At 43.7% G+C, this 72,089-nt stretch overlaps 3 protein-coding genes across 7 annotated transcripts; 2 read left to right on the plus strand and 1 right to left on the minus strand.

The window, feature by feature from the left end:
- Positions 1–15,564: 15,564 nt before the first annotated feature.
- On the plus strand, positions 15,565–30,856 carry LOC110530806 (tropomyosin alpha-1 chain). 4 transcript variants are annotated; one of them, XM_021614079.3, is made up of 9 exons: positions 15,565–15,815; positions 19,168–19,293; positions 26,219–26,352; positions 26,707–26,824; positions 27,452–27,522; positions 28,642–28,717; positions 28,874–28,936; positions 29,181–29,250; positions 30,333–30,856. In XM_021614079.3, exons 1-9 carry the CDS (start codon positions 15,702–15,704, stop codon positions 30,413–30,415), a joined length of 855 nt encoding a protein of 284 aa, XP_021469754.1. In that variant the 5' UTR covers positions 15,565–15,701; the 3' UTR covers positions 30,416–30,856. The 4 variants fall into 4 exon arrangements, with proteins under 4 accessions (XP_021469754.1, XP_021469753.1, XP_036842446.1 ...); XM_021614078.3 differs by lacking the exon at positions 30,333–30,856 and adding an exon at positions 29,757–30,082; XM_036986551.2 differs by lacking the exons at positions 15,565–15,815; positions 19,168–19,293 and adding an exon at positions 24,660–25,074.
- A 425-nt stretch (positions 30,857–31,281) lies between these two features.
- Positions 31,282–40,949, plus strand: LOC110530807 (ras-related protein Rab-8A). 2 transcript variants are annotated; one of them, XR_016482688.1, is made up of 8 exons: positions 31,282–31,483; positions 32,269–32,329; positions 33,034–33,094; positions 33,216–33,293; positions 35,018–35,107; positions 35,331–35,447; positions 35,551–40,469; positions 40,735–40,949. XR_016482688.1 is itself a non-coding variant. In XM_021614080.3 (7 exons), exons 1-7 carry the CDS (start codon positions 31,360–31,362, stop codon positions 35,638–35,640), a joined length of 621 nt encoding a protein of 206 aa, XP_021469755.1. In that variant the 5' UTR covers positions 31,282–31,359; the 3' UTR covers positions 35,641–40,949. The 2 variants fall into 2 exon arrangements, 1 of the variants encoding a protein (XP_021469755.1); XM_021614080.3 differs by having other exon boundaries at positions 35,551–40,949.
- A 23,693-nt stretch (positions 40,950–64,642) lies between these two features.
- On the minus strand, positions 64,643–71,511 carry cib3 (calcium and integrin binding family member 3). The gene is made up of 5 exons (XM_021611277.3): positions 71,424–71,511; positions 69,990–70,024; positions 69,387–69,498; positions 68,791–68,938; positions 64,643–64,860 (listed from the first exon to the last, which is right to left on the minus strand). The coding sequence occupies exons 1-5, from the start codon at positions 71,472–71,474 to the stop codon at positions 64,643–64,645; spliced, it is 564 nt and encodes a 187-aa protein (XP_021466952.2). The 5' UTR covers positions 71,475–71,511.
- Positions 71,512–72,089: the final 578 nt, after the last annotated feature.

The raw sequence follows: 72,089 nt of genomic DNA on the forward strand, positions 1-72,089 counted from the left end.
TTAATCACTTCCAAAGGTGATTCTAACATGTATTGACTCAGGGGCGTGCATACTTATGTAAATTAGATATTTCATTATTTCCTTTTTGAAGAAATGTGCCAAAATTTCTAAAAACACATTATCACTTTGTCATTATGGGGTATTGTGTGTAGACTAGTGAGATAACAATTTAATCCATTTTGAATTCAGGCTGTAACACAACTAAATGTGGATTGAATCATGGGGTATGAATGCTTTCTGAAGGCACTGTAACAGGTGTTAGTCATCAGTAAGGGACAAGGGTTCATGTAATGAGATTGTATCAGATAAGGTCACTCCACAGCTTGAAATAGTACCAATGACCTTTTCCGGTGCCAGGGCAACTGGTTTGTACATTGTCAAGCAGGGCATTCACGTGTGTTGATGAGCAGAGTGTCACTAGTTCCAGCCATGGAATGGAAAGTGACAGTGGAGGAAGCAGTACTGTTTGCAGCACAGTGATTTCTGTCACATTTTACTTGTACTCTCGTCTACAGTCAGAGACAGAACATCTCTGACCTAAACTCTCTAAACCTTTAGATATAAACAGAACATCTCTGACCTAAACTCTCTAAATATTTAGATATAAAAAGAACATCTCTGACCTAAACTCTCTAAACCTTTAGATAGAGACAGAACATCTCTGACCCAAACTCTCTAAATATTTAGATATAAACAGAACATCTCTGACCTAAACTCTCTAAACCTTTAGATAGAGACAGAACATCTCTGACCTAAACTCTCTAAACCTTTGGATAGAGACAGAACATCTCTGACCCAAACTCTCTAAACCTTTAGATAGAGACAGAACATCTCTGACCTAAACTCTCTAAACCTTTAGATAGAGACAGAACATCTCTGACCTAAACTCTCTAAACCTTTAGATATAAACAGTACATCTCTGACCCAAACTCTCTTAACCTTTAGATATAACCAGAACATCTCTGACCCAAACTCTCTAAACCTTTAGATAGAGACAGAACATCTCTGACCCAAACTCTCTAAACCTTTAGATATAACCAGAACATCTCTGACCTAAACTCTCTTAACCTTTAGATATAACCAGAACATCTCTGACCCAAACTCTCTAAACCTTTGGATATAAACAGAACATCTCTGACCCAAACTCTCTAAACCTTTGGATAGAGACAGAACATCTCTGACCTAAACTCTCTAAACCTTTAGATATAAACAGAACATCTCTGACCCAAACTCTCTAAACCTTTAGATAGAGACAGAACATCTCTGACCTAAACTCTCTAAACCTTTAGATAGAGACAGAACATCTCTGACCCAAACTCTCTAAACCTTTAGATAGAGACAGAACATCTCTGACATAAACTCTCTAAACCTTTAGATAGAGACAGAACATCTCTGACCTAAACTCTCTAAACCTTTAGATATCAACAGAACATCTCTGACCTAAACTCTCTAAACCTTTAGATAGAGACAGAACATCTCTGACCCAAACTCTCTAAACCTTTAGATATAAACAGAACATCTCTGACCCAAACTCTCTAAACCTTTAGATATAAACAGAACATCTCTGACCTAAACTCTCTAAACCTTTAGATAGAGACAGAACATCTCTGACCCAAACTCTCTAAACCTTTAGATATAAACAGAACATCTCTGACCCAAACTCTCTAAACCTTTAGATATAAACAGAACATCTCTGACCTAAACTCTCTAAACCTTTAGATAGAGACAGAACATCTCTGACCCAAACTCTCTAAACCTTTAGATAGAGACAGAACATCTCTGACCTAAACTCTCTAAACCTTTAGATATAAACAGAACATCTCTGACATAAACTCTCTAAACCTTTAGATAGAGACAGAACATCTCTGACATAAACTCGGTAAACCTTTAGATAGAGACATAACATCTCTGACCTAAACTCTCTAAACCTTTAGATATAAACAGAACATCTCTGACATAAACTCTCTAAACCTTTAGATAGAGACAGAACATCTCTGACATAAACTCTCTAAACCTTTAGATATAAACAGAACATCTCTGACCCAAACTCTCTAAACCTTTAGAGAAAAGCAGAACATCTCTGACCCAAACTCTCTAAACCTTTAGAGAAAAGCAGAACATCTCTGACCCAAACTCTCTAAACCTTTAGAGAAAAGCAGAACATCTCTGACCCAAACTCTCTTAACCTTTAGATATAAACAGAACATCTCTGACCCAAACTCTCTAAACCTTTAGATATAAACAGAACATCTCTGAATCAAACTCTCTAAACCTTTAGATAGAGACATAACATCTCTGACATAAACTCTCTAAACCTTTAGATAGAGACATAACATCTCTGACCTAAACTCTCTAAACCTTTAGATATAAACAGAACATCTCTGACCCAAACTCTCTAAACCTTTAGATATAAACAGAACATCTCTGACCTAAACTCTCTAAACCTTTAGATAGAGACAGAACATCTCTGACCCAAACTCTCTAAACCTTTAGATAGAGACAGAACATCTCTGACCTAAACTCTCTAAACCTTTAGATATAAACAGAACATCTCTGACATAAACTCTCTAAACCTTTAGATAGAGACAGAACATCTCTGACATAAACTCGCTAAACCTTTAGATAGAGACATAACATCTCTGACCTAAACTCTCTAAACCTTTAGATATAAACAGAACATCTCTGACATAAACTCTCTAAACCTTTAGATAGAGACAGAACATCTCTGACATAAACTCTCTAAACCTTTAGATATAAACAGAACATCTCTGACCCAAACTCTCTAAACCTTTAGAGAAAAGCAGAACATCTCTGACCCAAACTCTCTAAACCTTTAGAGAAAAGCAGAACATCTCTGACCCAAACTCTCTAAACCTTTAGAGAAAAGCAGAACATCTCTGACCCAAACTCTCTTAACCTTTAGATATAAACAGAACATCTCTGACCCAAACTCTCTAAACCTTTAGATATAAACAGAACATCTCTGAATCAAACTCTCTAAACCTTTAGATAGAGACATAACATCTCTGACATAAACTCTCTAAACCTTTAGATAGAGACATAACATCTCTGACCTAAACTCTCTAAACCTTTAGATATAAACAGAACATCTCTGACCCAAACTCTCTAAACCTTTAGATATAAACAGAACATCTCTGAATCAAACTCTCTAAACCTTTAGATAGAGACATAACATCTCTGACATAAACTCTCTAAACCTTTAGATATAAACAGAACATCTCTGACCCAAACTCTCTAAACCTTTAGAGAAAAGCAGAACATCTCTGACCCAAACTCTCTAAACCTTTAGAGAAAAGCAGAACATCTCTGACCCAAACTCTCTAAACCTTTAGAGAAAAGCAGAACATCTCTGACCCAAACTCTCTTAACCTTTAGATATAAACAGAACATCTCTGACCCAAACTCTCTAAACCTTTAGATATAAACAGAACATCTCTGAATCAAACTCTCTAAACCTTTAGATAGAGACATAACATCTCTGACATAAACTCTCTAAACCTTTAGATAGAGACATAACATCTCTGACCTAAACTCTCTAAACCTTTAGATATAAACAGAACATCTCTGACCCAAACTCTCTAAACCTTTAGATATAAACAGAACATCTCTGAATCAAACTCTCTAAACCTTTAGATAGAGACATAACATCTCTGACATAAACTCTCTAAACCTTTAGATATAAACAGAACATCTCTGACCCAAACTCTCTAAACCTTTAGAGAAAAGCAGAACATCTCTGACCCAAACTCTCTAAACCTTTAGATATAAACAGAACATCTCTGACCCAAACTCTCTAAACCTTTAGAGAAAAGCAGAACATCTCTGACCCAAACTCTCTTAACCTTTAGATATAACCAGAACACCTCTGACCCAAACTCTCTTAACCTTTAGATATAACCAGAACACCTCTGACCCAAACTCTCTAAACCTTTGGATATAAACAGAACATCTCTGACCCAAACTCTCTAAACCTTTGGATAGAGACAGAACATCTCTGACCTAAACTCTCTAAACCTTTAGATAGAGACAGAACATCTCTGACCTAAACTCTCTAAACCTTTAGATATAAACAGTACATCTCTGACCCAAACTCTCTAAACCTTTAGATATAAACAGAACATCTCTGACCTAAACTCTCTAAACCTTTGGATAGAGACAGAACATCTCTGACCTAAACTCTCTAAACCTTTGGATAGAGACAGAACATCTCTGACCCAAACTCTCTAAACCTTTAGATATAAACAGAACATCTCTGACCTAAACTCTCTAAACCTTTGGATAGAGACAGAACATCTCTGACCCAAACTCTCTTAACCTTTAGATATAACCAGAACACCTCTGACCCAAACTCTCTTAACCTTTAGATAGAGACTGAACATCTCTGTGTCACGCCCTGATCTGTTTCACCTGTCCTTGTGCCTGACTCCACCAGGTGTCGCCCATCTTCCCCATCATCCCCTGTGTTCTTACACCTGTGTTTTCTGTTTGTCTGTTGCCAGTTCGTCTTGTTTGTCAAGCTTACCAGCGTTTGTCCTGTCAGCTCCTGTTTTTTCCCAGACTCTCTTTTTCTCGTCCTCCTGGTTTTGGACCCTTGCCTGTCCTGACCCTGTACCTGCCCGCCTGACCACTCTGCCTGTCCTGACCTTGTACCCGCCCGCCTGCCCACTCTGCCTGTCCTGACCCTGTACCCGCCCGCCTGACCACTCTGCCTGTCCTGACCCTGTACCCGCCCGCCTGACCACTCTGCCTGTCCTGACCCTGTACCCGCCCGCCTGACCACTCTGCCTGTCCTGACCCTGTACCCGCCCGCCTGACCACTCTGCCTGTCCCTGACCCTGAGCCGTCCTGTACCTTTGCTCCACCTCTGAATTACTGAACTCTGCCTGTCCTGACCCAGAGCCTGCCTGCCGTCCTGTACCTTTGCTCCTACTCTGGATAATCGACCCCTGCCGGCCTTGACCTGTCGTTTGCCTGCCACTGTTGTTACAATAAACTTTGTTACCTCACACGGTCTGCACTTGGGTCTTACTTTGATACCTGATAGTACGAACTGGCCCTGACTGACCCAGCAGACTTGGACCAGCTCCGCAACACCATCTCCTCCCAAGGAGCCACCATTGGTAGGCACGAGCAGTTGCTTCGCAATCTGAGGTAAGGGTTCCAGGCCGTGGCCGAACGTCACGACGCAGCCTTGGACGCATTGCGGGACCAATTCCGTGGGTTGCCTACTAGACAGCCGACCACGACGGTAACCTCCCAGCCCCTCTGTAACCCGGCTGGTAGCAGTGCCGTCATCCCGGTTTTCCGGGTACCCCACTTACCTCCCCTGGAGCGTTACGATGGAGATTCCAGAATCTGCCAGGCCCTTTCTCTCCCAGTGCTCCCTCGTTTCCGAGCTGCAGCCTTCTTCGTTCCCCTCGAACCGCTCGAAAATAGCATACATTATTATGCTGATGTCCGGGAGGGCACTTGACTGGGCCACAGTGGTGTGGGACCAACAATCCGCCGTTTGCCTCAGTCTGGAGGTATTCTTGGTGGAGGTGAGAAAAGTTTTCGAGGCTCCGGTATCCGGGAGAGAGGCTGCAAGGAAGTTACTCCAGCTTCAGCAGGACACCCTCAGTGTGTCAGACTACACGGTGGAGTTCTGCGTGCTAGCAGTGGAGGGTACCTGGAACCCAGAAGCTGTTCGACACGTTCCTGCACAGATTATCAGAGGAGGTAAAGGATGAGCTGGCAGCCCAAGAACTTCCCGACGGATCTCGACTCACTCATCGCTTTAACCTTCCAGTCGGCTACGGGAACGTAGGTGGGAGAAGAGGCCTGATTGTGGTCCCAATCGCTCACTCAGGGATCCCACCTTGCAGCTGATAAACTCCGGAAGTCCCAGGCGTCTACAGCCCCGAGAGGATCCGAGCGTACCCAAGTACCTCCAAGATCCTCCCAACACAACCCAACACAACCCAACACCCAACAAAAATAGAGCAGAAGACAAGATACAACTAGACATATTAATGAGTGTCCTGTTACTATACGTTGATGAGTGTCCTGTTACCACATGTTGATGAGTGTCCTGTTACCACATGTTGATGAGTGTCCTGTTACTATACGTTGATGAGTGTCCTGTTACCACATGTTGATGAGTGTCCTGTTACTATACGTTGATGAGTGTCCTGTTACCACATGTTGATGAGTGTCCTGTTACTATACGTTGATGAGTGTCCTGTTACCACATGTTGATGAGTGTCCTGTTAATAGATGTTGATGAGTGTCCTGTTACTACATGTTGATGAGTGTCCTGTTACTACATGTTGATGAGTGTCCTGTTAATAGATGTTGATGAGTGTCCTGTTACTACATGTTGATGAGTGTCCTGTTACTACATGTTGATGAGTGTCCTGTTACTACACGTTGATGAGTGTCCTGTTACTATACGTTGATGAGTGTCCTGTTACTACATGTTGATGAGTGTCCTGTTACTACATGTTGATGAGTGTCCTGTTACTACATATTAATGAGTGTCCTGTTACTATATGTTGATGAGTGTCTTGTTATTAGATGTTGATGAGTGTCCTGTTACTACACGTTGATGAGTGTCCTGTTACTACACGTTGATGAGTGTCCTGTTAATACTATTCAAATCTGAATCTAACTGGACAAACTACACAGTGGGATGGATGGCTGTGGAGGAAACTGACTTGAGAATGTTGTGTCCTTAGTTTTCTCTTGTATCCTACATCGCCCTCTGCTGCTGACCACAGTCATCACAGAATGCTTGGATTTAAATGTTAAGGAAGAGTAACACATCTGACCACTAGAGGGCCATGTTGTCTATATATCACGGCATAGAAATGAGTGAAATCCTACTGCCCAGCTGTCAGTGGTCAGAGGGAGCCTGATTGCCCTCTTGAGTGAAATAACTTGCTTCTGTCTGCACCTTGGACGAAAATGTAAACATCAACATTAAGTGTCTGTTGACCTATGCCAGTACCCAGTCAGTCTTTTAGCCTACTTCAAAGCTGAAGCTGACCCGCGGAAAGACGGCAGACAGAAAAACAGACAGACACACACACACACACTTAAGATAGGATAGGAAACCTGAGTTACCTCAGGGAGACACGAGGAGAAGAACAGGATGATATTTCACCACTATGCTGCTTTAATCCACCGTCTCAAGCTCTCCCAACCTACGCCACTGCCTCAGAATAGAAGTGATTGGAATGATGACGGACGGAGGGCCTCCGCCGAGGGAGATGACCATCCTGAATAGAAATACAATGCAACATGTCTAGCCTGGGCTTTAATATAAACGCTGTAGGAACCTTTTAGTCCAGGACCGGGGCTTAACCCAGGACTCTCTGGAAAGCGGTGGCAAGTGCATCCCAGGTGAATCTAGTCCCTGTACATTCCATTCCAACAGTCACAAACTAGAGGTCTACCCTGGGGTTAGGAGAAAGGGCTGTGTTTCATTAAAAATGGCAGAGGGGGAGGGGGCAACTGTTACTGAGAGGACTACCGAGTTGCGCAGCGGTCTAAGACACTGCGTCTCCGTGCTTGAGGCATCACTACAGACCCTGGTTCGGTCCTGGGTTGTATCACAACCGGGATACAGGGCTGGGTTTCATCAAAAGTGGCTGAGGTGGGCTCCAGATATGAGTCCCCTGATCCCGAGGATGATAATATAAAATGTTCCAGAAGTCAAACGTAAGCACAAATGGAGTGGCCAGTGGGTTCCCAAACCTGTGTGTGTGTGTGTGTGTGTGTGTGTGTGTGGTAGGGGGGGTGTCATAACCCTTTATGTATTCTTGTGTTTACCTATCAACATGTTGATAGAACAACTTTATGAAACTTGAAATGTAACCCATCTGTGACACACACAAACATACATACACACAGTGTATCCATTCCCATTCCCATATCCGTACAGTGTATCCACAGTGTATCCATTCCCATAGCGTTTGTGTATGAACTTAGCTGTACTTTGGCTGGACTGCATGGTCCCAAGGGGACCTGGCTGCTTTTAGGGGAGTTTTTACCATACAAGGAGAAGAGGATTTGAGCTGCATTTCCTGTGGGAGGGTTCTGATTTCTCTCTCTCTCTTTCCTTCCCTCTCTCTCTCTCTCTCTCTCTCTCTCTCCTTCAATCACCCCCCCCCCCTCTCTCTCTCTCTCTCTCTCTCTCTCTCTCTCTCTCTCTCTCCTTCCTTCCCCCTCTGTCTCTCTCTCGCTCTCCTTCACCCCCCTCTCTCTCTCTCTCTCTCTCCTTCCTTCCCTCTCTCTCTCTCTCTCTCTCTCTCTCTCTCTCTCTCTCTCTCCTTCCCTCTCTCTCTCTCTCTCCTTCCTTCCCCCTCTCTCTCTCTCTCTCCCAACCTCTCCTTCCCTATTTCCCTCCCTCGCTTTCTCTCTCTCTCTCTCTCTAAAAGGGTCTACCCACCTCTCTACTCACTCTCTGTCCATCCTGAAGGAATGTGACACTCTTAGGACTCTTAAAAGGGTTCCTCGGCTGTCCTCATAGGTGAACCATTTGAAGAACCCTTTTTGGTTCCAGGTAGAACCTTTTTGGGTTACATCTAAGCCCGTTCTACAGACGGTTCTACATGGAACCCAAAAGGGAGAGAGCGAGAGAGAGAGAGAGAGAGAGAGAGAGAGAGAGAGAGGGGAACACATGTATTAATCTACAGGGCATTCAGAAAGTACTTCACTTTTTCCACATTTTGTCACGTTACAGGCCTTTTTTTTAAAATCAATCTACACACGATACCCCATAATGACAAAGTGGAAGCAGGTTTTTAGAAATGTTTGTACATTCATTAAAAAGAAAAATCAGAAATACAGAATTTACATAAGTATTCAGACCCTTTGCTATGAGACTCGAAATTGAGCTCAGATGCATCCTGTTTCCATTGATCATCCTTGAGATGTTTCTACAACGTGATTGGAGTCCACCTGTGGTAAATTCAATTGATTGGACATGATTTGGAAAGGCACACACCTGTCTATATAAGGTCCCACAGTTGACAGTGCATGTCAGAGCAAAAACCAAGCCATGAGGTCGAAGGAATTGTCCGTTGGGTTCCGAGAGGATTGTGTCGAAGCACAGATCTGGGGAAGGGTAGCAAAACATGTCTGCAGCATTGAAGGTACCGAAGAACACAGTGGCCTCAATCATTCTTAAATGGAAGAAGTTTGGAACCACCAAGACTCTTCCTAGAGCTGGCTGCCCAGCCAAACTGAGCAATCGGTGGAGAACAGCCTTGGTCAGGAAGGTGACCAAGAACCCGATGGTCACTCTGACAGAACTCTAGAGTTCCTCTGTGGAGATGGGAGAACCTTCTAGAAGGACAACCATCTCTGTAGGACTCCACCAATCAGGCCTTTACGGTAGAGTGGCCAGACAGAAGCCACTCCTCAGTAAAAGGCACATGAAAGACCACTTGGAGTTTACAAAAAGGCAACTAAAGGACTCTCAGACCATGAGAAACAAGATTATCTGGGTTGATAAAACCAAGACTGAACTCTTTGGCTTGAATACCAAGCATCACGTCAGGAGGAAACCTGGCACCATCCCTACAGTGAAGCATGGTGGTGGCAGCATCATGCTGTGGGGATGTTTTACAGCGACAGGGACTCAGAGACATGTCAGGATCAAGGGAAAGATGAACGGAGAGAAGTACAGAGAGATCCTTGATGAAAACCTGCTCCAGACCGCTCAGGACCTCAGACTGGAGTGAATATTGACCTTCCAACAGGACAACGACACTAAGCACACAGCCAAGACAACGCAGGAGTAGCTTCGGGACAAGTCTCTGAATGTCCATGAATGGCCTACCCAGAGCCCGGACTTGAACCCGATTGAACATCTCTGGAGAGATCTGAAAATAGCTGTGCAGCAACACTCCCCTTCCAAACTGACAGAGCTTGAGAGGATCTGCAGAGAAGAATGGGAAAGAACTCCCCAAATACAGGTGTGTCAAGCTTCAAAAAAGTAAAGAGTAAAGAGTCTGAATACTTATGTAAATGTGAAATTTCAGTTTTGGGGTTTTAATACATTTGCAAACATTAAAAAAAATATTTAAACAATTTGCTTTGTCATTATGGGGTATTGTGTGTAGATTGGTAAGGGGGGGGGGGAAATATTTAATACATTTTAGAATAAGGCTGTAACGTAACAAAATGTGGAAAAAGTAAAGGGATCTGAATATTTCCCAAATGCACTGTCCGTATCCATCCACTACAATGGCTGTCAAAGATTCCCCTCAACAACGTAATCTGAGTTTTAGAGGGTCAAAGATTTCCTCGGGACATGAACTATAGACTCATGTCTCACTCATGTCGATTTTAGTAGTTGTGGGGGATTTGTACCTTAGTGATGTATTCAGATGCTACTACAGGGTAAACTGATATACAGAGAGAGAGAGAGTGTGTGTGTGTGTGTGTGTGAGCGCGGGTGTTCTGCTCTACTTTCACCCAAACCCTAACCATCAATAGTCGGTGTCTCATTGTCTTCCTCTCTGACCATCATCACAATCATCATTATCACCATATTTATCAAACATAACATTACATTCTTTTAATTTTATCCCCTGGGACATTTGTCTATATTCAACAAGTTCATACAGTTTCAAGTCAGAATTAATTTTATTCCCTGGGTTATTAGTCTATATTCAACAAGTTCATACAGTTTCAAATCAGAATTAATTTTATTCCCTTGGGTATTAGTCTATATTCAACAAGTTCATACAGTTTCAAATCAGAATTAATTTTATTCCCTTGGGTATTAGTCTATATTCAACAAGTTCATACAGTTTCAAATCAGAATTAATTTTATTCCCTGGGGTATTAGTCTATATTCAACAAGCTCACACAGTTTCAAGTCAGAATTCAACATTAATCTGTGGTTCTCAAACATCAAATTTATATGTTGTCAAATTTCGAAGTGTTTAAGTTTAAGTTTAGACATTAACTCTGAATGGTTAAAATAAGGGTTAAGTTTTGGGATATAGCTTAAAACAAAATCTCAAAAACAACTTTTTATTACCGTTGTGACAACACTGTTCTCTAATTTCACCACCCTTTATTTTTAGACAGAGCAGCTGTTAGTGTTCGTGAAAGTCAATTCCACAGTCACGGAATTACGCTATGATTCTATTTTAACTTTAAAATGGATGCCAAACCAAAACCACTGATTTCAAAGTTAAACAAGCCATACAACTCTATGCACAAGGACAACTTTGAACAATTTACACATACATTTTTGGGCTCCTGAGTGGCGCAGCAGTCTAAGGCACTGCGTCTCAATACTAGGGGTGTCACTACAGACCCTGGTTTGATTCCAGGCTGTATCACAACCAGCTGTGACTGGGAGTCCCATAGGGCGGCGCACAATTGGCCCAGCGTCGTCTGGGTTAGAGTTTGGCCTGGGTAGGCCGTCATTGTAAATAATAATTTGTTCTTAACTGACTTGCCGAGTTAAATAAAGGTTAAATAAAATAAAAACGTTTTAAAAAATCACACATTAACTGAAAGAACTGTGCAAGTGCAAAGATTGGTAACAGAATTACGGTAAAATCTCAGTCAGTTTTTTTATTTTCCATCACGTTTTCTAAAAACTATGTTGAATATCTGCTCTGAATTAAAACCCAAAGATGTCTGCAGGGAATTGCACATCCAGGTGCGGGACAGAAGAATGTATCGAAGAAGAAAATAATAATGTCCACAACTCTGGTATGCTCCCATGGTGATTTAATCAGACACGCAATAAAGACAACGTTTTTCGATGACCTGACAAAGACCCATTGTCTTTATTGTGATTTAAATCACCTAGAGCTGTGGACATTTCTTTTAGCTATAACATGACACCTTGAGTCTGATCTATTTTGTATTTGCTTATTGAACTACAGTAGGTGAAGGAATTACGGTAACGGAATTACAGTAACAGAATCACATCATGGGTCCCTGATCTGTACTATAGAGAAATACATAATTATGGATAAAATTATAATTCTCTTCATGGTGATGTATGTTCTTCTGTATGTTCTTCTGTATGACCTTTCTGACAAGTTGTAAATATCTCTCTAAGGTCGACAATGACTGACATGACAAGAGGAACTGATGATGCACTACCCAATTTAGAAATGGCACCTTGTGCGTTCCACTATTAGATCTTTAACGAGTAAGGTTAACGAGTAAGGTTTTGAAATAATAATAAAATCATTTGAAACTAATCCGATCAGTTAGTTAGATTTATTGCACCCGTTACGGAGATGGTTGTGCCAGTTTAAATGGTTTAGGTCGTCTCCTTTGTCAGTGTTCCTGACCCTGACAGTCATTCTGAATGTTGCAGGTGAATACAATGTCCAACTGTTGGATCTGTCTGCATGACGTGACTTGCAGGCCTGATGTGGCCTGTAAACCAGGAGATTCCTAACACCACTATGGTAAGAAACTCACTTGGTGAAGTCCACAAGACTGAAAATGAATAAATTCAACAACCATGTCTCTGTCACTAACAAATACAGTCATGGGTAGTAACTCTACAATTCACTCAAAAAAAAAACAAGGCACAATGGGAAATTATATTGGAGGTGAGGCTTGATGGAGGCTTGTTGACTTTCAATGAGTTATTTTTGGCTCCCCGTGAGTGGAAGTGTTGTACCAGTTTAAGTGGTTATGTTAATTAAAGATTGAGAGTGTCTGCTGTCAGTTCTGATGTTTTTGTAAATGTTTACATAGGAGTATGTGACAGTAAAGACTGAAATATAAATATTAGTTTAATGTCTTAACTCAGCACTGAGTGACCTTGTCAAGATATACGACGGACCTCTTGATGTAGCGATTAAAAACACTATAGGAGGCGTTATTGCATAACACTGACAAAGTGTGACAGCGTCAGCACTAAGCACCGTGTTGAATTAACACCGGAGAATTGGCTGTGCAGAGACAGTAGCTGCCAGCTGACTGAGTCTTTCTGTCCCTAGTCATCAGAGACAGTAGCTGCCAGCTGACTGAGTCTTTCTGTCCCTAGTCATCAGAGACAGTAGCTGCCAGCTGACTGAGTCTTTCTGTCCCTAGTCATCAGAGACAGTAGCTGCCAGCTGACTGAGTCTTTCTGTCCCTAGTCATCAGAGACAGTAGTTCCCAGCTGACTGAGTCTTTCTGTCCCTAGTCATCAGAGACAGTAGTTCCCAGCTGACTGAGTCTTTCTGTCCCTAGTCATCAGAGACAGTAGTTCCCAGCTGACTGAGTCTTTCTGTCCCTAGTCATCAGAGACAGTAGCTGCCAGCTGACTGAGTCTTTCTGTCCCTAGTCATCAGAGACAGTAGCTGCCAGCTGACTGAGTCTTTCTGTCCCTAGTCATCAGAGACAGTAGTTCCCAGCTGACTGAGTCTTTCTGTCCCTAGTCATCAGAGACAGTAGCTGCCAGCTGACTGAGTCTTTCTGTCCCTAGTCATCAGAGACAGTAGTTCCCAGCTGACTGAGTCTTTCTGTCCCTAGTCATCAGAGACAGTAGCTGCCAGCTGACTGAGTCTTTCTGTCCCTAGTCATCAGAGACAGTAGCTGCCAGCTGACTGAGTCTTTCTGTCCCTAGTCATCAGAGACAGTAGTTCCCAGCTGACTGAGTCTTTCTGTCCCTAGTCATCAGAGACAGTAGCTGCCAGCTGACTGAGTCTTTCTGTCCCTAGTCATCAGAGACAGTAGCTGCCAGCTGACTGAGTCTTTCTGTCCCTAGTCATCAGAGACAGTAGCTGCCAGCTGACTGAGTCTTTCTGTCCCTAGTCATCAGAGACAGTAGCTGCCAGCTGACTGAGTCTTTCTGTCCCTAGTCATCAGAGACAGTAGCTGCCAGCTGCCTTCTGTCACGTGTGGTGAAATCAACCTATCCTCACACTTTCTTTACAGCACATCACATCGCCGTGCCGACAAACGGTTAAAAACAGCCGTTGGCCACCTGCTTAGTTAGTTACAAACCCATTTTCAGACACAGGGAGGTAATCACTATAGTAGTGATGCTGCTCTTCTAAAAAATACAGCAAATATTCAAATCATACACATAGGTTGGTCAACCCGAGCAGTAATTAAAGAGATCTTAATTAGAAAGTAGGGTAATTGTATTCATTTGGAGTTTTAGTTTACAGCCTTGAATGTAAAATCCTTTTGAAGATAATATGTGCACACGTACAGAAATTCTACCCCATTTCCTTGGCTGGGTCTTTTTCCGTCTGACTCTTTTTAATCCACGGTAGAATGATAACTATGTCTCCCCCAACCAACGCTGGTATTAACATCAATTTCAGCATTCCTCAGTGAGGGAGGAAACCCAAGCCTGGAATAAAACATACACAGAGTCCCGTGTTGTTCAGACAGAGGCTGAAACTTACGTTTCGGTTATTTATCTTGTAAAAAAAAAAAGGCAAAACCCTGCTCGCACATACTACTAATTGTAGATTTTTTTGTCGTATGTGTGGTGCGTAGACCAAGCGTTAATCTGTTATGAGCGTCTATCAACGGTTATTTCTTTGTGAATAATACACTGTGTCTGTGGTGCCACAGGTTCTTCTCCAGACAGGTGTGTGTTATCTCAGCAATGATGCTTTTCTTTTGATCTTTCCCTCTCCCTTCCTCAAGATCTTTCTCTCTACATTCCTCAAGATCTTTCTCTTTACGTTCCTCAAGATCTTTCTCTCTACATTCCTCAAGATCTTTTTCTCTCCCTTCCTCAAGATCTTTCTCTCTACATTCCTCAAGATCTTTTTCTCTACATTCCTCAAGATCTTTCTCTCTACATTCCTCAAGATCTTTTTCTCTCCCTTCCTCAAGGTCTTTCTCTTTACGTTCCTCAAGATCTTTTTCTCTCCCTTCCTCAAGATCTTTCTCTCTACATTCCTCAAGATCTTTTTCTCTCCCTTCCTCAAGATCTTTCTCTCTACATTCCTCAAGATATTTTTCTCTCCCTTCCTCAAGGTCTTTCTCTCTACGTTCCTCAAGATCTTTTTCTCTCCCTTCCTCAAGATCTTTCTCTCTCTGTTCCTCAATATATTTTTCTCTCCCTTCCTCAAGATCTTTCTCTCTACGTTCCCCATGATCTTTTTATCTCCCTTCATCAAGATCTTTCTCTCTCTGTTCATCAAGATCTTTTTCTCTCCGTTCCTCAAGATCTTTCTCTCTCCGTTCCAACCCGTCCCCTTAAGAAAAAAAAGGAAATGAGAACATGCTTCCAAATAAGGAGAGCGGGTGAATCTCGCCAGAGTGTCTGTTACGTTCTTAAGAAAGCCTTAGGAGGAGTGAGTGGGGAGGTTCAGACCAGAGAGGGAGGGGTAGAGGGAGGGGGGTACTGTGGCTGCTGAGGTTAGCTAGCTAACCAGGCGCGGGGAGGGGTGGGGGGGTGGAAGGGGGTAGTGGTCTATGTCACTGGGGACTGCATGGGGCTGTCTCTTCAAAACCAGTCAGGTTTAAATCACTTATATCAGCCCTGGTTTCCAGTCTGCATCCTCTGCTCTCTCCTCTCTCTCTCTCTCTCTCTCTCGCTCTCTGTATCAGCTGGCGTATTGGCTCTGGTGGACTTGGAAACTTAGAAAGGACTAGTCTCTCTCTCTCTCTCTGTGAGAGGGTTTGTCTTTGAGTGTCTAACTAGACCTCCCTGTCCCAAACTTGAAAAGTTTGAAAACCCCTAACAACCGTCAACCATGGAGGCCATCAAGAAGAAAATGCAGATGCTGAAGCTGGACAAAGAGAACGCCATCGACCGGGCGGAGCAGGCAGAGACCGACAAGAAATCAGCTGAGGACAAATGCAAACAGGTGAGGGAAGGATATTGAGAGGGGGGAGGAAAGATAAGGTGAGGGAAGGATTGTAAAGAGGGTAGGGTTGCAAAATAACTGTAACTTTCCCAAATTCCAAGGTCATCTAGAAATCCCGGATGTAGGATTCCCAGATTTCCTGCTTATTCTCTCCTGATTGCAGGAATATTACAAACAGGATTTCTGGGAAACCTGGGAATTTTGAAAAGCTACTGGAATTTTGCAACTCCAAAAAGGGTAGAGAGGGAAGAGTTGAGGAGGGGGAAAGGGAGAGAGGGAAGAGCTGAGGAGGGGGAAAGGGAGAGAGGGAAGAGCTGAGGAGGGGGAAAGGGAGAGAGGGAAGAGCTGAGGAGGGGGAAGAGCTGAGAGGGAAGAGCTGAGGAGGGGAAAGGGCGGGAGAGAGGGAAGAGCTGAGAAGGGGGAAGAGCTGAAAGGGAAGAGCTGAGGAGGGGAAAGGGCGGGAGAGAGGGAAGAGCTGAGAAGGGGGAAAGTGAGGGAGGGAAGAGCTGAGAAGGGGGAAGAGCTGAGAGGGAAGAGTTGAGGAGGGGGAAGAGCTGAGAGGGAAGAGTTGAGGAGGGGGAAGAGCTGAGAGGGAAGAGTTGAGGAGGGGGAAAGGAGAGATAGAAGAGCTGAGGAGGGGGAGACAGAAAGCAGCTAATGCATACAAGTGATGAATTGTACAGAGTGGTAAAATATACATGGGTACTTAAAAAAAAATATTTTTTGTTGAAGTACTTGATAATGAACGTGATGCTGTTCTTCTTGTGCTGTGTGCTTGAATGTCATATCTCGGATCCAATGTATTAGACCAATGGGTGGAAATGATCATTAGTAAATAGATGATGTATATATATATCATAAATGTCATTTCTGAGGTTTAAATAAAATGCAGTTCTTCTCATGGAAGAAATTTAAGACACTAGCCCAAGGCAGAGTGTGATGGAATAGATTTGTGGATGACCTATACTCCTCACAGAGTATAAAGTAGTTTATGCACAGTAAAATCAGTCCGGGGAAAAAGAGCTACTTGAAATTGATTGATTAAAATAAGCTCTGAGACGTAGAACAGCTAGCTGATTGTACTGAGGATGGTTCTCCTTTCCTCTGATGGAGAGAGATGAAGGCCTCAGGGAGAGAGGGATGGAGAGAGAGATGAAGCCCTCAGGGAGAGAGGGATGGAGAGAGAGATGAAGCCCTCAGGGAGAGAGGGATGGATAGAGAGATGAAGGCCTCAGGGAGAGAGGGATGGAGAGAGAGATGAAGCCCTCAGGGAGAGAGAGATGGAGAGAGGGATGAGTCATCAGGGAGAGAGGGATGGAGAGAGAGATGAAGGCCTCAGGGAGAGAGGGATGGAGAGAGAGATGAAGCCCTCAGGGAGAGAGGGATGGAGAGAGGGATGAAGAGAGGGATGGAGAGAGGGATGGAGAGAGGGATGAAGCCCTCAGGGAGAGAGAGATGGAGAGAGGGATGAGTCATCAGGGAGAGAGGGATGAGTCATCAGCGAGAGAGGGATGGAGAGAGGGATGAAGTCCTCAGGGAGAGAGGGATGGAGAGAGGGATGAAGTCCTCAGGGAGAGAGGGATGAGTCATCAGCGAGAGAGGGATGGAGAGAGGGATGATCCATCTGGGAGAGAGAAAAGAGCAGTGAATGAGTTCTTCTGCATCCCAAACCCACCCCTTCCCCGTAACCTCCCGGACACTCCTGTAGACGTGAAAGGAAGAAATATGGCCCAAATTCCACCCAGCTTATCTGTTAATATGGTTGGAAATTCCAATGTGATAACAAATTCCATGCAGCACATCAGAAGGCTTGGTGAATCAATCTATGAATCATTAAAGCTACCAGATCTAATCATTTTGTATCTCCAGGCTAAGGGGATAGGGGTTCCCCTGTCCATTTGGTATCCAGCAGCAGGCTGCATGACGACTGATCATAGATAGATCTTAAGAGAGCCATAGAGCTCCAGAAGGATTAGCCCCCCCCCCCCCCCCCCCCCCCGCGTTGTACAGGAACAACAAGGGGTATCAGGAATAAAAAGCTAGCTATGCCAGCTGTCGCTCTGCTCCTCACTTTGGTGTGACTTTACATGGCTCTGGGGTGCAGATCCACTCACCAACATTCCTTTGTCTGATCTGTCTAAAGTTCAAGAACATACCAGAGGAGATACTAAGGATATGTCCCAAATGGCAGCCTATTCCCTTTATAGTGCACTACTTTTGACCACAGCCCTGTAGGTATTGATCGAAAGTAGTGCACTATATAGGGAGCAGACTTCCATTGTGGACGTAGTCGAACTAACAACACAACATTCTTAGAACCGTGTGTGTAAGTGTGAGCAGCAGGCAGTCATCAGTGGCACTATCCACAATACCCTCAGCCATTTCAGATAGGGAGGGTTCCCGTTTGCCTGAATCATGGTGGATTACACAGACCTCTTTAGACAATTAGGTGGATAGAGTTAAACAGTGATGAGCGTTGATGCTTTCCTCTGGTATTCTATGAGTCTCTGGGGCATTGTCCCAAAGGGCACCATACTACCTGTAAAGTGCACTGCGTTTGACCAGAGCCCCGTCAGCAGCCTGTGAGCCAAAGGCCAGCGGGGTAGTGAACACTTGTACCCTTCTGCCATCTACTGGGATCACACTTCATGGCTATAAAGCACTGCAGGACAAAGTACGGTTGAATCCAACAACAACAACATTCTAGTCTTTGGAACAAGCACCTAAACATTAGCAAAAAACATTCAATGTTGGAGTCAATTCAATTCTACATTTCTAGCTACAAAATACTGAGTGGTTGGTTATTCTCTTCCTTTGCAGGCCTTTTCTCCTGAGTTCCCCACTGGAGGCACAATGTTGTAGATATACATCTGTTTTATATAGAGCTGACGTGATTCTGTCTTGTATAGAGCTGACGTGATTCTGTTTTATATAGAGCTGACGTGATTCTGTCTTGTATAGAGCTGACGTGATTCTGTTTTATATAGAGCTGACATGATTCTGTCTTATATAGAGCTGACATGATTCTGTTTTATATAGAGCTGACGTGATTCTGTTTAATATAGAGCTGACGTGATTCTGTTTTATATAGAGCTGACGTGATTCTGTTTTATATAGAGCTGACGTGATTCTGTCTTATATAGAGCTGACATGATTCTGTTTTATATAGAGCTGACGTGATTCTGTTTTATATAGAGCTGATGTGATTCTGTGTGACAGAACGCATATCTGAACATTTCCTGACTCTGTCACCTAGTCTGTCCTTTCTGTGACAGAAGTACAGGTATAAAATATTGATATCTGAACACCCTTCCCTGATTCTCTGCTTCGCTCTGACTCTGTGTGCCCCCAGTTGGAAGATGAGCTGCTGGGGCTGCATAAGAAGCTGAAGGGGACAGAAGATGAGTTGGATAAATACTCTGAGGCTCTGAAGGACGCACAGGAGAAACTGGAGCTGTCAGAGAAGAAGGCTACTGACGTGAGTACAGTACAGTACTAGAGATACTGCCGGGTTGTCACTGTAACGCTCAAATAATCCCTATTTCAGACACATACAGATGTTTTAAATGTATCATATCACATCCAAGGTTAAGCAATAAAACACTTTCCTTTATGCTCAAGCATTGCACCAGTGTACACACATGGTTTAGAGAACCTTGGTTCTGTCTTGGCAAGTTTGTTCAGACATCTTCGAATACCGTTGGACAACAGACTCTGATCTAGTCTGGTTGTGTCGTCAAAAGACCCAAGATTAAACAGCATTCCTTTTTCCTGATCATTTAGAGAGATCAGGTCAGAAAAATAACATTTGGGATAACATCCACTTCCCTCAGACCACAGCAGGGTCTCTTTCATCAACAGCACAACCAAACTGCTTTCCCTCAGACCACAGCAGGGTCTCTTTCATCAACAGCACAACCAAACTGCTTTCCCTCAGACCACAGCAGGGTCTCTTTCATCAACAGCACAACCAAACTGCTTTCCCTCAGACCACAGCAGGGTCTCTTTCGTCAACAGCACAACCAACTGCTTTCCCTCAGACCACAGCAGGGTCTCTTTCATCAACAACACAACCAAATTGCTTTCCCTCAGACCACAGCAGGGTCTCTTTCATCAACAGAAAACACCCAATGAATCAACGAAGTACAGTCAATGTGACTTTCCAACCTTCACTCCCATCATGTATGAACAAAGTCAACAGTCTCCTCTCTCTCTATGAGGTTTTCTCAAAGATAGCATCTACTGAACTGCGTTACGGTCTTCTCCCAGGCCTGAAACTAAGTTTCAGGGGCTGCTATTTCATATATATATATATATATATATATATATATATATATATATATATATATATATATATATATAGTGCATTACTTTTCACCTGGACCTATAAGGCTCTGGTCAAAAGTAGTGCACTGTATAGGGACTAGGATGCCATTTGGGACACATGCAGAGTCTCAGCACTCAGCTCCACTACTCCACATATGCAGCAACACAGAAATGTGAGGAATGCAGCTAAAACAAACAGAGAACCTCACACTGCTGTGGCTATTGAAGACTATACTGGAAATGCTTCTGGTAAGGAGACCACAGACACAGTTACAGACACGGCTACAGTTACAGGCATAGCTACAGACACAGTTACAGACACGGCTACAGTTACAGGCACAGCTACAGACACAGTTACAGACACGGCTACAGTTACAGGCACAGCCACGGACACAGTTACATGCATAGCTACAGACACAATTACAGGCACAGCTACAGACACAGACGCGTTTACAGACCCGGCTACAGACACGGTCACCGACACAGTTACAGCAATCGACACAGACACGGTCACAGACACAGTTACAGAGTCACAGACACGGCTACAGACACAGTTACAGACACAGATACCGACACAATAACAGAGACACAGCTACAGACACAGACACAGTTACAGACACAGATACAGACACAGACACAGTTACAGACACAGACACAGACACAGTTACAGACACAGACACAGTTACAGACACAGATACCGACACAATAACAGAGACACAGCTACAGACACAGACACAGTTACAGACACAGATACAGACACAGTTACAGACACAGACACAGTTACAGACACAGACACAGACATGGCTACAGACACATTACAGACACAGATACCGACACAATAACAGAGACACAGCTACAGACACAGTTACAGACACAGACACAGACACAGTTACAGACACAGTTACAGACACCGACACAATAACAGAGACACAGCTACAGATACAGACACAGTTACAGATACACAGCTACAGACACAGTTACAGACACAGCTACAGACACAGTCACAGACACCGTCAACATGTTGTGATTCTGGATGGCCAGATTGCTAGTAAGAATGACAAGAAACTGCCATATGGGAAATAGTAAGTGGCTTGTTTCAGCTCGTTTCACCTTGTTTTTGATACCATGTCTTATTTTGAGGTGTTTTGACTGGAAATGTCAATGTTAATATCGCCCCTCAGGGGTGTATGCTTAGTCCCCTCCTGTACTCCCTGTTCACCCATGACTGCATGGCCAAGAACGACTCCAACATCATCATTAAGTTTGCCGACGACGCCACAGTGGTAGGCCTGATCACCGACAACGATGAGCCTTTAGGGAGGAGGTCAGAGACTTGGCAGTGTCGTGCTAGGATGACAACCTCTCCGTCAACGTGATCAAGACAAAGGAACTGATTGTGGACTACAGGAAAAGGAGGGCCAAGCACACCCCCATTCTCATAGTGGAGCAGGTTGAGAGCTTCAAGTTCCTTGGTGTCCACATCACAATAAACTATCATAGTCCAAACACACCAAGACAGTCGTGAAGAGGGCACAACAATGCCTTATCCCCCTCAGGAGACTGAAAAGATTTGTCATGTGTCCCCAGATCCTCAAAAAGTTATACAGCTGCACCATCGAGAGCATGGTGCACTGGTTGCATCACCGCCTGGTATGGTAACTGCTCGGCATCTGACCGCAAGGCCCTACAGAGGGTAGTGGGGCCAAGCTTCCTGCCCTTCCAGGACCTTAATACCAGGCGGTGTCAGAGGAAGGTCCTAAAAATTATCAAAGACTCCAGTCACCCTAGTCATAGACTGTTCTCTCTGTTCTCAAGTATAGGTCCAAAAGGCTCCTTAACAGCTTATTGCGCGAAGCCACTGCTGAACAGTTAATCAAATGACTACCTGGAATATTTGCATTGACTATCCATTTTTTTTACACTGCTGCTACTCACTCTTTATTATCTATGCATAGTCACTTTACCTCTACCTACATGTACAAATTACCTCAATTACCTCGACTAACCTGTACCCCCGCACATTGACTCAGTACCATCACCTCCTGTATATAACCTCCACATTGACTCAGTACCGTCACCTCCTGTATATAACCTCCACATTGACTCAGTACCGTCACCTCCTGTATATAACCTCCACATTGACTCAGTACCGTCACCTCCTGTATATAACCTCCACATTGACTCGGTACCGGTAGCCCCTGTATATAACCTCCACATTGACTCAGTACCGTCACCTCCTGTATATAACCTCCACATTGACTCAGTACCGTCACCTCCTGTATATAACCTCCACATTGACTCAGTACCGTCACCTCCTGTATATAACCTCCACATTGACTCAGTACCGTCACCTCCTGTATATAACCTCCACATTGACTCAGTACCGTCACCTCCTGTATATAACCTCCACATTGACTCAGTACCGTCACCTCCTGTATATAACCTCCACATTGACTCAGTACCGTCACCTCCTGTATATAACCTCCACATTGACTCAGTACCGTCACCTCCTGTATATAACCTCCACATTGACTCAGTACAGTCACCTCCTGTATATAACCTCCACATTGACTCAGTACCGTCACCTCCTGTGTATAACCTCCACATTGACTCAGTACCGTCACCTCCTGTATATAACCTTGCTATTGTTATTTTATTATGTTACTTTCTTTTTACTTTCATTTATTTAGTAAATATTTTCTTAACTCTTATTTTTCTTAAGACTTCATTGTTGGTTTAAGGGCTTGTAAAGTCAGCATTTCACGGTAAGTTTACCTGTTGTAATTCAGCATTTCACGGTAAGGTCTACCTATGCCTGTTGTATTCAGCGCATTGATTTGATGTGAATGATTAGAATGATTGATCTTCTTCCTGTGTTCATATTCAACCTTAAATCAGCGTCATCCAACCCCAGAGGGAAAGGAGAAAGAAAGACAGGAAACACTAGCCTGTGGAATGTGTTGCTGCCCAACGGCTGCAGGTTATTTCAGCCAATAAATCAGTTAACATTCCAAACCATTTATTTGTCCAGTATACATGTTATAAAGATTGTTTTTACAGATATGAAACCATATTTAGAGGCAAGTTTACTTTGCCCATCACACCTACTTTATTATGCACTGATATGAATCTCTCTCTCTCACACACACACACAGGTCCTCAGGGTTATTTTTATAGAAATGAGTGGCTACACTGACAATTAAGCAACACACAGATTGTACAATATTATGAGGAAATGTAGATACAGTATATATATCATAAACTACAGTAGGCTACTAAATAATGTTTTCAATGGCACACTGACTCACCTAATGATAAAGATGAAGACATAGGCTAATCACAGTGATGACCGATGAGCTCGTCTCAAGATGAGCTACTTTGAAAAACGGCGCTGCTGTTAGCTACAAATTGGGAGTGAAAATTGTATTTTGAAATCTGCAAACCAACAGCCTTAACCAACCATAGAAATATAATCCATAGATGGCAGTTCCCATTCAAGTCAGGACTGGCATTCATTACTAGTGTACTGATGAGTATTAACATTCAAATTGCCAGGGTAAGAGGTTACAAGACCCATCTATGGATTATATATCTATGGCCACAATGCAACAAGCTGTAGCCTATACGGTATTTGGTGCAGATGCTGCCCAAACTGCAGCCTTCCAAACTGTAGGAATACCAGTAATTGCCAAAAATAAAGGAAACACTTGAGTAAACAAGGAATACAAAGTATATGTCATGATGTGGGGTGCGTTTTCCTGGCATGGTTTAGGTCCACTTGTAGAATCTATGCCAAGGAGCATTGAAGCTGTCCTGCCAGCTCGTGGTGGCCCAGCACCCTTTTAAGACATTTTATGTTGGTGTTTCCTTTATTTTGGTAGATACTTGTATGTGCTTGTGATAAAACGTAATCCAAAGTCACAATCCAGTCACATTTATTTATTATGTATTTATTTTTATTTTTTATTAATCAGTTACCCAATATATTATTTATTATGTGTTTTTGTATTTTATTTTATTAATCAGTTACTCAATATATTATTTATGATGTATTTTTATAAATGTATTAATCAGTTACTCAATATATGATTTATTATGCAGTTGTTTATTATTTTATTTTTTTAATCAGTTATTTTATATATTTCCTTCATCATTTTTGTTTTCTTCTTCTCTCTTTTTTTCTGCCTCTTGGGCCCCCCAAGGGCCTGGGGCCCAGGGGCTTCAGCCCGGTAAGCCCCTGCATTAACCCAGCCCTGCACACACACACACACACACTCTCTCTCTCTCTAGCATACTCAATTCAATTCAATGGCTTTATTGGCATGGGAAACATATGTTAGCATTGCCAAAGCAAGTGAAGTAGATAATAAACATAAGTGAAATAAACAATAAAAATGAACAGTGAACATTACACTCACAGAAGTTCTAAAGAAGTTCATAGTCTCTCTCTCTCGGGTACTCGCTCTCTCTCTCTCTCTAATCAGTTCAGGGTGTACATAACTGCAGACATAAACCTACACACACCTTGCACTGAAACTGAAGTGAAAGCTAAAAACCATAGACATTACAACCAGCTATAAATCCACACCCTCTCATGGGAACAAAGATCAAGACCTTCATGCACGAAAACCTCCCTCCCTCTGGTTAATCTAATCATGATGTCATCTGAGACTGCTCAGGATTGGAGGATTTCAGCCATAACTTTCCTCAAACCTCCAGCCCTTTCCCGGTCCTCTACTTCTTAAACGTATTTTAAATTTGATATCCAATTTACAGTAGGCTAGATCGATCATTTAGTTCGATAATGACAGGTGGATCATTGGACGCGGTGAAAAGGAAAATCCAGGCGCTTCAACAGCAAGCGGACGACGCAGAAGATCACACGATACTTTTACAGAAACAGTTGGACGATGAACGGGAATTGCGCGAAAACGTGAGAATGTTGTGGCTACAGTTTTATCATTACCTGTTAGCAAAGTTTATTTTACTTGTGGTTTTCCTCCGTTCTTCTTTGGCAGAAAACCTATTTAAAGTAGTCTAAAATTATATCGACTAAAAAGTCAGTGCTACTATGCACTACCTTGAAGTGAGGCAAGAGTTCATTCATATTCTGGTTGTAATGTCGGCTGATCATTGGAAGTTGAGGAACGTTTTCTATTGAGATGTGAAGAGAAGAGGACAGTCAGGAAACCAAATATTCCCATAGTCAAGTCAAGTGCCATCAAATTTAATTCTCACAAAATCATTGACTTTTGATTACGTTTAATTGTATTGTAGCGACCTTAAAACCCAACACCTAGCAACGGTAAAGGTGTTGGCATGACATTCGATGGACCTGGGTTCGCTACACTGGTGTCAGAAGTGGGATGGCACCCTTGTGGCCATCGGAGAGTTGTGTACACGTGAGGGGGCTTGGTGTAGAGAAGTGTGGGGACCACTCTCCTGAAGGAAGGGTTAATGTACCGACCTTAACCCAACCCCTAGAGACCTCATCAAGGTGTTCGGCCCTCTTGGCTTGACAGTTGCTGGACCCGGATTTGAGTCCCAGTCGTGGCTAACCCCGTAATTTGCTATAGCATTATATTGAAAAGCTAACAATGATAGGCTTGTCAAATGCCTTGTCTTGAACAAGCAGAGGTTAGTTTTTCCTATTGAATGAAGGGACCAGACAGGAGAGAAGCAGACAGACGTCAGGGTTATCTTTTACAATGGGCGTCTCACAGGAAGCAGCTTGATAAGCAGCCATCCCAGACTGCCAACTATTCACACTGACTGACTGTTTACAGTACGTTGTTGAGGAGGGGATGTTGCACTAGCGTGTACAATTTATCAAGATTCAACCATTCCCATCATGAGTCCCCCTATTCTTCTGAATGAGTCCTTTATTCTTGGGTAATACACAGTGTGGGTTGAGGACTGACTTGAACAGTGACAATACTCTATCTGCAGGCTCCCTGTTTCACCTCATCACCCGTTGTTCTGTACCATTGGGAATAAAAAAAAATGTGTCTTGTTTCCTCTGGTCTTTATCATGACCTCTAACCTGTGACCTGTGCCCCCCCCCCCCCCCCCCGCAGGCGGAGGGCGACGTGGCGGCTCTGAACCGTAGGATTCAGCTGGTGGAGGAGGAGTTGGACAGGGCTCAGGAGAGGCTGGCCACTGCCCTGCAGAAACTAGAGGAGGCTGAGAAGGCTGCCGACGAGAGTGAGAGGTCAGATCTAGGACTACAACAAGTCACCATTTGCTCTGTCATTATATAGATAGCGCAGCGCCACAGGGCTTTTCTCTGGGCCATGTTTATCAATGGGTATGGACTGCTATAAGGAGGGATTGTGTTTCTTTTTGGACAAAGGAGAAAGTGGCCTCCACACTTTGCGGACTTCCTCTGTATGGAGGTGGGGGGGGGGGGGGGGGGGGGGTTGTAGTTATACACAGTTATTCTTGATATAATGGTAATCAGGGTTAGCTTACAGGTAGATAGTTTACAGAGCTATCTAGCATTTTTCTTAAGTCTTCACATACGGTAGGTTATACTGGAGCTAACCCTGTGTTGCTGTTGCTCCAGAGGCATGAAGGTGATAGAGAACCGAGCCTCCAAGGATGAGGAGAAGATGGAGATCCAGGAGATGCAGCTGAAGGAGGCCAAGCACATCGCTGAGGAGGCCGACAGGAAGTACGAGGAGGTAAGAAGCACAGAATAGTAGGGTGAAGGTGCCCCTAGATGCGCTGATTTTGGGTCTGTTTTGCATTTTCCCCACTAAATGGAAGCTGATCCTAGATCCTGTACCCAGTGACAACTTCACCCTGGAGTCACAGCATAGTTTGTTATTAGGGGAAGGGGGATACCTACTCAGTTGTACAACAGAACGCATTCAACTGAAATGTGTCGTCCGCATTTAACCCAACCCCTCTGAGTCAGAGAGGTGCAGGGGGCTGCCTTAATCAACAGCCACATCTTCGGCACCTGGGGAATACTGGGTTACCTACCTTGCTCAGGGGCAGAACAACATATTTTCACCTTGTCAGCTCAGGGATTTGATCCAGCAACCTTTTGGTTATTGGCCCAACACTCTTAACCACTAAGCCAAGAGTTTCCCCTGACCAGGAAAACCTCTGGGTTTAATCCGTAAGGCCCTAGTATAGCTGGTCATACCCAGTATAACCCAGAGTTTTTCTTGGTTAGTTGTTGTGGTCATGACATCATACATTTTCAGATCAGTCAATGTAATGAGGCACGATTATTGATTTCATGTTGAATTTAGTCTCCAAGAGATCCCTTCTGACCCATGGTTTGTGTTGTTCTGTTTCAGGTTGCTCGTAAGCTGGTCATCCTCGAAGGGGAACTGGAGAGGGCCGAAGAGCGAGCAGAGATCTCTGAGCTGTAAGTACCAATACTCATCACACTAGATGTCTGTCAACTATGTTAGTCAGACTACAGGGTGGCGTTAGGGGCGGGCCTTAGGGGGCCTGGCCGACCCTAACGTACATCGTTGCGTGTCCAAATAAAATATTAAAATATTGATAATTTATTTGACCGAGATGCAAGCCAACAGAAAGACGCATCAATCTCAAATAAAGCATTGGAGCAAGCAAAACAGCGCCCCCTCTGTATCAGTATGGATAGCCCATGTATCTGATGCTGTCTGGACAGGGAAACAGCGCCCCCTCTGTCTCAGTATGGATAGCCCATGTATCTGATGCTGTCTGGACAGGGAAACAGCGCCCCCTCTGTCTCAGTATGGATAGCCCATGTATCTGATGCTGTCTGGACAGGGAAACAGCGCCCCCTCTGTCTCAGTATGGATAGCCCATGTATCTGATGCTGTCTGGCCATAAATAGTACGGCATATAAAATTACATGTCTTTACTATAAAACCCATTAAAAAAAAATGTGTAGGAGGTCCCATTGAAAAAAAAAAAAGAAAAACTTGCCCTTATGGAAATCAAATGCCAGTCCTCTGATTGGTTCTGGTGCTGGCCCTGGTCAGACTTCTTGTGTTAGAATGCTTTTACTAGCTACTCGCAGGGGTTTGCAGCTCCAGTCCTCTGATTGGTTCTGATTGGTGTCCTTCTTTTACCTCCATCCTATCAAACACAGCTGATTAATCAAATTGTGTTCTAAACTGAAGATCATGATTCGTTGATTATTGGAGTCTGGTGTGTTAGCTGGGGCAAAACTGTGACACCAATCAGCCCCTCCCCCCTGCAGGCTAGTGTCAAATCAACCTTGGGCCAATGTAACGGATGTGAAACAGCTAGCTAGTTAGCGGTGGTGCGCACTAATAGCGTTTCAATCTGTGACGTCACTCGCTCTGAGACCTTGAAGTAGTAGTTCCCCTTGCTGCGGCTTTTGTGGAGCTTCGTGGGGGACTGTTGTTGATGTGTGCAGAGGGTCCCTGGTTCGCGCCCGGGTATGGGGCGAGGGGACAGTCTAAAGTTATACTGTTACAACAAGATTGCCTTGTTGATGTAAGTTGATTCCCTCTGTCCTCCTCTACAGTAAATGTGGTGACCTGGAGGAAGAGCTGAAGAATGTAACCAACAACCTCAAGTCCCTAGAGGCTCAGTCTGTTAAGGTGAGTGTCCTCGCCCCCTATTTTGTTCTGTTTCTCTGTGCCCTGGTCTGAACGATACTTTTGCAAAATATCAGCTCTGAAAACTGCTACTGAATAATAATTAATGACATGTAACATGAGTTCCATTTTAATAAATATGTTGTTTTGTCTCTGCAGTATTCAGAAAAAGAAGACAAGTATGAGGACGAAATCAAAGTGCTGACTGACAAACTGAAAGAGGTGAGGACAGCTGTCTGTCTGTGGGGGCATGTTGCCCTTAAGGCTTCAGCCGAACTCGTCTAAGTGAACCCGAACAAGTGTGCTCACATACTCCCTTACTCGCTTGAGATGCAACTCATACAGTAGGAAGGTGTTCCTAATGTTTGTTATACTCTGTGTATATTGGTCCTATTTCACACATATAGTGTATAAGGGGATATCTGTCGTTACTGGCTATAACCGGTCCTCTGTCCCGTCTCTCTAGGCTGAGACTCGTGCTGAGTTTGCAGAGAGATCGGTGGCTAAACTGGAAAAGACGATTGATGACTTAGAAGGTACAGTTCACACACAGTGCATTTCATGGCTGTTTATGTCTCTGCACACTGTGGTTCCTCAGAGTCAAACCATCTGGATTCAACACTGATCTCTAGACTGTTTCTCTCTACCTCTGTATTTTACTTTGACCCTAATCTCTCAATTTCCCTCTTTCTTTCTTTCTTTCTCTCTCCCTCCACCCTCTTTCTTTCTCTCTCCCTCCACCCTCTTTCTTTCTCTCTCTCCCTCCACCCTCTTTCTTTCTCTCTCTCCCTCCACCCTCTTTCTCTCTCTCTCCCTCCACCCTCTTTCTTTCTCTCTCTCTCCCTCCACCCTCTTTCTTTCTCTCTCTCTCCCTCCACCCTCTTTCTTTCTCTCTCTCTCTCTCCCTCCACCCTCTCTCTCTCTCTCTCCCTCCCCTTTTCCTCTATGGTCTCTGTGCTGTTCTCTCTGCTCTTCTGACCCTGCTGCATCCTGCCACGCCTGCTCATTTCCTCTTATCTGCTGACCTTTGGCTGACCTCTAGATGAACTGTACTCTCAGAAGCTGAAATACAAGGCCATCAGTGAGGAGCTGGACCATGCCCTCACCGACATGACCGCCATATAGATTACCTTTAACCTTTCACACTTCACTTATAGAAATGTGTCCCATTTCACCAATCGAAATGGGACGCTTTCACCTTTTCTCGTCTTCTCTTCTCCCTTCCTTTATTTTCTTCTCTCTTCGCCTCTCTTATCTTCTCTTCTATTGCATTCTCTTATTTTATCTTCTCTTCGTGCCTTTTCTGTCTTGTTGTGAGACCTTTTCTGTAAAATCAACGTTTCAATAAAATTTGACCTGTTCTATGCACTTCCTCTCCTTGAATCCTTACTTTGTAAATCTGCTACCTCAACTTTACTGCTTTTATCCTCTCCTTTTTCTGCTAATATATATATATATTTTAACATAGTATAACTATCAACTAAAGAATAACAAAACAGTTTACAGGTGCAGTCATTATGTTTTGTCTTCACAATGTCTGTGTCCCAGCAGATCTCATAAAGAGATATCAAAGGGGACCGAATTTCTCAAGTTTGAATATTACAACCTTTTATTACAGAACATTTATCCAGTGCAAAAGAAGAGAACTTGGATATGCATCAAGTCCTGGACCAAACACTGATAGAGCTGAATAGTTTGTAAAGAAATGAAACATAATTAGAAGCCGAAGAAGAAGCATCAACATTCCATGTTTTTTTTTTTTTTTCTAACGCCACAATTCTAATGGCATGTCCAGTTTTAACGTCTCAACCATGAAAAGACGTTGTACTTTCCGACCACTATTTGTAATTCTTGTTTTTCCATTCTCTATTTTAGTATACTACCGGTAGCTTTTATGTTTCGACGTCCTTTCCTACTGTCATGAGTACAGTTTATAAGTACAATGAGCATATACTGACAGCTGTAGCTGGATACCAAAACACTTATCAAAGATTCCTCTCTGACTCTATATAGGAATGCTTGTATCAGTTGTATAGCTACCATGGACCAGTTTTTTTCACAGACATATTCTGCAAAAAAAACAAACATTTTGAGGGTTGAAATGTCTGTGGTTAGCTATAATAATAAAAATCTATAATACAACTTTTAATTTGTGTGTCTGTTTTCCTATACTGAGTACCAGGAGTCCTCACAAGAATAGTAAGCAAACATAAATTCAGAGAAGTGAGGACATTTTGCTTGGTCTCACTTGTAAAAAAGGCTATTTTAGCGTTGGGGTTAGGGAAAATGGGATTTTGAATGGGAATCAATTGTTGGCCCCCAAAGTCCTCACAAGTATAGTAAGACATAGCTGCATGGGTGCTCATGCACATGTTTGTATGTGGACATTTTGTGTAATAAATCAGCAATCGGAGTTTGATTAAAATAATGAACACATATTCAACGTTTACATATTTATGTTACATCACAATGTTATGTTTGCTAGTAGGTGTGATAAACGTTGAATTAGTCATTCAATCATAATGATTTATTTAGATGTGTATTTGGATACTGACCTCATAACGTGACAGAAGGGGGCGTCGCCGTCCTGTAACGACGCGGCAGCGCGTAGCTTTTCGCCGGGCGGGATTTCCGCAATATCAAGTATGGCGAAGACGTACGATTATTTGTTTAAGTTACTGCTAATCGGAGACTCCGGTGTCGGGAAGACCTGCGTGCTGTTCAGGTTTTCAGAGGATGCTTTTAACTCGACATTCATCTCCACCATAGGTAGGTGTGACTTTGGTTAGCCACAATGCAATGTTTACAAAACGACAGTCATCCTGACCAGAAAGCAGCTAGCTAACGTTACTAGTATATGCTGTTAACTGTAGCTTATTAGGCGAAATTGATTCAAGTAACTGACTAACTCAAGTTAACTTGCTGTTTAGGTGACAAGTAACACTAGGTGACAAGTAACAGTGGCACTAGCTGTGTAATAGCTGCATTATAGCAAGCTATATAGGTAATGCTAGCTAACGGTCGGTATATAGAATGCTAGCCTGTTGGCTAACTTCCTGTAGCTTACTAGTAACGTTACTAGCTAACAATTAGCCCCACTAGCTAACAGTTAGCCCCACTAGCTAACAGTTAGCCCCACTAGCTAACAATTAGCCCCACTAGCTAACAATTAGCCCCACTAGCTAACAGTTAGCCCTACTAGCTAACAGTTAGCCCTACTAGCTAACAGTTAGCCCTAATAGCTAACGTTGCTTAACTCTGTAACTCGCAGCTGGAAATCCAAACGATAAAGTGCTACAGTACGTTAACTAGGTAACGTTAGCTACCTGCTCTGGCTAACCGTTATGAACATTAACTAACAACTAAATGTTCATAACTGTGTACAACTAACTTAGCTAACCTTTTTATTTAACGAACTCGCTAGTTAGCTTTAGAGCTTGTTCTCCTTTTACATTTTGTATTGCATTGATTGGAGTATAGCTACAGTCATAGCCATAGTGTGTAATGGCTAGGTTGTTTAATTTCATGATTGTTCTCTTCTGTTTCTCCTGTAGGCATTGACTTTAAGATTAGAACGATAGAGCTAGACAACAAGAAGATAAAGTTGCAGATATGGTAAGCCCTCCATGTCACCTCGAGCACCACGACTGCTTTTTATACAGGAAAGAAAACGGGTAGGCTTACACCCAACGCGTTTTGCCTTCAAATCAAATCAAATCAAATTTTATTTGTCACATACACATGGTTAGCAGATGTTAATGCGAGTGTAGCGAAATGCTTGTGCTTCTAGTTCCGACAATGCAGTAATAACAAGTAATCTAACTAACAATTCCAAAACTACTGTCTTGTACACAGTGTAAGGGGATAAAGAATATGTACATAAGGATATATGAATGAGTGATGGTACAGAGCAGTATAGGCAAGATACAGTAGATGGTATCGGGTACAGTATGTACAAATGAGATGAGTATGTAAACAAAGTGGCATAGTATAGTATAAAGTGGCTAGTGATACATGTATTACATAAGGATACCGTCGATGATATAGAGTACAGTATATACGTATGCATATGAGATGAATAATGTAGGGTAAGTAACATTTATATAAGGTAGCATTGTTTAAAGTGGCTAGTGATATATTTACATCATTTCCCATCAATTCCCATTATTAAAGTGGCTGGAGTTGAGTCAGTGTCAGTGTGTTGGCAGCAGCCACTCAGTGTTGCAGTATAACTTGCAGTTATAGCTAGGTAACTATTCGAAAAGGAAATGTATGACTGTCTATGTACCTAACTAACTGTTGTCCTTGTGTTTTTGCAGGGACACAGCAGGGCAGGAGCGATTTCGAACAATCACAACAGCGTACTACAGAGGCGCGATGGTGCGTTAACAACCTGCTTGTTACGTTTTCATATTTTGTTATGTGTGTTTTCTTCTTCATCACAACGTCGAGGTGTTGACTTTCTGGTTGTATTCTTTCATTTTGACGTTTCTCATCACAGGGTATCATGCTAGTCTATGACATCACCAACGAGAAGTCCTTCGAAAACATAAAGAACTGGATACGGAATATAGAGGAGGTATGTTTGCTTAAAGTTCTATTCTGTTCTAAACACGAATACCATACTGACTGACTAGTAAATATTTGGTGTACTCTTGTCAAAGTCGACCGTATGTACAGTGAGGGAAAAAGTATTTGATCCTCTGCTGATATTGTATGTTTGCCCACTGACAAAGAAATGGTCCGTCTATAATTTTAATGGTAGGTTTATTTGAACAGTGAGAGACAGAATAACAAAAAAAAACACATGTCAAAAATGTTATAAATTGATTTGCAATTTAATGAGGGAAATAAGTATTTGACCCCTCTGCAAAACATGACTTAGTACTTGGTGGCAAAACCCTTGTTGGCAATCAGAGGTCAGACGTTTCTTGTAGTTGGCCACCAGGTTTGCACACATCTCAGGAGGGATTTTGTCCCACTCCTCTTTGCAGAGCTTTTCCAATTCATTTAAGGTTTTGAGGCTGACGTTTGGCAACTCAAACCTTCAGCTCCCTCCAGATTTTCTATGGGATTAAGGTCTGGAGACTTGCTAGGTCACTCCAGGACCTAAATGTGCTTCTTCTTGAGCCACTCCTTTGTTGCTTTGGCTGTGTGTTTTGGGTCAATGTCATGCTGGAATACCCATCCACCACCCATTTTCAATGCCCTGGCTGAGGGAAGGAGGTTCTCACCCAAGATTTGATGATACATGGCCCCGTCCATCGTCCCTTTGATGCAGTGAAGTTGTCCTGTCCCCTTAGCAGAAAAACACCCCCAAAGCATAATGTTTCCACCTCCATGTTTGACGGTGGGGATGGTGTTCTTGGGGTCATAGGCAGCATTCCTCCTCCAAACACGGCGAGTTGATGCCAAAGAGCTCCATTTTGGTCTCATCTGACCACAACACTTTCACCCAGTTGTCCTCTGAATCATTCAGATGTTCATTGGCAAACTTCAGACGGGCATGTATATGTGCTTTCTTGAGCAGGGGGATCTTGCGGGTGCTGCAGGATTTCAGTCCTTCACGGTGTAGTGTGTTACCAATTGTTTTCTTGGTGATTATGGTCCCAGATGCCTTGATCATTGACAAGATCCTCCCGTGTAGTTCTGGGCTGATTCCTCACCGTTCTCATGATCATTGCAACTCCACGAGGTGAGATTTAGCACGGAGCCCCAGGCCAAGGAAGATTGTGAGTTCTTTTGTGTTTCTTCCATTTGCGAATAATCGCACCAACTGTTGTCACCTTCTCACCAAGCTGATTGGCGATGGTCTTGTAGCCCATTCCAGCCTTGTGTAGGTCTACAATCTTGTCCCTGACATCCTTGGGGAGCTCTTTGGTCTTGGCCATGGTGGAGAGTTTGGAATCCGATTGATTGATTGCTTCTGTGGACGGGTGTCTTTTATACAGGTAACAAACTGAGATTAGGAGCACTCCCTTTAAGAGTGTGCTCGTAATCTCAGCTCGTTACCTGTATAAAAGACACCTGGGAGCCAGAAATCTTTCTGATTGAGAAGGGGTCAAATACTTAAATCCCTCATTAAAATGCAAATCAATTTATAACATTTTTGACATGCGTTTTTCTGTTTTGTTGTTGTTATTCTGTCTCTCACTGTTCGAATAAACCTACCATTAAAATTATAGATGGATCATTTCTTTGTCAGTGGGCAAACATACAAAATCAGCAGGAGATCAAATACTTTTCCCCCTCACTGTAGTATACTGTATGTATTGTGGTGTTCAACTACTCTTATCTCCTTAGCATGCATCGGCTGATGTTGAAAAGATGGTTCTCGGTAACAAATGTGACATCAATGACAAACGGCAGGTGTCCAAAGACCGGGGAGAGAAGGTGAGTTCTGTGATGAATCACAAGCTCCGTTCTGGTTGTGTACTGTACAACATTAACGGGCTTGGGATGATATAGAGCACTTTTCAAACTTAAGCTCTGCCATGTTGTCTAGGTCAACAACAACAACAACAAAGACCTGCTTGAATTACCAAAACCAGATAGAAACTGTGTAGAAATGATGATCGTAACAACAGTCAAAGCATTTACTCCCCCCATTTCTCAGCTGGCGCTGGAGTACGGTATTAAGTTCATGGAGACTAGTGCAAAGGCCAACATCAACGTGGAAAACTCGTTTTTGACACTTGCCAGAGACATCAAATCAAAGATGGACACAAAATTGGTAAATTCAAAACTCATTTAGGTTTTAGAAGGAACTTTTTTTTTTAAGGTCAAAAATGCTGGACATTTGATTTGAAAAACTGAACTGGCTGTCTTTGTTGCAGGAGGGCAGCAGTCCTCAGGGGAGCAGCCACAAGGTGAAGATCTCTCAGCCCCAGAAGAAGAGCAGCTTCTTCCGCTGTGCCCTACTGTGAGGACCAGACCATGGGTGTATACCAAATGGCCCACTATTCCATATATAGTGTGCTATGTTTGACCAGGGCCCATAGTGCACTACTTTTGACTAGAGTTCTATGTAGGGAATAGGGTGCCATTTGGGATGCATACCAAAGGCCTTACCTGCCCTCCGCCTGCCCTGGCTGGGATATGCTGGGGTGCTGGCTGGACACAACTGGACTGTGCTTGCTCCCAGCACCCCCCCTCTCCTTCTACCCTATTCCCTTCAGCCAGTCCCAATTCACTCCCCGCCTCTTCCCCTCGGCCCTAACCCTTAGATGTCTGTGTATCTGAAGTGTTTGAATAGATACATGCAGTTGTTTACACCTTGCGTATACAGTGAGCTCCAGAAGTATTGGGACAGTGACACATGTTTGGTTGTTTTGGCTCTGTACTCCAGCACTTTGGATATTTGTGCATCTGTCATTTCTTTTCCACTTGTCATTATTCACGATGATCCGTAACCATGGTAACATCCACATTTTAATGTAGATGTGTACAAGAAACATTCTATTATTGTTTACAATAAAAGTGACTGAAAAATAGCACAATAACAAACGGCAAATGCATCCAACAAATTTGTAGAATCACAAGCTTGACGTAGTCATTGTGTGCTATGAATATGTGACGAAATACTTCACTTTTAATTCCGTTAATACTTATATAAGTGAATTTGTCCCAATACTTTAGTTCCTCTAACATGGGGTGGGACTAGGTACAAAAAGTGCTGTAATTTCTAAACGGTTCACCCGACATTGAAAATACCCTCAAATTAAAGCTTGACAGTCTGCACTGGAGTACCGAACCTAAACAACCAAAAATGTGTCACTGTCCCAATACTTTTGGAGCTCGCTGTTCGTGAACATCGAAGACTTGGGGCCAATGGTAATTGGTAAGGAGATAATTAGGACAAGTTGCCTCTCTTGCTCTCTCTCTCTCTCTCTCCCTCACTGTCCACCTCTCCCAACGTCATGCCCTGGGGTAGCTGGAGTACGGTAACCGCGACTCCATCCACAATGGCCCCGTGACACCTGGTAATGCTGCTGTCCTTCCTACGGCACACCAACCTGTTTTCTATCACCACGGGTCGGACTGACAGACCAACCGGTGGAAACACCACTTGTTTTTTTTTAAAAGAAGGTTCAAATGACATGTCACACAGAAAAGATGGGCTCTTCTTCCTGTTTCACACTAGTCTCTATGTACATACATTTTTCACACGCAGCCACCTGGCTCCACACCTGCCAAAGTTGGAGCCCCGTTTACTTTTCAGTTCGAATCGCTTGAATGACCCAAAGGTTTGGGATTGGGAACGTGATGCGTGGATGTTTAGATACTATTTGTAGGCCTCTCTTCCCCATTCGCCACATTGTTAACATGAGCCAGAGACTGATAAGCTTACTGTTTTGATGAAACAAGAGTTTTTAAAGGAATATAATATGACTTGAAGATTCACAATCCTTCAGGAAAGATTGATCGCTAAATAATTTAATTACACAGACTAAAAGAAAATTCAATTTGAACGATAATTCCGTTTTGTTTACATTCCAAGATAATTTGATGCTATTCTATACATGAAAGGCTTGCAACAGGCCTCTCTTCCTGAACAAAGTTATTGTACTGAATCCAAGTGTTTGACTTGTTTACTGCCAGTCCCAGATGTTGTCTTGAGAACAAACACACAGCCTCTTAACCATAGTGCTGCAGCACCACCTGAAAAATTTGAATTTAAAAATACATTTAGACTTTTTTTTTATATACATACAGTACCAGTAAAAAATTTAGACACCTTTCTTTCTACATTGTAGAATAATAGTGAAGACATCAAAATTTCATGTTATTTCATAGTTATGCAGTAACCCAAAAAATTGTTAAACAAATCAACATATATTTTAGATTCTTCAAAGTAGCAACCCTTTGCCTTGATGACAGCTTTGCACACTGTTGGGATTCTTTCAACCAGCTTCACCTGGAATGCTTTTCCAACAGTCTTGAAGGAAAAGTACTGAGCACATGTTGGCTGCTTTCTTTCACTCTGTGGTCCAACTCATCCCAAACCATCTCAATTGGGTTGAGGTCGGGTGATTGTGGAGGCCAGGTCATCTGATGCAGCACTCCATCACTCTCCTTCTTGGTCAAATAGTCCTTACACAGCCTGGAGGTCTGTTGGGTCATTGTCCTGTTGAAAAACAAATTAAAGTCCCACTAAGCGCAAACCAGATGGGAGGGCGTATCTCTACAGAATGCTGTGGTGGCCATGCTGGATAAGTGTGCCTTGAATTGTAAATAAATCTCTGACGGTGTCACCGGTAAATCACCATCACACCTCCTCCTCCATGCTTCACGGAGAGATCATCCGTTCACCTACCCTGCATCTCACAAAGACACGTGCAGTTGGAATTAAAAAAAATTTGGACTCATCAGACCAAAGGACAGATTTCCACCAGTCTGATGTCCATTGGTCGTGTTTCTTGGCCCAAGCAAGTCTCTTTCTTCTTATTGGTGTCCTTTAGTAGTGGTTTCTTTGCAGAAATTTGACCATGAAGGCCTGATTCTCGCAGTCTCCTCTGAACAGTTGATGTTGAGATGTCTTTTAATTGAACTCTGAAGCATTTATTTGGGCTGCAGTTTGAGGTGCAGTTATTCTAATGAACGTATCCTCTGCAACAGAGGGGAACTCGTTTCATTTCCTGTAGCGGTCCTCATGAGAGCCAGTTTCATCATAGCGCTTGATGGTTTCTACGACTGCACTTGAAGAAACTTTTCAGACTTGACTGACCTTCATGTCTTCAAGTAATGATGGAATGTCGTTTCTCTTTACTTATTTGAGCTGTTCTTGCCATAATAATGACTTTGCCCTATTTGGTAAAAGACCATCTTCTGTATACCACCCCTACCTTGTCACAGCACAACTGATTGGCGCAAATGCATGAAGAAGGAAATTATTTCCACAAATTAACTTTTAACAAGGCACACCTGTTAATTGAAGCTGGTTGAGAGAATGCCAAGAGTGCAAAGCTGTCATCAAGGCAAAGGGTGGCTACTTTGAAGAATCTAAAATACATTCTGATTTAACACTTTTTTTGGTTACTACATGATTCCATATGTGTTATTTCATTGTTTTGATGACTTCACTATTATTCTACGATGTAAAAAAAATAATAAGATGAAAAACCCTGGAATAAGTAGGTGTGTCTAGAATGACTGGTTCTGTATGTATGTGTGTATTCACAAGTGTACAGCATTGGGCCTTAAATAGTATTGTATTAGCTTCCCACGGCTATGCTCTTAACACAAGGCCTGAGGCTACTTTTTCTACTCTAGAACATTCTTGTGTGAAATCTGTTGAAATGTGGCCCAATGGAGCAGGGCTATTTAATTCTTACCCTACGAGTTCCGGGGCCTGCTGGTCTACCGTTCTACCTGATAGTTAATTGCCCCTACCTGGTGTCCCAGGTCTAAATCAGTCCCTGATTTAGAGGTGACAATGAGAAAATGCAGTGGAACTGGCTTCGAGATCCAGAGTTGAGTTTGAGGCCAATAGAGCGTTGACACGTAGCCAACCTGAGCATTGGTTCCTGGTAGTGGAGAGACGGACTGATTAGTGTCTGAAATGGCACTCCATTCTCTAGTGCACTACTTTTGACCAGAGCCCTATGGGACCTGGTCAAAACGAGTGCACTGTATATATTTAGGGTGCCATTTCGAAAGCAGCGATAGTGGTTTTTTTTTTTTCTTCTTCTCGTCGGTCAAGTTACAGCAACAACATCCATTTATAAGCTCATGTTTATTCCCAGCTATATGACGTCTCTGGTAGTTAGCTAGTGAAACACTCAGCTTTTTCACTCTAAACTGGAGTGGCTGTCTGCTAGTACAAACATCCATGTTACAATGTGGACACACAAACAGATCCAATGCAATCCATCCCTTTGCACTTTACCAGTAAACCTGTGTGTGTTGTGTGTGTGTGTAGTCTGTGCCAAGTGATAGTTTTGCAATATAACAACAAGCATATTTTTTTTGTCCATTTTAATTGAATGACATGATCTGTTGGATTTATGGTAATGGTTGGTAGATACTTTGGGCACATTTTAGATTAGTGTTGTTTGTTACGCCTGTACTACGCCTTTATAAATGGCTTCCTCTCCTTTGCTACTTCTGATATGACTTGTGTTCTATGGTTCAGGGCCTCTGGTCACAAATGTCTCTGAATATTAATGCTGACCTAGGATAAGGTTGTCTTGTTGGTTATGATTTAAAGACAAAACTGATCCTAGATCAGTATCCTGCTCTGAGACGCTTTAGGAATACAGGCCCTGGTATCACTTTTTAGTAAAAAGGGGTTTTTAGTTGTATGCTACTGCCCTGACAAATTTGAGTATAATCTAAATGTGACGTTCTCTTGGCTTATGGAGTCAAGCTAAAACTTCATCAAGGTCTTGTGAGTCTTGGTTTCATGTGGTCGTGTCTGTCTTTTTTTTGGTCAGTACCTTGTTTGACAGCTAGGTGGCAGCACATCACCACCACCAGCTGTTTATAACATTGGAATAATGTGTTGAAAGAAATGTCCTTAGTTATGCATTGAAAAATCCATTGAAAAGCAATGTGATATTTTAGAATATGTTTTGGAAGTGCTCGGATAAAATGGTGTGTATATGTGATAGACACACCTAGCATCGCTTGTGTCCTACGTTGATACAGTGTTTAACCATTGAGTCCTCTTACTCCCAACACTTCCCAGTTTGTCCCTTCCTGTTCTATTAAATGTCTGTGTTTTGAAGAGTTAAAAAAAATAGCCTGAGTTCCAGTCTGTTTGTGTTATAATACCAACTCCTTGTCACTCATCGTCATGTTTAGCTTGACAATGAAGTTGGCAGGGGCACAAACAGATCTGGGACCAGGCTAAAACAATGAAAATACATGTACAACATTGACAGGAGGGCTCCTTTTAAACTAGCCTTCCCCTTTTTCGCTATATCTACTGTACTGGGACCTGCTGCTGCACCTGCCTCTCAACCACGTCTTAATAATAACTAATACTCTTCCCGGGTTTGGACCTAGCCTGGTCCCAGATCTGTTTGTGCTAGTTTTCCATCTAATTGGGGACAGATTTCCATGTGAATATTGTAAAAAAATCTGCATAAGAACAATACACGCATTTTCCCACCAGAGGTGTTTCCGTCAAATTGTACAGTTCCTGATAAAAGACGTAAGTGATGACGTAGTGCACATGAAAACAATTCAATGTGCCGAATAGGATAATAAACTCAGCCAAAAAATAAACGTCCTCTCGCAGTCAACTGCCGTTTATTTTCAGCAAACTTAACGTGTGTAAATATTTGTATGGACATAACAAGATTCAACAACTGAGACATAAACTGAACACGTTCCACAGACATGTGACTTACAGAAATTGAATAATGTGTCCCTGAACAAAGCGAGGGTCAAAATCAAAAGTAACAGTCAGTATTTGGTGTGGCCACCAGCTGCATTAAGTGCTGCAGTGCATCTCCTCCTCATGGACTGCACCAGATTTGCCAGTTCTTGCTGTGAGATGTTACCCAACTCTTCCAACAAGGCACCTGCAAGTTCCTGGACATTTCTGGGGGGAATGGCCCTCACCCTCCAATACAACAGGTCCCAGACGTGCCCAAAGGGATTGAGATCTGGGCTCTTCGCTGGCCATGGCAGGACACTGATATTCTTGCTTTGCCAGTCCTGTCTGGTCCAGCGACGGTGGGTTTGTGCCCATAGGAGACGTTGTTACCGGTGATGTGTGGTGAGGACCTGCCTTACAACAGGCCTACCAGCCCTCAGTCCAGCATCTCTCAGCCTATTGCGGACAGTTTGAGCACTGATACAGTGCCTTGCGAAAGTATTCGGGCCCCCTTGAACTTTGCGACCTTTTGCCACATTTTAGGCTTCAAACATAAAGATATAAAACTGTATTTTTTTTGTGAAGAATCAACAACAAGTGGGACACAATCATGAAGTGGAACGACATTTATTGTATATTTCAAACTTTTTTAACAAATCAAAAACTGAAAAATTGGGCGTGCAAAATTATTCAGCCCCCTTAAGTTAATACTTTGTAGTGCCACCTTTTGCTGCGATTACAGCTGTAAGTCGCTTGGGGTATGTCTCTATCAGTTTTGCACATCGAGAGACGGACATTTTTTCCCATTCCTCCTTGCAAAACAGCTCGAGCTCAGTGAGGTTGGATGGAGAGCATTTGTGAACAGCAGTTTTCAGTTCTTTCCACAGATTCTCAATTGGATTCAGGTCTGGACTTTGACTTGGCCATTATAACACCTGGATATGTTTATTTTTGAACCATTCCATTGTAGATTTTGCTTTATGTTTTGGATCATTGTCTTGTTGGAAGACAAATCTCCGTCCCAGTCTCAGGTCTTTTGCAGACTCCATCAGGTTTTCTTCCAGAATGTTCCTGTATTTGGCTCCATCTATCTTCCCTGTCCCTGCTGAAGAAAAGCAGGCCCAAACCATGATGCTGCCACCACCATGTTTGACAGTGGGGATGGTGTGTTCAGCTGTGTTGCTTTTACGCCAAACATAACGTTTTGCATTGTTGCCAAAAAGTTCAATTTTGGTTTCATCTGACCAGAGCACCTTCTTCCACATGTTTGGTGTGTCTCCCAGGTGGCTTGTGGCAAACTTTAAACAACGCTTTTTATGGATATCTTTAAGAAATGGCTTTCTTCTTGCCACTCTTCCATAAAGGCCAGATTTGTGCAATATACGACTGATTGTTGTCCTATGGACAGAGTCTCCCACCTCAGCTGTAGATCTCTGCAGTTCATCCAGAGTGATCATGGGCCTCTTGGCTGCATCTCTGATCAGTCTTCTCCTTGTATGAGCTGAAAGTTTAGAGGGACGGCCAGGTCTTGGTAGATTTGCAGTGGTCTGATACTCCTTCCATTTCAATATTATCGCTTGCACAGTGCTCCTTGGGATGTTTAAAACTTTGGAAATATTTTTGTATCCAAATCCGGCTTTAAACTTCTTCACAACAGTATCTCGGACCTGCCTGGTGTGTTCCTTGTTATTCATGATGCTCTCTGCGCTTTTAACGGACCTCTGAGACTATCACAGTGCAGGTGCATTTATACGGAGACTTGATTACACACAGGTGGATTGTATTTATCATCATTAGTCATTTAGGTCAACATTGGATCATTCAGAGATCCTCACTGAACTTCTGGAGAGAGTTTGCTGCACTGAAAGTAAAGGGGCTGAATAATTTTGCACGCCCAATTTTTCAGTTTTTGATTTGTTAAAAAAGTTTGAAATATCCAATAAATGTCGTTCCACTTCATGATTGTGTCCCACTTGTTGTTGATTCTTCACAAAAAAATACAATTTTATATCTTTATGTTTGAAGCCTGAAATGTGGCAAAAGGTCGCAAAGTTCAAGGGGGCCGAATACTTTCGCAAGGCACTGTAGAGGGATTGTGCGTTCCTGGTGTAACTCGGGCAGTTGTTGTTGCCATCCTGTACCTGTCCCACAGGTGTGATGTTCGGATGTACCGATCCTGTGCAGGTGTTGTTACACGTGTTCTGCCACTGCGAGGACGATCAGCTGTCCGTCCTGTCTCCCTGTAGCGCTGTCTTAGGCGTCTCACAGTACGGACATTGCAATGTATTGCCCTGGCCACATCTGCAGTCCTCATGCCTCCTTGCAGCATGCCTAAGGCACATTCACGCAGATGAGCAGGGACCCTGGGCATCTTTCTTTTGGTGTTTTTCAGAGTCCGTAGAAAGGCCTCTTTAGTGTCCTACATTTTCAGAACTGTGACCTTAATTGCCTATCATCTGTAAGCTGTTAGTGCCTTAATGACCTTTCCACAGGTACATGTTCATTAATTGTTTATGGTTCATTGAACAAGTATGGGAAACAGTGTTTAAACCCTTTAGAATGAATACCTGTGAAGTTATTTGGATTTTTACGAATTGTCTTTGAAAGACAGGGTCCTGAAAAAGGGCCATTTATTTTTTTACAAGTGAAATGTGTTTCCATTTTCCACTCTGCTGATGGTTTTCTCACTAAAAATGTTGTGTTGTATAGCAAATGCCCACTGGTATTAGAACCTGCACTCTAGCCAACAGCTCGCAGATACAGTGCGAATATAGCCTACAGCATGAGATTATTCTGGACAAAAGACAGAGATTAATTTTGTTTGTCAAATGGCAGCCAAGCATCAGTGGCCGTGTCACCAGAATAAAGCCCTCTGCATTTATTACCACCCTGTTAAATTCATAATGGATTTCATCTGTAGCCTAATTAACTGCATGCTTTCTCAAATACGAGTCATAGTAGGAGGACAAATAGCATGTAATCGCGTGACTCCAAAATGTATATTGACATGATAGTTATTATATCCATATTTGCTCATAAAAGCTTTTCCACCAACATTTCTCTCATTGCAAAAGGATAGATTTGGAGTTATATAAACTTTGATTTTAGGTAGGTGTATACAGTTGAAGTCGGAAGTTTACATACACTTAGGTTGGAGTCATTAACTTGTTTTTCAACCACTCCACAAATTTCTTGTTAACAAACTATAGTTTTGGCAAGTCGGTTAGGACATCTACTTTGTACATGACACAAGTAATTTTTCCAACAATTTTTTACAGACAGATTATTTCACTTCACTAATTCCAGTGGGTCAGAAGTTTACATACACTAAGTTGACTGTGCCTTTAAACAGCTTGGAAAATTCCAGACAATGATGTCATGGCTTTAGAAGCTTCTGATAGGCTAATTGACATCATTTGAGTCAGTTGGAGGTGTACTTGTGGATGTATTTCAAGGCCTACCTTCAAACTCAGTGCCTCTTTGCTTGACATCATGGAAAATCAAAAGAAATCAGCCAAGACCTCAGAAAACAATTGTAGACCTCCGCAAGTCTGGTTCAACCTTGGGAGCAATTTCCTAACGCCTGAAGGTACCACATTCATCTGTACAAACAACAGTACGCAAGTATAAACACCATGGGACCACGCACCCGTCATACCGCTCAGGTAGGAGACGTGCTCTGTCTCCTAGAGATGAACGTACTTTTGTGCAAATCAATCCCAGAACAACAGCAAAGGACCTTGTGAAGATGCTGGAGGAGACAGGTACAAAACTATATCCACAGTAAAACGAGTCCTATATCGACATAACCTGAAAGGCCGCTCAGCAAGGAAGAAGCCACTGCTCCAAAACTACCATTAAAAAGCCAGACTACGGTTTGCAACTGCACATGGGGACAAAGATTGTACTTTTTGGAGAAATGTCCTCTGGTCTGATAAACCAAAAATAGAACTGTTTTGCCATAATGACCATCGTTATGTTTGGAGGAAAAAGGGGGAGGCTTACAAGCTGAAAAACAACATCCCAACTGTGAAGCATGGGGGTGGCAGCATCATGTTGTGGAGGTGCTTTGCTGCAGGAGGGTCTGGTGCACTTCACAAAATAGATGGCATCATGAAGAAAAATTATGTGCATACATTGAAGCAACATCTCAAGACATCAGTCAGGAAGTAAAATCTTGGTCGCAAGTGGACAATGACCCCAAGCATACTTCCAAAGTTGTGGCAAAATGGCTTAAGGACAACAAAGTCAAGATATTGGAGTGGCCATCACAAAGCCCTGACCTCAATCCTATAGAAAATTTGTGGGCAGAACTGAAAAAGTGTGTGCGAGCAAAGAGGCCTACAAACCTGACTCAGTTACACCAGCTCTGTCAGGAGGAATGGCCCAAAATCATCCAGCTTATTGTGGGAAGTTTGTGGAAGGCTACCCAAAATGTTTGACCCAAGTTAAACAATTTAAAGGCAATGCCACCAAATACTAATTGAGTGTATGTTAACTTCTGATCCACTGGGAATGTGATGAAAGAAATAAAATCTGAAATAAATCATTCTCTCTACTATTATTCTGACATTTCACATTCTTAAAATAAAGTGGTGATCCTAACTGATCTAAAACAGGGGACCTTTTACTAGGATTAAGTGTCAGGAATTATGAAAAACTGAGTTTAAATGTATTTGGCTAAGGTGTATGTAAACTTCCAACTTCAACTGTATGTAGGATGCAACACTCCACAGCATGGCCTTCGCTCCAGATCAAAACTCCAAACCTACAACCTAATTTTGACCAAAGAGATTACTGCTGCCAAGGTTTTATTTTTCCAAGCTTTACGGAGGGTGCTCTAGCCAACAAACAGCAGAGTCCCGAGGACACCATTCCAACCTGGAATTGAGCCAGATACCAATTCAATTAGCACTAAGGTGTGAAGTAAAAGGCCTTTGGGCCCAACAAGTGTCAGGAGTTTTTGAAGCATCCTCAGAAGTCCCCTCCTACTGTTCAAAGACCATCACTGGCATTTTCTACAGGAAATTTGCCTACAGAAATAAAAGCTTCTCCCAAGTGGGTGTGACACCTACTCCCATTGCCTGCTGCACTGCTGCTTGGATTCCACCTGGCGATCTCTTCACCGTCTGCCCTGGCCTGTCTCCCCCTGTCTGGTACAGGTACCTCCACCACACTCACCCCTCTCTGTTCACCGTCTGCCATGACCTGTCTCCCCCTGTCTGGTACAGGTACCCCCACCACACTCACCCCTCTCTGTTCACCGTCTGCCCTGGTCTGTCTCCCCCTGTCTGGTACAGGTACCCCCACCACACTCACCCCTCTCTCCCTGGCCTGTCTCCCCCTGCCTGGTACAGGTACCCCCACCACACTCACCCCTCTCTGTTCACCGTCTGCCCTGGTCTGTCTCCCCCTGTCTGGTACAGGTACCTCCACCACACTCACCCCTCTCTGTTCACCGTCTGCCCTGGTCTGTCTCCCCCTGTCTGGTACAGGTACCTCCACCACACTCACCCCTCTCTGTTCACCGTCTGCCCTTGTCTGTCTCCCCCTGTCTGGTACAGGTACCCCCACCACACTCACCCCTCTCTCCCTGGCCTGTCTCCCCCTGTCTGGTACAGGTACCCCCACCACACTCACCCCTCTCTCTTCACCGTCTGCCCTGGTCTGTCTCCCCCTGTCTGGTACAGGTACCTCCACCACACTCACCCCTCTCTCTTCACCGTCTGCCCTGGCCTGTCTCCCCCTGTCTGGTACAGGTACCCCCACCACACTCACCCCTCTCTCTTCACCGTCTGCCCTGGTCTGTCTCCCCCTGTCTGGTACAGGTACCCCCACCACACTCACCCCTCTCTGTTCACCGTCTGCCCTGGTCTGTCTCCCCCTGTCTGGTACAGGTACCCCCACCACACTCACCCCTCTCTCCCTGGCCTGTCTCCCCCTGTCTGGTACAGGTACCCCCACCACACTCACCCCTCTCTCCCTGGCCTGTCTCCCCCTGCCTGGTACAGGTACCCCCACCACACTCACCCCTCTCTCCCTGGCCTGTCTCCCCCTGTCTGGTACAGGTACCCCCACCACACTCACCCCTCTCTCCCTGGCCTGTCTCCCCCTGTCTGGTACAGGTACCCCCACCACACTCCCCCCTCTCTGTTCACCGTCTGCCCTGGTCTGTCTCCCCCTGTCTGGTGCAGGTACCTCCACCACACTCACCCCTCTCTCCCTGGCCTGTCTCCCCCTGTCTGGTACAGGTACCCCCACCACACTCCCCCCTCTCTGTTCACCGTCTGCCATGACCTGTCTCCCCCTGTCTGGTACAGGTACCTCCACCACACTCACCCCTCTCTGTTCACCGTCTGCCCTGGTCTGTCTCCCCCTGTCTGGTACAGGTACCCCCACCACACTCACCCCTCTCTCCCTGGCCTGTCTCCCCCTGCCTGGTACAGGTACCCCCACCACACTCACCCCTCTCTGTTCACCGTCTGCCCTGGTCTGTCTCCCCCTGTCTGGTACAGGTACCTCCACCACACTCACCCCTCTCTGTTCACCGTCTGCCCTGGTCTGTCTCCCCCTGTCTGGTACAGGTACCTCCACCACACTCACCCCTCTCTGTTCACCGTCTGCCCTTGTGTGTCTCCCCCTGTCTGGTACAGATACCCCCACCACACTCACCCCTCTCTCCCTGGCCTGTCTCCCCCTGTCTGGTACAGGTACCCCCACCACACTCACCCCTCTCTCTTCACCGTCTGCCCTGGTCTGTCTCCCCTGTCTGGTACAGGTACCTCCACCACACTCACCCCTCTCTCTTCACCGTCTGCCCTGGCCTGTCTCCCCCTGTCTGGTACAGGTACCCCCACCACACTCACCCCTCTCTCTTCACCGTCTGCCCTGGTCTGTCTCCCCCTGTCTGGTACAGGTACCCCCACCACACTCACCCCTCTCTGTTCACCGTCTGCCCTGGTCTGTCTCCCCCTGTCTGGTACAGGTACCCCCACCACACTCACCCCACTCTCCCTGGCCTGTCTCCCCCTGTCTGGTACAGGTACCCCCACCACACTCCCCCCTCTCTGTTCACCGTCTGCCCTGGTCTGTCTCCCCCTGTCTGGTGCAGGTACCTCCACCACACTCACCCCTCTCTCCCTGGCCTGTCTCCCCCTGTCTGGTACAGGTACCCCCACCACACTCCCCCCTCTCTGTTCACCGTCTGCCATGACCTGTCTCCCCCTGTCTGGTACAGGTACCTCCACCACACTCACCCCTCTCTGTTCACCGTCTGCCCTGGTCTGTCTCCCCCTGTCTGGTACAGGTACCCCCACCACACTCACCCCTCTCTCCCTGGCCTGTCTCCCCCTGCCTGGTACAGGTACCCCCACCACACTCACCCCTCTCTGTTCACCGTCTGCCCTGGTCTGTCTCCCCCTGTCTGGTACAGGTACCTCCACCACACTCACCCCTCTCTGTTCACCGTCTGCCCTGGTCTGTCTCCCCCTGTCTGGTACAGGTACCTCCACCACACTCACCCCTCTCTGTTCACCGTCTGCCCTTGTCTGTCTCCCCCTGTCTGGTACAGGTACCCCCACCACACTCACCCCTCTCTCCCTGGCCTGTCTCCCCCTGTCTGGTACAGGTACCCCCACCACACTCACCCCTCTCTCTTCACCGTCTGCCCTGGTCTGTCTCCCCCTGTCTGGTACAGGTACCTCCACCACACTCACCCCTCTCTCTTCACCGTCTGCCCTGGCCTGTCTCCCCCTGTCTGGTACAGGTACCCCCACCACACTCACCCCTCTCTCTTCACCGTCTGCCCTGGTCTGTCTCCCCCTGTCTGGTACAGGTACCCCCACCACACTCACCCCTCTCTGTTCACCGTCTGCCCTGGTCTGTCTCCCCCTGTCTGGTACAGGTACCCCCACCACACTCACCCCTCTCTCCCTGGCCTGTCTCCCCCTGCCTGGTACAGGTACCCCCACCACACTCACCCCTCTCTGTTCACCGTCTGCCCTGGTCTGTCTCCCCCTGTCTGGTACAGGTACCTCCACCACACTCACCCCTCTCTGTTCACCGTCTGCCCTGGTCTGTCTCCCCCTGTCTGGTACAGGTACCCCCACCACACTCACCCCTCTCTCCCTGGCCTGTCTCCCCCTGTCTGGTACAGGTACCTCCACCACACTCCCCCTCTCTCCCTGGCCTGTCTCCCCCTGTCTGGTACAGGTACCCTCACCACACTCACCCCTCTCTGTTCACCGTCTGCCCTGGTCTGTCTCCCCCTGTCTGGTACAGGTACCTCCACCACACTCACCCCTCTCTGTTCACCGTCTGCCCTGGTCTGTCTCCCCCTGTCTGGTGCAGGTACCTCCACCACACTCACCCCTCTCTCCCTGGCCTGTCTCCCCCTGTCTGGTACAGGTACCCCCACCACACTCCCCCCTCTCTGTTCACCGTCTGCCATGACCTGTCTCCCCCTGTCTGGTACAGGTACCTCCACCACACTCACCCCTCTCTGTTCACCGTCTGCCCTGGTCTGTCTCCCCCTGTCTGGTACAGGTACCCCCACCACACTCACCCCTCTCTCCCTGGCCTGTCTCCCCCTGTCTGGTACAGGTACCTCCACCACACTCCCCTCTCTCCCTGGCCTGTCTCCCCCTGTCTGGTACAGGTACCTCCACCACACTCACCCCTCTCTGTTCACCGTCTGCCCTGGCCTGTCCCCCCCTGTCTGGTACAGGTACCTCCACCATACTCCCCCCTCTCTGTTCACAGTCTGCCCTGGCCTGTCTCCCCCTGTCTGGTACAGGTACCTCCACCACACTCACCCCTCTCTGTTCACCGTCTGCCCTGGCCTGTCCCCCCCTGTCTGGTACAGGTACCTCCACCATACTCCCCCCTCTCTGTTCACAGTCTGCCCTGGCCTGTCTCCCCCTGTCTGGTACAGGTACCCCCACCACACTCACCCCTCTCTGTTCACCGTCTGCCATGACCTGTCTCCCCCTGTCTGGTACAGGTACCTCCACCACACTCACCCCTCTCTCCCTGGCCTGTCTTCCCCTGTCTGGTACAGGTACCTCCACCACACTCCCCCCTCTCTGTTCACCGTCTGCCATGACCTGTCTCCCCCTGTCTGGTACAGGTACCCCCACCACACTCCCCCCTCTCTCCCGAGCTTTCTCTCGCCTCCAGCACACAGGCACTGTTTGGGTGAGTGACTCTGAACTTACAATGGGTAGCCAGCCCCAAGTCGTTAGTTATATATATTTTTTAATTATTGTGCATTTTGCTTTTTTGCTATCTACTTCATGACTCCTGAATACTTTGTTGACTACAAACTTTCTTTACCCAACCTTGGGACAGACATCGTTTGTTCCCACACTCGGGACTCTGACTCTCTATTGGTTACACAGACTTTTGGCCTCCCATCCTATTCTAACCACCTCTCTCCAGCTTTGTATTCATGTTACTTGATGAAATTGCTGTACAATATGATATTGTTACCATCTGATGCACATTCAGATGCCATAAATCAGCACTGCAGAGCTCTCCCTGCCCTCTGCCGTGCCCTGATTGTAATACTGTTGATGATATCTGGAAATGTGCATGTACACCTTGGCCCATCTACTGTTGCTAGCCCCAATTCTGACTTGTGCTCTGATGTCTGCTTCACTGATTTCTGCTCTCGTAAAAGCCTGGTTTTGTGTTGGTCATGTGTTGGTCATTACTGAGACGTGGTTAAGAGTGTTTTGAATACTGATGTTAACCTTTCTGGTTATAACTTTTTTTCAGCAAGACAGATCTTCCAAAGGTGGAGGAGTGGCAATCTTTACCAAGGATCACCTTCAGTGCTCGGTTGTCTCCATCAAGTCTGTTCCCAAACAATTTGATTTACTTTTAAGCATTAAACTTTCAAATAGCTCTTTGTTGACTGTTGCTGGGTGCTATCGTCCTCCATTAGCACCGGCCTGTACCCTACCTGCCCTAAGCTCTCTCCTGGCCCCTTACACTAAGTCTGAATTTGTCCTGCTAGGTGACCTAAACTGGGACATGCTTAAACCACCTGACCAAGTCCTAAAGCAATGGGACTCCCTAAATCTTTCTCAGATTATCACCAATCCCACAAGGTATGACTTCAAACACCCAGAAAAAAGGCTGCTCTCCTCGATGTTATCCTCACAAATAATCCTGATAGGTATCAGTCTGGTGTTTTCTGTAATGACCTTAGTGATCACTGTTTTACAGCCTGTGTTTGTAATGGCTGCTCAGTGAAACGACCTGTCCTGATTTGTTATAGACGCTTGCTAAAAAACTTGAATGAACTGTCCTTCATGAACTGGCCTTTGTAAAATGGTGTAGGATCAGATTGATCCCCTCTGTCGAAGACGCTTGGACCTTCTTTCGGTATATTTTCAGTGGTATTGTTAACAAACACGCCCCCATAAAGAACATGAGAATTAAAAACAGGTTCAGCCCCTGGTTCGACCGTCATCTGGCAGAGTTACTCCACCTCAATAATTGCATTTGGCGAAAGGCTCGGCACACGCATACTCAGGCTGACTGGCTCTCATTCTTTCAAATGAGAAATAAGAGCACTCAGGCTTTTCGGAAGGCCAAAATTAGTTACTTTAAGGAACAGTTCTCTCTCTGTGGGTCTAACCCCAAGAAGTTCTGGAAAACGATTAAAGACCTGGAGAATAAACCCTCCTCCTCACAGCTGCCTGTGTCCCTTAATGTTGATGATGTGGTTGTTACTGACTAGGAGCACATGTCCCTTAATGTTGATGATGTGGTTGTTACTGACTAGGAGCACATGTCCCTTAATGTTGATGATGTGGTTGTTACTGACTAGGAGCACATGGCAGAGCTCTTTAATCACAACTTCATTAAGTCAGGATTCCTATTTGACTCAGCCATGCCTCCTTGCCCGTCCAACATTTCCTCATCTCCCAACCCTTCTAATGTGGCTATCCCCGATGCTTCTCCCTCTTTTTCCCCAACTACAAAGTTTCTCCCTGCAGGCAGTCACTGAGTCTGAGGTGCTAAAGGAGCTCCTTAAACTTGACCCCCCCAAAAAAATCTGGGTCAGATGGTTTAAACCCTTTCTTCTTTAAGAATGCTGCACCTGTCATCGCCAAGCCTATCTCCAACCTTTTTAACCTGTCTCTCCTTTCTGGGGAGGTTCCCATTGCTTGGAAGGCAGCCACAGTTCAACCTTTATTTAAAGAGGGAGATCAAGATGATCCTAATTGTTATAGGCCTATTTCTATTTTGAAATGTTTATCAAAAGTGTTAGAACAACTTGTCAATAATCATCTGACTGGCTTTCTTGATGCCTATAGTATTCTCTATGGTATGCAATCTGGTTTCCCCTCAGGTTATGGATGTGTCACTACAACCTTAAAGGTCCTCAATGATGTCACCATTGCCCTTGATTCTAAGCAAGTGCTGCTTGTGCTGCTATTTTTGTTGACTTGGCCAAAGCTTTTGATATGTTAGACCATTCCATTCTTGTTGGCTGGCTACGGAGTATTGGTGTCTCTGAGGGGTGTTTGGCCTGGTTTGCTAACTACCTCTCTGAGTGCAGTGTATAAAGTCAGAACATCTACTGTCTCAGCCGCTGCCTGTCACCAAGGGAGTACCCCAAAGCTCAGTCCTAGGCCACACTTTGTTCTCAATTTACATCAACAACATAGCTCAGGCAGTAGGAATTCTCTCATCAAATTTCTATGCAGATGATACAGTCTTATACTCAGCTGGCCAACTCAGCTGGCCAACTCCAAAACAAAGGTCATGTGGTTTGGTAAGAAGAATGCCCCTCTTCCCACAGGTGTTATTAACATATTACTACCTCTGAGGGTTTAGAGCTTGAGGTAGTCACCTCATACAAGTACTTGGGAGTATGGCTAGACGGTGCACTGTCCTTCTCTCAGCACATATCAAAGCTGCAGGCAAAAGTTGAATTTTTACTTGGTTTCTATCGTAATCCCTCCTCTTTCACCCCAGCTGCCAAACTAACCCTGATTCAGATGGCCATCCTACCCATGCTAGATTACGGAGACATCATTTATAGACCGGCAGGTAAGGGTGCTCTCGAGCGGCTAGATGTTCTTTACCATTCGGCCATCAGATTTGCCACCAATGCTCCTTATAGGACACATTGCTGCACTCTATACTCCTCTGTAACCTGGTCATCTCTGTATACCCGTCACAAGACCCACTGGTTGATGTTTATTAATTAAACCCTCTTAGGCCTCACTCCCTCCTATCTGAGATATCTACTGCAGACCTCATACTCCACATACAACACCCGTTCTGCCAGTCACATTCTGTTAAAGGTCCTCAAAGCACACACATCCCTGGGTCGCTCCTCTTTTCAGTTCGCTGCAGCTAGCGACTGGAACGAGCTACAACAAACACTCAAACTGGAAAGTTTTATCTCAAGAGCTTCATTCGAAGACTCAATCTTTCTGACAGTTGTGGCTGCTTCTTGACCTTTGTGCTGTTGACTGTGCCCAATAATGTGTGTACCATGTTTTGTGCTGCTACCATGTTGTTGTCATGTTGTGTTGCTACCATGCTGTGTTATGTGTTGCTGCCTTGCTATGTTGTTGTCTTTAGGTCTCTCTTTATGTAGTGTAGTGTTGTCTCTCTTGTTATGACGTGTGTTTTGTCCTATATTTATATTGTATTTTTTATCCCAAGCCCCCATCCCCACAGGAGGCCTTTTGCCTTTTGGTAGGCCGTCATTGTAAATAAGAATTTGTTCTTAACTGACTTGCCTAGTTAAATAAAGGTTAAATAAATAATTAAAACATTTTACAGACACACCAAGATCCCACCTTCTCTCTAGCATATTTTTGTTTTGTTGACATTCGGAAAGTTTACTTCAAAATGTTATGTTTCCATTAGGCCTGTCATTACAGTTTTTATCTGACGTTTTCTCGCATAAATACGTGCGATGGAAACATGGTTCTTGTCAGGCTTTTGCAAACTTTTGTCATGACAATTCCAAAAGCAGTTGGCAGTAGAAACATCCGTTTGGAGGTATTGCATTATGACATTTGTACCTCCTGCATTTTTGTGTATTTGTTTGCTTTCATGTGATATTTTGAGAGTCATTTATCTGGGAAAATGGTTGCCCTGCAAATAATGCATACATTGTTTGTTTAAAAAAATGTACTGATGTGGAATTTGATGGCACTCTTAAAGAAAGAATATGGGATTTATTTGTCTTGCATTGAGACAAGAACATTAGTCATTTATAATTATTTTTCAAATGTTGATACTTTCAATGCAATGATATGCCCAAGTGTTTGATCCTGAAGATTGGTAGACAGTAGTGTAACCACGCGAAGTACCCCCTGAAAAAATATATACAGTGCCTTGCAAAAGTATTCGGCCCCCTTGAACTTTGCGACCTTTTGCCACATTTCAGGCTTCAAACATAAAGATATAAAACTGTATTTTTTTTGTGAAGAATCAACAACAAGTGGGACACAATCATGAAGTGGAACGACATTTATTGGATATTTCAAACTTTTTTAACAAATCAAAAACTGAAAAATTGGGCGTGCAAAATTATTCAGCCCCCTTAAGTTAATACTTTGTAGCGCCACCTTTTGCTGCGATTACAGCTGTAAGTCGCTTGGGGTATGTCTCTATCAGTTTTGCACATCGAGAGACTGACATTTTTTCCCATTCCTCCTTGCAAAACAGCTCGAGCTCAGTGAGGTTGGATGGAGAGCATTTGTGAACAGCAGTTTTCAGTTCTTTCCACAGATTCTCGATTGGATTCAGGTCTGGACTTTGACTTGGCCATTCTAACACCTGGATATGTTTATTTTTGAACCATTCCATTGTAGATTTTGCTTTGTTTTGGATCATTGTCTTGTTGGAAGACAAATCTCCGTCCCAGTCTCAGGTCTTTTGCAGACATCAGGTTTTCTTCCAGAATGGTCCTGTATTTGGCTCCATCCATCTTCCCATCAATTTTAACCATCTTCCCTGTCCCTGCTGAAGAAAAGCAGGCCCAAACCATGATGCTGCCACCACCATGTTTGACAGTGGGGATAGTGTGTTCAGGGTGATGAGCTGTGTTGCTTTTACGCCAAACATAACGTCTTGCATTGTTGCCACAAAGTTCAATTTTGGTTTCATCTGACCAGAGCACCTTCTTCCACATGTTTGGTGTGTCTCCCAGGTGGCTTGTGGCAAACTTTAAACAACACTTTTTATGGATATCTTTAAGAAATGGCTTTCTTCTTGCCACTCTTCCATAAAGGCCAGATTTGTGCAATATACGGCTGATTGTTGTCCTATGGACAGAGTCTCCCACCTCAGCTGTAGATCTCTGCAGTTCATCCAGAGTGATCATGGGCCTCTTGGCTGCATCTCTGACCAGTCTTCTCCTTGTATGAGCTGAAAGTTTAGAGGGACGGCCAGGTCTTGGTAGATTTGCAGTGGTCTGATACTCCTTCCATTTCAATATTATCGCTTGCACAGTGCTCCTTGGGATGTTTAAAGCTTGGGAAATCTTTTTGTATCCAAATCCAGCTTTAAACTTCTTCACAACAGTATCTCGGACCTGCCTGGTGTGTTCCTTGTTCTTCATGATGCTCTCTGCGCTTTTAACGGACCTCTGAGACTATCACAGTGCAGGTGCATTTATACGGAGACTTGATTACACACAGGTGGATTGTATTTATCATCATTAGTCATTTAGGTCAACATTGGATCATTCAGAGATCCTCACTGAACTTCTGGAGAGAGTTTGCTGCACTGAAAGTAAAGGGGCTGAATAATTTTGCACGCCCAATTTTTCAGTTTTTGATTTGTTAAAAAAGTTTGAAATATCCAATAAATGTCGTTCCACTTCATGATTGTGTCCCACTTGTTGTTGATTCTTCACAAAAAATACAGTTTTATATCTTTATGTTTGAAGCCTGAAATGTGGCAAAAGGTCGCAAAGTTCAAGGGGGCCGAATACTTTCGCAAGGCACTGCATATATATATATGTGTTTATATATATAAACTCAGCAAAAAAAGAAACAACCCTTTTTCAGGACCCTGTCTTTCAAAGATAATTAATAAAAATCCAAATAACTTCACAGATCTTCATTGTAAAGGGTTTAAACACTGTTTCCCATGCTTGTTCAATGAACCATAAACAATTACTGAACATGCACCTGTGGAACGGTCGTTAAGACAATAACAGCTTACAGACGGTAGGCAATTAAGGGCACCGTTATGAAAATGTAGGAAACTAAAGAGGCCTTTCTACTGACTCTGAAAAACACCAAAAGAAAGATGCCCAGGGTCCCTGCTCATCTGCGTGAACGTGCCTTAGGCATGCTGCAAGGAGGCCAGGGCAATACATTGCATTGTCTGTACTGTGAGACGCTTAAGACAGCGCTACAGGGAGACAGGACGGACAGCTGATCGTCCTCGCAGTGGCAGACCACGTGTAACAACACCTGCACAGGATCGGTACATCCGAACATCACACCTGCGGGACAGGTACAGGATGGCAACAACAACTGCCCGAGTTACACCAGGAACGCACAATCCCTCCGTCAGTGCTCAGTATGTCCACAATAGGCTAAGAGAGTCTGGACTGGGGGCTTGTAGGCCTGTTGTAAAGCAGGCAACAACGTTGCTTATGGGAACAAACCCACCGTCACTGGACCAGACAGGACTGGCAAAAAGTGCTCTTCACTGACGAGTCGCGGTTTTGTCTCATGATGGTCGGATTCACATATATCGTCGAACGAATGAGCGTTACACCGAGGCCTGTACTCTGGTGCGGGATTGATTTGGCGGTGGAGGGTCCGTCATGGTCTGGGGCGTTGTGTCACAGCATCATCGGACTGAGCTTGTTGTCATTGCAGACAATCTCAACGCTGTGCGTTACAGGGAAGACGTCCTACTCCCTCATGTGGTACCCTTCCTGCAGGCTCATCCTGACATGACCCTCCAGCATGACAATGCCATCAGCCATACTGCTCGTTCTGTGCTTGATTTCCTGCAAGACAGGAATGTCAGTGTTCTGCCATGGCCAGCGAAGAGCCCGGATCTCAATCCCATTGAGCACGTCTGGGACTTGTTGGATCGGAGGGTGAGGGCTAGGGACATTCCCTGCAGAAATGTCCGGGAACTTACAGGTGCCTTGATGGAAGAGTGGGGTAACATCTCACAGCAAATCTGTTGCAGGCCATGAGGTGGAGATGCGCTCCAGTACTTTTGCAGCTGGTGGCCACACCAGATAACTGTTACTTTTGATTCTGACCCCCGCTTTGTTCAGGGTCACATTATTCTATTTCTGTTTGTCACGTCTGTGGAACTTATTTAGTTTATGTCTCAGTTTATTGAATCTTATGTTCATTCAAATATTTACATATTAATTTTGCTGAAAATGAACGCAGTCTTTTTTTGCTAAGTGTCGATGTCTGTAGGGCGAGCAAAAGTTATTTTTAGTATCTCATCTTTGGCACACAAAAAAAGGTATAAATAAGAACAGTAAAAGCAGTATCTTTCTGCCCTGTCTCTTTCTCTGTAATGTCATTCTAATGGAATCCAGAAAGAACACAACCCTGTCTCTTTCTCTGTGATGTCATTCTAATGGAATCCAGAAAGAACACAACCCTGTCTCTTTCTCTGTGATGTCATTCTAATGGAATCCAGAAAGAACACAACCCTGTCTCTTTCTCTGTAATGTCATTCTAATGGAATCCAGAAAGAACACAACCCTGTCTCTTTCTCTGTGATGTCATTCTAATGGAATCCAGAAAGAACACAACCCTGTCTCTTTCTCTGTGATGTCATTCTAATGGAATCCAGAAAGAATACAACCCTGTCTCTTTCTCTGTGATGTCATTCTAATGGAATCCAGAAAGAACACAACCCTGTCTCTTTCTCTGTGATGTCATTCTAATGGAATCCAGAAAGAACACAACCCTGTCTCTTTCTCTGTGATGTCATTCTAATGGATTTTCAGAAAGAACAAAACCATGTCCCTTTCTCTGTGATGTCATTCTAATGGAATCCAGAAAGAACACAACCCTGTCTCTTTCTCTGTGATGTCATTCTAAAGGATTCCAGAAAGAACACAACCCTGTCTCTTTCTCTGTGATGTCATTCTAATGGAATCCAGAAAGAATACAACCCTGTCTCTTTCTCTGTGATGTCATTCTAACGGAATCCAGACAGAACACAACCCTGTCTCTTTCTCTGTGATGTCATTCTAACGGAATCCAGACAGAACACAACCCTGTCTCTTTCTCTGTAATGTCATTCTAATGGAATCCAGAAAGAACACAACCCTGTCTCTTTCTCTGTGATGTCATTCTAACGGAATCCAGACAGAACACAACCCTGTCTCTTTCTCTGTGATGTCATTCTAACGGAATCCAGACAGAACACAACCCTGTCTCTTTCTCTGTAATGTCATTCTAATGGAATCCAGAAAGAACACAACCCTGTCTCTTTCTCTGTGGTGTCATTCTAATGGAATCCAGAAAGAACACAACCCTGTCTCTTTCTCTGTGATGTCATTCTAATGGAATCCAGAAAGAACACAACCCTGTCTCTTTCTCTGTGATGTCATTTTACGGAATCCAGAAAGAACACAACCCTGTCTCTTTCTCTGTGATGTCATTCTAATGGAATCCAGAAAGAACACAACCCTGTCTCTTTCTCTGTGATGTCATTCTAATGGAATCCAGAAAGAACACAACCCTGTCTCTTTCTCTGTGATGTCATTCTAATGGAATCCAGAAAGAACACAACCCTGTCTCTTTCTCTGTGATGTCATTCTAATGGATTTTCAGAAAGAACAAAACCATGTCCCTTTCTCTGTGATGTCATTCTAATGGAATCCAGAAAGAACACAACCCTGTCTCTTTCTCTGTGATGTCATTCTAAAGGATTCCAGAAAGAACACAACCCTGTCTCTTTCTCTGTGATGTCATTCTAATGGAATCCAGAAAGAATACAACCCTGTCTCTTTCTCTGTGATGTCATTCTAACGGAATCCAGACAGAACACAACCCTGTCTCTTTCTCTGTGATGTCATTCTAACGGAATCCAGACAGAACACAACCCTGTCTCTTTCTCTGTAATGTCATTCTAATGGAATCCAGAAAGAACACAACCCTGTCTCTTTCTCTGTGATGTCATTCTAACGGAATCCAGACAGAACACAACCCTGTCTCTTTCTCTGTGATGTCATTCTAACGGAATCCAGACAGAACACAACCCTGTCTCTTTCTCTGTAATGTCATTCTAATGGAATCCAGAAAGAACACAACCCTGTCTCTTTCTCTGTGGTGTCATTCTAATGGAATCCAGAAAGAACACAACCCTGTCTCTTTCTCTGTGATGTCATTCTAATGGAATCCAGAAAGAACACAACCCTGTCTCTTTCTCTGTGATGTCATTCTAACGGAATCCAGAAAGAACACAACCCTGTCTCTTTCTCTGTGATGTCATTCTAATGAAATCCAGAAAGAACACAACCCTGTCTCTTTCTCTGTGATGTCATTTTACGGAATCCAGAAAGAACACAACCCTGTCTCTTTCTCTGTGATGTCATTCTAATGGAATCCAGAAAGAACACAACCCTGTCTCTTTCTCTGTGATGTCATTCTAACGGAATCCAGACAGAACACAACCCTGTCTCTTTCTCTGTAATGTCATTCTAATGGAATCCAGAAAGAACACAACCCTGTCTCTTTCTCTGTGATGTCATTCTAATGGAATCCAGAAAGAACACAACCCTGTCTCTTTCTCTGTGATGTCATTCTAACGGAATCCAGAAAGAACACAACCCTGTCTCTTTCTCTGTGATGTCATTCTAATGGAATCCAGAAAGAATACAACCCTGTCTCTTTCTCTGTGATGTCATTCTAACGGAATCCAGACAGAACACAACCCTGTCTCTTTCTCTGTGATGTCATTCTAACGGAATCCAGACAGAACACAACCCTGTCTCTTTCTCTGTAATGTCATTCTAATGGAATCCAGAAAGAACAAAACCCTGTCTCTTTCTCTGTGATGTCATTCTAATGGAATCCAGAAAGAACACAACCCTGTCTCTTTCTCTGTGATGTCATTCTAACGGAATCCAGAAAGAACACAACCCTGTCTCTTTCTCTGTGATGTCATTCTAATGGAATCCAGAAAGAACACAACCCTGTCTCTTTCTCTGTGATGTCATTCTAACGGAATCCAGAAAGAACACAACCCTGTCTCTTTCTCTGTAATGTCATTCTAATGGAATCCAGAAAGAACACAACCCTGTCTCTTTCTCTGTGATGTCATTCTAATGGAATCCAGAAAGAACACAACCCTGTCTCTTTCTCTGTGATGTCATTCTAACGGAATCCAGAAAGAACACAACCCTGTCTCTTTCTCTGTGATGTCATTCTAAAGGATTCCAGAAAGAACACAACCCTGTCTCTTTCTCTGTGATGTCATTCTAATGGAATCCAGAAAGAATACAACCCTGTCTCTTTCTCTGTGATGTCATTCTAACAGAATCCAGACAGAACACAACCCTGTCTCTTTCTCTGTGATGTCATTCTAACGGAATCCAGACAGAACACAACCCTGTCTCTTTCTCTGTAATGTCATTCTAATGGAATCCAGAAAGAACACAACCCTGTCTCTTTCTCTGTGATGTCATTCTAACGGAATCCAGACAGAACACAACCCTGTCTCTTTCTCTGTGATGTCATTCTAACGGAAATCAAAAAGAACACAACCCTGTCTCTTTCTCTGTAATGTCATTCTAATGGAATCCAGAAAGAACACAACCCTGTCTCTTTCTCTGTGGTGTCATTCTAATGGAATCCAGAAAGAACACAACCCTGTCTCTTTCTCTGTGATGTCATTCTAATGGAATCCAGAAAGAACACAACCCTGTCTCTTTCTCTGTGATGTCATTCTAACGGAATCCAGAAAGAACACAACCCTGTCTCTTTCTCTGTGATGTCATTCTAATGGAATCCAGACAGAACACAACCCTGTCTCTTTCTCTGTGATGTCATTCTAACGGAATCCAGAAAGAACACAACCCTGTCTCTTTCTCCGTGATGTCATTCTAACGGAATCCAGACAGAACACAACCCTGTCTCTTTCTCTGTGATGTCATTCTAATGGAATCCAGGCAGAACACAACCCTGTCTCTTTCTCTGTGATGTCATTCTAACACAACCCTGTCTCTTTCTCTGTGATGTCATTCTAATGGAATCCAGACAGAACACAACCCTGTCTCTTTCTCTGTGATGTCATTCTAACGGAATCCAGACAGAACACAACCCTGTCTCTATCTCTGTGATGTCATTCTAATGGAATACAGAAAGAACACAACCCTGTCTCTTTCTCTGTGATGTCATTCTAATGGAATCCAGAAAGAACACAATCCTGTCTCTTTCTCTGTGATGTCATTCTAATGGAATCCAGACAGAACACAACCCTGTCTCTTTCTCTGTGATGTCATTCTAATGGAATCCAGACAGAACACAACCCTGTCTCTTTCTCTGTGATGTCATTCTAATGGAATCCAGACAGAACACAACCCTGTCTCTTTCTCTGTGATGTCATTCTAATGGAATCCAGAAAGAACACAACCCTGTCTCTTTCTCTGTGATGTCATTCTAATGGAATCCAGAAAGAACACAACCCTGTCTCTTTCTCTGTGATGTCATTCTAACGGAATCCAGACAGAACACAACCCTGTCTCTTTCTCTGTGATGTCATTCTAACGGAATCCAGAAAGAACACAACCCTGTCTCTTTCTCTGTGATGTCATTCTAATGGAATCCAGACAGAACACAACCCTGTCTCTTTCTCTGTGATGTCATTCTAATGGAATCCAGAAAGAACACAACCCTGTCTCTTTCTCTGTGATGTAATTCTAATGGAATCCAGAAAGAACACAACCCTGTCTCTTTCTCTGTGATGTCATTCTAATGGAATCCAGAAATAAATAAACCTGTCCTCAAACATTTACATCAAAAGGTGCAAAGTTATGGACAAAGATAAAAACATAGATTTTTCTTGATCAAATAACATGGAAAAACCCATTTTTGTGCAGTATTAATTTATCATCCTTACAAACCACAATGTAAATGTACATTACTGTATTGTACATGCAGTAGGCTGATAATCTATGTTTGTACCTGTAGACTTTCTATCACCACGAAGAAAAACGATGACAACTACAGTAATGTGATGTGATAATGTGGCTCAGTTAGTAGAGCATGCATGGTACTTGTAATGCTAGGGTTGTGGGTTCGATTCCCACAAGGGACCAGTATGAAAATATATACACCCACTACTGTAAATTGCTCTGTTTAAGAGTGTCTACTAAAATAGAAGAGGAATGAATAGACCATTTCAGTTTACACATAGAAATAAGTTGCATTTGCAAAGTATTTGAAGAAACTGGAAAACATATATCAGGCAAGTACTTTTATATTCCACAACTATTATCAGATTAACTGTTTTGTAAAGATAATTATCAGACTGAAGTTACAAATGCTGGTAAACACTCAAATACATTTAGTTTTAAAAAATTCACAAAGGTAGTGCTCTGGGTCTTTACTAGTCCTGTATTAGTGGACAGATATAGATGTCTTCAATCCCGGCAAAAACTGCAGCACAGCCACCCCCAAACCACTTCCAGTGGCTACGGACAGTAGAGGTGAGCACAAAGGAGACTACTTTTATCTTTTTTTATTTTGATAGCTTGACATCTTACAACAGTGTAGAAAAAGACAGGTGTGTGTAATTTTAGTCAAAACATTTTCTGTCAAAACTACCTCTAAAATGTGTTATCTATCCCTCCTTGTTCTTTCTCAGTACGTGGCGAACTTCCACTTGACACCAATGCATGACTAAGTGGAAAAATAGGTTTAGGAAAAGTCAGAGTTCACCCCTAAATGCATATCACTTACATTGCTTTGTTTTATGACCCCATCTTTATTCCATTGTCGATTGTGAGGTACACCACGAGAAAGAAATGACATTTTAAGAAAATATAAAATGCTGTTTTTAATATATCACATTCAAAACAGAGAAGAGATCTACTGTAATTGTACTGTACTTAATACAATCATATTGAAATTGATCTACAGTTTTGTAGATATCTGCACTTTGATTGAATAAAATGTAGTAATTTTAAAGAGCTGTGAGTCATTTTTTTTTTCTTCAAAGGGGCAATCTGGAATTGGTACATACAATCTGGAATTGGTACATACAATCTGGAATTGGTACATACAATCTGGAATTGGTACATACAATCTGGAATTGGTACATACAATCTGGAATTGGTACATACATTTTTGGACTTTAATCTTAATGTATAGTCTCTGATTCTTAAAGAATAAACGTATACATTCCTCATGAGCTTAGTTTGACTGTCTTATCCCCATCAGAACCCCAAATACAAGCTTGTTTTACTAAAAAAAATATGTAAACAATATAATTGTAAACAAACACGGTATAGCTTGAAACTATAATTTTGATCTCATGGATGGTCGGTCCTCGCATCCATAGCTTCATCTATGAATTTGAGAGTGGTTACATTTCTACAGCCCCATCCCTCAGCTGTTTACCAAAGAAGAGTTGGGGTGCATGACTGCTTTGTTGTTGTTTGAATCTCAGATTGCCTCTTTAAATGACATTGTATGAATGTATCCAGAATGATTAAGCACAATCGACTGTTAGCTGAACCCATGATTTTATAATGGAGCGTTAATTCATACATGACACAGATGCCTCACCCTCCACTGCCCCTCCATGGTTCAGTGAAATATGGGGGAAGATGTTTATTTTATAGCCTGGTGTAACTGAGCCTTCATAGAAGAGAATACAAATCAACTGTTGGCCGTCATAGCTAATGAGCCCTGTCCTGATAGCTACAATAGCTCTATAATAATAGACTATTCAGCTGTCAACAGGTCAGTGGGCTGTCTCCGGCCTACGTCAAAGTAAAAAACAACTAGCCTAAGCCTGCATAGTGCACACTTTAAAGGTCGCTCTAACATCTTTGGTAGAGAAAATGTTTGGATCCATGGTGGTAGTGTCCATGGCATCTCTTTAGTCTTCATATCCTTATATGGAAGGTGCTGTGGAAGAAAAGTCAACATGTTAGAATTTGTTCTAAATGAGTTATGCTGCATTCAAGAACACTCAGAACTGGGAAACCTCCGACTTCACCGTGTTCAAGACAACTCAGAATTGGGAAACCTCCTACTTCAGTGCGTTGATGACAACTCAGAACTGGGAAAACTCCTACTTCAGTGAGTTCAAGACAACTCAGAATTGGGAAACCTCCTACTTCAGTGCATTGAAGACAACTCAGAACTGGGAAACCTCCAACTTCAGTGCGTTCAAGACAAAACCCAACTGCGAAAAATTGTTTTGAACAGTCATCCAACTCAGAATTACAAGTCGGAAACTCTGACATCATCCTAGAGCTCTGACTTCTCCGACCTAAAGATCACTGATGTCATGATTTTCCCAGTCCGAGATTATTTTTTTCCTGAGTTCCCAGTTGTTTCGCTAAATTAAAGTTAAGAACTGCCCAGGAAAAAAAAATGCTTGGCCATTGGTTAGGTGACAACTACTGCAGACCTGAGGAAGTCTGGAGCACGGATGATCATGTGCTGGAAGTCCTCCAGTGAGAGACGTCCATCGTTGTCCAGGTCGGCCTCGTCGATCACCTTCTCACATACCATCCTGACCTCGTCCTCCGTTAGCTCATTCCGCGTCAGCTTGTTCAGCGTCTTCTCCAGGTCAGACTTACACAGGAAGTCATCATTGTTGAAGTCTGAGAGGATTGGAGGAGGAACAGAAACAGTAGTAGGATGTCATTATTCAAATGATCAGTTAAAGATTAAAGTTCACATTCCCCTCTTTTAGTTTACAGCTTACTTTGGTCCCTGGTAGTAGCAGTGTACTAAAGGGAAAGAGGGATACCTAGTCAGTTGTACAACTGAAATGTGTCTTCTGCATTTAACCCAACCCCTCTGAATCAGAGAGGTACAGGGGGCTGCCTTAAATCAACATCCATGTCTTCAGCGCCTGGGGAACAGTGGGTTAACTGCCTTGCTCAGGGGCAGAATAACAGATTTTTACCTTGTCAGCTCAGGGATTCGATTCAGCAACCTTTGGTTACTGACCCAACACTCTGAACACTAGGCTAGGGTGCTTTTCGGGAAGCATATACTTCCTTTTTTGTCCTGTAACTAAACATTTCCAAACAGAGCCTTCCTTTGCGTTTTATTGACCCATGACCGTGGTCATGTCACTGCATAGCCGCCTGCGGTGAAACGTCATCTGTCATCGCCAGTTAACTAGAGTGACTCTATAATGCCCTTATCAATCATTCACAGAGATGGGGCAAAATGAGTGGCTAATAAGTCTGGCTGCACTGCATCTGATTGGCTGACTTACTGCAAATCTTTCCTTGAATCAGATGGCATATTTATCACAAAACTATTTGATGTTGCCAATTATTTGAATGATTACTTCATTGGCGAACTTCACAGGAAATGTCAACAACGAACAGTGAGCCATCGTATTCATGCATAAAAAAAACAAATAATGAAGGAAAAGCATTGCAAGTTAGAATTTTGTAAAGTCAGTGTGGGAGAGGTGGGAAAATTATTGTTATCAATCCATAATGACAAACCTCCTGGCATTGAGAACTTAGATGGAAAGCTACTGAGGATGGTATCTGACTCTATAGCCACTCCTACTGAGGATGGTATCTGACTCTATAGCCACTCCTACTGAGGATGGTATCTGACTCTATAGCCACTCCTACTGAGGAAGGTAGCTGACTCTATAAGCCACTCCTATCTGTCATATCTTTAATCTGAGTCTAGAGGAAAGTCTTTGTCCTCAGGTCTGGAGCGAAGCCAGTCATTCCTCTACCCAAGAGTGGTAAAGCAGCCTTTACTGGTTCTAACAGCAGACCTATCAGCTTGCTGCCAGCTCTTAGCAAAATGTTGGAAAAAATTGTGTTTGACCAAATACAATGCTATTTCTCTGTAAACAAATTAACAACAGACTTTAAGCATGCTTATAGAGAAGGGCACTCAACATGTACTGCGCTGACACAAATGACTGATGATTGGTTGAAATAAATTGATAATAAAAGGATTGTGGGAACTGTGCTGTTAGATTTCAGTGCAGGCTTTGATATTATTGACCATAACCTGTTGTTGAAAAAACGTATGTGTTTTGGCTTTTCAGCCTCTGCCATATCGTGGATACAGAACTTTCTATCTAATAGAACTCAAAGGGTTTTCTTTAAATGGATGCTTCTCTAATGTCAAATGTAAAGTGTGGTGTACCGCAGGGCAGCTCTCTAGGCCCTCTACTTTTTTCTATGTTTACCAATGACCTGCCACTGACATTAAACAAAGCATGTGTGTCCATGTATGCTGATGATTCAACCATATACACATCAGCAACCACAGCTAATGAAATCCCTGAAACCCTTAACAAAGAGTTGCAGTCTGTTTTTGGAATGGGTGGCCAGTAATAAACTGGTCCTGAACATCTCTAAAACTAAAAGCATTGTATTTGGTACAAATCATTCCCTACGTTCTAGATCTCAGCAGAATCTGGTAATGAATGGTGTGGCTGTTGAATAAGTTGAGGAGACTAAATGACTTGGCGTTACCTTAGATTGTAAACGGTCATGGTCAAAACATATAGATTCAATGGTTGTAAAGATGGGGAGAGGTCTGTCCGTAAAACAGAGATGCTCTGCTTTTTTGACACCACACTCCAGAAATTTAGCAGGCTCTAGTTTTGTCTGATCTTGATTATTGTCCAGGCGTGTGGTCCAGTGCTGCAAGGAAAGACCTAGTTAAGCTGCAGCTGGTCCAGAACAGAGCGGGGCATCTTGCTCTTCATTGTAATCAGAGGGCTGATATAAATACTATGCATGCCAGTCTCTCTTGGCTGAGAGTTAAGTAGAGACTGACTGCATCCCTTATTCTTTCTATTTAGAAACATTAATGTGTTGAAAATCCCAAATTGTGTTGCATAGTCAACTTAGACACAGCTCTGACCAGTGGCGTGCCGTGGGCCTGGGGCCTGGGCCTTCAGTGAGGTCCTACACAGAATTAATCCACCTCTTATTACCATCATTATGATGCCATGGCTCTAGACACTATACATCTAGACAGAAACGCAGTATAACCAGGCGTTGCGTCACCTTGAAAGTGACATTTTTATTCAGAGAATTGCAGGGGAAGAGTACAATACCTTTTCATTGTGCAGCTCCCGTTGCCCTGCGCGCTTGTTCGTTGAGCTGTAGATCCACTCGGGTGTCCCCAAAAGTTTTCAAAAGCACCATTGCTTGTAAGTGCCCAGCCGTACTTTGGTGTCTCGTTGCTGCCTTGGTTAGACAACTCAGGTTTGCAAAGCCAGTGTGGCTCCAAACACCAAATCGATCACTTGCAAATAATAGGCATTCCCAGCAGTACAGTTTGCAGTGCTTCTCAGAGCCTGTGAGCCATTGATAGCGCTCGTAGTTGGAACTTTGAAAGTGGCGAACGAACCCCTTTCCCGCCTGTGACAGGCTTTGTAGTGTCGGCGTCGGGCGATCTCTCCTGACAATGTCTAACTTTTCTTGAAAAGTTTGTCTTGAGAAAGGCGTTATAATTATATCCTCGACCAAATCGATATCTTCTCCTCCTTCCGCCATTGTGGGTTGAAAAAACAGCTTAGTAGTACGCAAATTAATTAGTTTATCAAATTCAGTTTCCTAGTTCTGAGGTTCTGCATAGACCTGCCCATATAGGACCTGCCTCTCAATATTGGTAATCCAATCAAAAGACGTACACGCACTACGCCTGCTAGCTGTGTAACACTGGAGCCAGCCAGCAGGCGTACAATAGCCAACTCTAAAGCTGATTGGTTGACACTAAATTTTCATTTCCATTCACTTTAAGCTGCAAGCGCCCGCGCTGTTGATTCTGAAGGCCTGAGGGCAGATTTTAGACCCCTGGCAACACATGATGGCTGAATATGATTGGATAAAAAATCTAACATAAAGACCAGCCCTCCAAATCTCAACCTGGGGCTGGAAGCAGTGCAACCAAGAGGAAAGCTATGAAATGAAGAGTATAACTCTTACTCTGGGGAATAATTTAATACATATTTGTGGGAAAATATGTTTAAAAAAATATTATATTCTGATGATGTTTAGGCCAGCAGAGAAGGCCTTGCTGGCCCTGACGGCCCACCACTGGCTCTGACACACAGAATTATCCCACCAGACATGCCAGCAGGGATCTTTTCACAGTCCCTAAATCCAGAACAGATTCAAGATAGCGTACAGTATTACATAGAGCCATTTCTGCATGGAACTCCGTTCCATCTCATATTGCTCAAATAAACAGCAAACCTGGTTTTTAAAAAACAGATGAAGAAACCCCTCATGGCACAACGCCTCTCCCCTATTGGACCTAGATATTCTGTGTATGTACTAATATGTAGCTATTTATGTAGTTCTGTCCTTGAGCTGTTCTTGTCTATTTAATGTTCTGTATTATATCATGTTTCCTGTTCTGTGTTGGACCCCAGGAAGAGTAGCTGCTGCTTTTGCAACAGCTAATGGGGATCCTAATAAAATACCAAATACCAAACATCAAGGTGCTGATTATGTTAAAATGATAGTATTTCTTGCTGGGCAGATTGTTTAGATGTTATTAAAGGCACACACATCTCACACACTGACCGTAGATTTTAAATGCATAGTAGGCCTTCAGATCTCGTGGAGCCATCTCACTCAGCACAGAGAACATATCCAGGAAGTCATCCAGGGTCATGTTTCCTTCTCCGTCCTCCGAGAAAACCTCAGCGATCCTCTGGCGGAACGGGTTGTCCTGAGGAGAGACACATTGACTGCGTTAGCACGCTGAGCTAAAGCTTTGACGTTCGCTTTGGGGGAGCTAACACAATCACAGGGAATAAGCCAGAAGGGACAGGATGGGAAATACAAGAGTACTGCGTTGATATCAGTTGTTTCTGCTGTTGTCGTTGTGAGGAAATGTGTGTTTCTGTAAAGAAGCTCATAGTGGACCCAGTCGTACTCAGTGCCCTGTAGTTCGACCTGGCCTTCTTGTGGTTTATTAGAGTCAGATAACATATATCCAACCGTTCAGAGACTACTGTCAATTAGTTGTATATCAATAATGGATGGACACATTCCAAATTGTACCCTATGCCCTAGATAGCGTTTAGGGTCAAAACAGGTGCAGTAGAAAGGGAACAAGTTGTCATTTGGGACTTATCCACTAATATGTGTGTGCAAACACGGGACAGAGGGTATACCTTCAGTTCTGGCATGCTGCCAATGAGCTCGTATGGTAGCCTCACATCTGGCTGGTCTGTGTAGTCGAGAGGAACGAGCTGTGGTGCCAAGTCTCGATAACGGTCGAATAGTCTAGGAGGGGGGAAAGAAAGTTGAACCTGAAGTATATCAGATGTGCAGACTGGATAATATCCACTTTCTATATAAAATCAAATAATAAGAGATTTCAAAGAATAGCAGGTCAATTTGTGAAGTGAACAAATATAAATGTACTGTTAAATTCTAGTAAACAACTGTGTTGAAACTGCAGTAGATACAGTATATTCAACCTAAGCAATGTGTACAGCAGAAGCGTTGGTCTCAGGCTTTTGTTTTGACATGTGAGCTCAGATTACAGTATGTATGTCCCAGTATCTCTGGTCTACTGTTACATGTGTGTGTGTACAGAATAACTTTCATCCTAGTGAAAGGTTTCACGATGCAGAACTGAACAAAATCCAAGCAGCTACATTTGGAAGTGGTTAAGAACTTATCAGTGGTTAAGTGTCATATTCTGCCTAGGCTTATTTAGTTATACTGAATACTTAACTAGTTCTAAACATCATGTAGGAGCTTCCTCTCACCTTAGAATTTCCTTCCTTGTGAAGAATGTGCAGTCCTGCAAATGCAACATTTTTTTAAAATGTATTTTATTTAATCTTTATTGAAGTAGGCAAGCCAGTTAAGAATACATTCTTATTAATAATGATGGCCTACCCCGGCCGAACCCTACCCCGGCCGAACCCTACCCCGGCCGAACCCTAACCCGGCCGAACCCTAACCCAGACGACACTGGGCCAATTGCGCGCCGGCCCTACCGGACTCCCAATCACAGCCGGTTGTGATACAGCCTGGAATCGAACCAGGGTCTGTAGTGATGCATCTAGCACTGAGATGTAGTGCCTTTAGACCGCTGCGCTACTCGGGAGTCCCAAAACACTATTTAAAAAAATAATGATTCACAGCTGCAACAATTCAAGAGGTTCCTTTTTCCTTTTAAGAAAGGGACTTGTGGCTCAGATTAAACATTGTGCTGTGGTTGTCTCACTAGCTTTGGTTTGTTAGACCTGAATTAGACCACAACATCACATTAAGCACTTAACCGTCTGTTTTCTTAGTAAATAGAGCTGCAAAGGAAGTGTGCCAAGACCTGTGTTTTGCATCAATGCACTCCATTCACTAATTACAGTACCCCATCCACTAATTACAGTACCCCCATTCACTAATTACAGTACCCCCATTCACTAATTACAGTACCCCCCCAATTCACTAATTACAGTACCCCAATCACAAATAACAATACCCCCATTCACTAATTACAGTACCCCCTTCCACTAATTACAGTACCCCAATCACAAATAACAATACCCCCATTCACTAATTACAGTACCCCGATTCACTAATTACAGTACCCCCATCCACTAATTACAGTACCCCCCAATTCACTAATTACAGTACCCCAATCACAAATAACAATACCCCCATTCACTAATTACAGTACCCCCTTCCACTAATTACAGTACCCCAATCACAAATAACAATACTCCCATTCACTAATTACAGTACCCCCTTCCACTAATTACAGTATCCCAATCACAAATTACAATACCCCCTTCCACTAATTACAGTACCCCCAATCACAAATTACAATACCCCATTCACTAATTACAGTACTCACATGAAAGCAACACCAAGCTAGACGGGTGAAGCAATTTGTCTCAATCAATAAGCTATCTGAAGAAAGTTAGTCATCACCACACTGAGGGGGTTAAATAAATACACACACACACACACACACACACACACACACACACACACACACACACACACACACACACACACACACACACACACACACACACACACACACACACACACACACTCACTCAAACACACACACACACACACACACACACACACACACACACACACACACACACACACACACACACACACACACACACACACACACACACACACACACTCAAACACACAAACACAAACACACACACACCGACCTGATACGCATCAAGCTGCTGCGCCGTGAAGATCGTCTGCTTATTCCCCATTTCTCAGCCCACCACCCTGGTGCCTCTGTGCCATGGCACGTATCAGTATGAAGGCAGGCCTGTGGTGTGGTGTGGTGTGGTGGACTGTGGATATGTCAGATATGAAATGGCTGCATGGGGGACAAAGGGAGGCCAGGTTGCCAGGTTAGATCGGGTGTCTCCTGCCACCGAGCCCTTTGGTTCTCTTTATAATGGCAGCATTTCATCATTCCCCCCCACCACCACCGCCACCACCACCACCACCACCACCACCACCATCTGAATGGCAGCCGCTTTGACAGCAGAGAATAAGGGCTGTCTTCCAGCATGCCTTCAGCGTTGTATCAGCCTTTAGTGCTGCTCTGTGGCTGACTGATGCCTCACACTGCTCTCAGGTTACACTGCATGTGTCCCAAATGGACCCCTATTCCCTATATATTGGACTACACTTGACCGGAGCACCTGGTTAAAAGTAGGGGCTGTGGTCAAAAGTAGTACACCATACAGGGAAATAGGGTGCCATTGTCTTTTGCAACTGGGGCTTGGGAGTGGGCATGCAATACTTTTTTGAGGGATTATGAGGAATGTATGTTTTATTTATGTATAACTCTGAGAATTTTATATCTACATGTTTAC

This window comes from Oncorhynchus mykiss, chromosome 8 (assembly GCF_057628025.1).
Source record: "Oncorhynchus mykiss isolate SJ-2025 chromosome 8, ASM5762802v1, whole genome shotgun sequence".
Taxonomy (NCBI): domain Eukaryota; kingdom Metazoa; phylum Chordata; class Actinopteri; order Salmoniformes; family Salmonidae; genus Oncorhynchus; species Oncorhynchus mykiss.

Bases quoted from the DNA above. Each gene is read 5' to 3' on its own strand.
- LOC110530806 (XM_021614079.3), top strand. From the start codon at position 15,702: ATGGAGGCCATCAAGAAGAAAATGCAGATGCTGAAGCTGGACAAAGAG. The intron at 15,816-19,167 runs GTGAGGGAAGGA...GTGTGCCCCCAG, and splicing joins CTGAGGACAAATGCAAACAG to TTGGAAGATGAGCTGCTGGG. The intron at 19,294-26,218 runs GTGAGTACAGTA...CCCCCCCCGCAG, and splicing joins CAGAGAAGAAGGCTACTGAC to GCGGAGGGCGACGTGGCGGC.
- LOC110530807 (XM_021614080.3), top strand. From the start codon at position 31,360: ATGGCGAAGACGTACGATTATTTGTTTAAGTTACTGCTAATCGGAGAC. The intron at 33,294-35,017 runs GTATGTTTGCTT...TTATCTCCTTAG, and splicing joins GGATACGGAATATAGAGGAG to CATGCATCGGCTGATGTTGA. The intron at 35,448-35,550 runs GTAAATTCAAAA...TCTTTGTTGCAG, and splicing joins CAAAGATGGACACAAAATTG to GAGGGCAGCAGTCCTCAGGG.
- cib3 (XM_021611277.3), bottom strand. From the start codon at position 71,474: ATGGGGAATAAGCAGACGATCTTCACGGCGCAGCAGCTTGATGCGTAT. The intron at 70,025-71,423 runs GTCGGTGTGTGT...TTGCATTTGCAG, and splicing joins AGCAGCTTGATGCGTATCAG to GACTGCACATTCTTCACAAG. The intron at 64,861-68,790 runs GTCAGTGTGTGA...CAATCCTCTCAG, and splicing joins CTATGCATTTAAAATCTACG to ACTTCAACAATGATGACTTC.